The sequence below is a fragment of the Mobula birostris genome, chromosome 16 (genome assembly GCF_030028105.1).
Source record: "Mobula birostris isolate sMobBir1 chromosome 16, sMobBir1.hap1, whole genome shotgun sequence".
NCBI lineage: Eukaryota > Metazoa > Chordata > Chondrichthyes > Myliobatiformes > Myliobatidae > Mobula > Mobula birostris.
Genome location: NC_092385.1, coordinates 4,042,868 through 4,114,956, shown reverse-complemented (window position 1 = coordinate 4,114,956; position 72,089 = coordinate 4,042,868). Strand labels below are relative to the sequence as shown.

The window sequence follows — 72,089 nt, the reverse complement described above, 5'->3', positions numbered from 1 at the left end:
AACAGGCAAGTGAGATGAGGTAAAAGGTCAGTGTGGGGAATAGAGGGGTGTAATTTGTTCACCAGAAGGAGAAATTGATGTTCATGCCATCAGGTTGGAAGCTACTCAGATGGAATATAAGATGTTGCTCCTCCAACCTGAGGGAGGCCTCATCTTGGCACAAGAGGAGGCCATGGATTGACACATTGGAATGGGAATGGGAATTGAATTGTTTGGCCACCAAGAACTCCCGCTGGTGGCGGATGGTGCAGGGGTGCTCGACAAAGCGGTCCCCCAGTTTACGACAAGTCTCACCAGTGTAGAGGAGGCCACATCGGGAGCACCGGACACAACATTCGACCCCAGCAGATTCGCATGTGAAGTGTGGCCTCACCTCGCAAGACTGTTTGGGGCCCTGAATGGAGATGCTTGGCAGCTGTAGCCCTCAGGCCACTTATAGACATAAGTGCATGGAGGGAGATTACTGGCAAGGGACAACGGAATTGAGGAGGGAGCAATCCCTGTGGAAAGTGAAGAGGGGGTGGGAGGTAAATATATGTTTAGTGGTAGGGTCCCTTTATAGATGGCAGAAGTTACAGAGGACAACGTATTGGATGCGGAGGCTGATAAGATGGTAGGTAAGGACTAATAAGACGGGAAGATGGGAACTGTACGGGAAATGGAGGAGATGCGGGTTTTTCTCAGATGAAGGTTCCCGGGTCTACACCTCAGCTCCGGCAGATGTGTCCAGCACTCTGGTGCAGGTTTCAGTGGGGCTGAAGTAATCATCTGCCCCAGTACGGAGGCAAAAGTCACGCTCTGGAAACGGCCCAGAGTAAATGGATGGAGAGGCAGTGACAGGGAGGTAAAGGGAGGACGCAAGAAAGTGTACAAGAGAAGGAGAGAGAGAGAGACTTAGAGTGAGGGAGAGAGATTTTAATTGATTCTGCCTGTCTTTCTCTCTGTTGCTTTTATCTCATCCCATCTCTCTCTCTTTCCTTTTTACTCTCTACCCTCTCCCTCCTGTTTCTGCCTCTCTCCTTCTCCCCCTCTCTCCCTCTGTTTCTCTTTCTATGCCCTCTCTACCATCTCTCTCGCTCCCCTCTTTCTCTCTTTCCTCCCTTTTTCTCCCCTTCTTTCCTACCCTTTCTTTTTTCCTCCTCTCTGTCCCTCCCCCCCTCTCTCTCTCTCCATCCCCACCCTCTATCCCTCTCTCTCCCATTTTCTCTCCTTCTCACTCTTCTGCACTCCAAGCATCTATCTCTCTCTCTCTATTTTTCAACACACCCTCTCACCTCCTCTCCCCTTCATCGCATCACCCTTACTGGGGCATAGGCCACAGACAACAACTCACTGGAGTCCTCTGTCCTGGGCCAGTCCCTCAAGATGTCCCCAGGTGTAGGCTATCTTTGAAGGTCCGTCCTCTCCCAGGGAGGAGACCTGTTCCCTCTAATTTTCTTTACAGCTACACAGACCAACCATTGCTCTGAAGAGGAAATTTTTACATGGCCTGAAAATTCTGCAGCACTTTAAATGTTTTTTTTCTAGTATGCACATCAAACTAGCACAAACCTCAACTCATACCACAAGTAAACATTGTCATAACTGTCAAAGCTATCGCCAGGCACAAAGACAAAAGTAAAATGTTTTGACTAGACGGTGTTGGTGTTCAGCAACCTAGAAGTCTAACTATGAGCAACTGATTTCCATTCTGTGTTTATTGTTACAATTTGTAACAGTGTTGTAACTTGAAACAGTGACAATGTAAATACTTTGAAGCTTTTAAATATTTCAAAGTAAAGGTTGTGGCACATTTATTATTTAGAAAAGTAATGGATTAAATTCATTAAGACATAATTACAGAGTATTTCACAATCATATTTTCATAGATTTCAAAATTATATTAGCATTGCATAAAAGAAAATTCCAGCTGTGTGGCAACAAAGGCTATGTGTGCGGGAGCATTTCAGTTATTGTGCGGTTACACACCTGCGGAGAGGGAAGGGTTCTCCGGAGCTAGTGTTGGTGTTTCTGTCGTTGTTCGGTTGTTAAGTTGAGTCCAACTCTTCATGACCTCACGAACCTCTGCACACCAAGCTTTCTCGTTGGAAACTGCCTCTCGAAGATCCCCCAAGGTCATACACATTGTCTGTGTAATATTATCTATCCATCATAGCTTCTATCATCCTCTCCTTCTTTTACCTTCTGTGTTACCTGACATGAGAGTTTTCTCCAAGGAATTCCTCTTCTCGTGATGCGGCCAAAATATTTACTGCAGCCCTCCTAATAGTCAAGCTCTCACAGCTCTACATCACAACTGGAAATATATGGATCTTGGCTATATGGATCTTTGTAGACAATGTTATGTCTCTGCTCTTCAGTACTTTATCTAAATTTGCCATTGCTACCCTCTCCAGAAGTAAGCGACATTTAATTTCGTGGCTGCAGTTACCATCTATAGAAATCTTTGAACCGAGAAAACAAAATCCATCACTGATTCCACCTCCTTTCCATTTATTACCACGGAGTTAATAGGGCTGGTCAACATAATCTTGGTTTTCTTAATATTGAATCAGCTTTTGCACGTTCTTTTTTCACTTTGATTAGAAGCTTCCTCACTTTCAGCCATTAGAGTCGTATCATCTGCATATCTGAGGTTGCTAATACTTCCTCCGGCAATTTTGATTCCAGCATTTGAGTCCTCTAGACCAACATTCCTCATGATGTGTTCAGTATATAGATTAAATAAGCAGGGTGACAGTATGCAGCCTTGTCGCACTCCTTTCCCAATCTTGAATCGGTTTGTTGTTCCGTGTTCAATTCTAACTGTTGCTTCTTGATCTTCGTCCAAGTTTCTCATAAGGCAGATCAGATGTCCAGGTATTCCCATTTCTTTAAGGATTTGCCATAGTTTATTATGGTTCATGCTGTCAAAAGCTTTAGTGTAGTCAATAAAACATAGAGAAATACCTTTCCGGAGTTCCCTCGATTTTTCCATTATCCAGCATAGTAATTTGGTCTCTGGTGCCTCTGTCAGCTTGTACGTCTGGCAGTCCTCGTTCCGTATATAGCTGGAGTCTTGCTTGCTCGAGGCAGCACTAGGTTTTCACAGGATGGGGTTGCTGGCCCCATGCCCAAACCTTCTCTTCTCACAGCCGGGCTTGGGAACATCCATGGCGGAGTTTCTGCTGTTTAATCGGAGCAGTTATTCGTCACAGTCCTTTGTGGGCGGCCTCGGGAGAGACGAAGGCTACAGGAGTAAGCCCAGCCAGAAAATCCAGAGTGGAGCCTCCAAGGTGGCTGGACGTCACGGAACATCCTTCCAGCAGCTCCTGCAACCAAGCTGGTGCCAAAGGTACTGCTTCACTTTCCTTTGGACTACATCGGCGAGGCCGCGAGGGGGATCTTGACAGCTGGCCATTCCAGGATCTCCTTACCTTCAGCCCAGGCCTGGGTCCTGGACGGCACACTGCACTGTCCTTCGAGACAGACAGATGCCATCTTCAACAGTTGCTGCTGTTGGAGGACCTCCAGCTAACCAGCCCGACAACCAGAACCACCTTGGAAGCGATTGTTTTCTATGTAAACCCAGCTTCAAAGAAAACCAGTGAAGTGGTTTACAGGTTGGAAGTCATTTTACATTTCTGACAACCTGCCAAGGTGCAGTTCCCCAATGTGTGCCATAAATTCTCGACTATTTTATAACAACACACAGATTTAGAGGAAGCTTCTCTTTTAGGAAGCTAAGGGCAGACAGAACAATGCCAGCAGACTGCACAGGCAAATCCATTGCAAGGTGTTTGGGACAGCGTCCATTCCACTAGGCTTCTGCTCCCTCGTCCTCCCACCCAGGAGTGTCCTCCTGTGTCAGTAGTAACATGCTGGTGCTCTCTGCTGTACCCAGAACCTCAGGTCTTCCACTGGACAGAGAGATCCATAAGCACACGCAGCTGAGAGGCTGCTCGTCCACGTTATTGTCTTGTGCTAAAGGTGAGGCCACCCTCAGGGTGGAGGAGAAACACCATTCCATCTGGGCAGCCTCCAAACTGATGGCATCAATATCGATTTCTCCTTCTGGTGGAAAAGAAAATGCTTCCCCTCCCCTCTTCATCTATTCCCCACTCTGGCCTCCTACCGCTTCTCACCTGCCTGTCACCTTCCCCTGGGTCCCATACTTTTTCCCTTTCTCCTATGGTCCACTCTCCTCTCCTGTCAGATTCCTTCCTCGCCAGCCCTTTCCCTCTCCCACCAACCTGTCCCCTTTCCATAGATGCTGCCTAACATGCTGAGTTCCTCCAGAGTTTTGTGTGTGTGTGTGTGTCTGTCTGTCTGTCTATGTGTCTGTGTGTGTGTTGCTGGAGTATATGCTGACCATAAGCCCTTAAGGCATAGGAGCAGAATTAGGCCATTCAGCCCATCAAGTCAAGGTGAAGGGGAAAGTTTAAAGGCGGTGTGTGGGGCAAGTCTTTTACACAGAGACTGGTGGCTGCTTCGGGTGGTGGTGGAAGAAGTTCTAATAGTGGCGACAGGTCAGGCAGCACCTGTGGAGAAGAATAAACAGTCAAAATTTCAGGTCAAGACCCTTCATCGCGACTGGAAAGTAAGTGAGGGAGGGGGGGTTGGGAAGGTGCCAGAATACAGACATTTTTTTTGTTTCATTTTTTTGTATAGTGTAGTGGGTTTTTTTTTTCTTCATTTAAAATTCAAAGTGTTTTCTTTCCTCTTTATGAACTGATAAGAGGAGAATTGCTGTTTTCCTTTTTATTATATATTATATACTAGCTTAACACTATGTCTATCTCAATCTTGGTTTGTATTGTTGTTGATATATATATACAGTATTTGAGATAATTCTCCTCTTGTTTGTATTTATCTTCCTTTTAAATCAATAAAAAGATTAATAAAGAAAGAATACAGACATTGATGGGGGAAAGGGAAGGAGGATAAGCTGGAAGGTGATAGGTGAAGCCAGGTGGGGGAGGGGGATGAAGATTAAGTAAGAAGCTGGGAGGTGATAGGTGGGAAAGGAAAAGTGCTGAAGAAGTAGGAATCTGATTGGAGGGGAGAATGGACCAAGGGAAGAAAGAGGGCACGGGGGGGTGGGGGGAGAGGTGAGGAAAAGGAGTGAGAGGCCAGAGTGGGGATTAGAAGAAGAGGGAAGGAGGAGGGGAACAAATTTAGAGGAGGTTGGCGAAATCAATGTTCATGCCATCAGGTTGGAGGTTACCTAGACAGAATATGAGGTGTTGCTGAGAGTGGAAGAGAGGGAGAGTTGGTTTCTACACCAGGTAGCTGACCCACAGTCATAAAACTGAGGAAGAGTCCTTCAACTCAGCAAGTAGAGCTTGATACACTATCAATTACTCCAAAAGACTGGAAGTAGAGTAAATACTGAGGGGAAACTCGACTGAGAGTCAAAACTTGCCTGGAATTCCAGCTACCGGCATACGTACTGAGGGACACACTGTGGGAAAGGAGCACTGTCTGGGGCCGAATAGCCTAATTCAGCTCCACTGTCTTATGGGTGCTACTGAATCGGGTTTATTATCACCGATATATGTTGTGTGTTGTTTTGTAGCAGCAGTACAGTGCAAGTCATAAAAATTACCACAAGTTACAAAAATAAACAAACGAGGAATAACGAGGTACTGTAGTTACATACACGAAATACTGGAAGAAATCAGCAGCTGAGGCACCATCACTGTGGGGATCACGGGGGCGGGGGAGAGAACTAAGGTAGTGTATTACGGTACACACTCGTCCGTGCCAGCCTCCGGGGTCTAAGATGCTCCGATTCTCCGGAATATGGACAGCTGGCATGATCCCTTCAAAAATTCTAGCCTGCTCCACTAATGGTGGTCATGTTTCGGCACCGAGATTTGCATATTTAAAGCGCACCTGATCTCAGGTTCCGGGCTCAGTTGTCAGCTCAGTTTTGGTTCAGTCTACGATTGCGTTTAGGATTTCTATCTTGTTTGGATTTTTGTCTAGTCTGGTCAGATTCTCGTCTGGTCAAGAACCCTGTTCTTGTCTCAGTCTCAAAATGGTGTCTCAGTTCTACTCTCCGATACTCCAGCACATGAATGCTCACCATCCTCACCTAGACCTCTCATCTCATAGTTTTCATCAACCGTTCAGGAATCTGATGGCAGAAGGGTAGAAACTGTTCGGAACAGGACACTGAGGGGCCGGGTTCTGTGGCAGTGTGGTGCTTAGCGCAATGTTATCACAGCTCGGGGTATCAGGGTTCAGAGTTCGATTCCAGCACCATCTGTAAGGAGTTTGTACGTTCTTCCCGTGACTCTGTGTGTTTCCTCTGGTTGATCCTGTTTTCTGCCGCATTCCAAAGATGTACGGGTTAGTGAGTTAATTGGAGATTGTAAATTGTCTTGTGATTTCAGCCCCTCCGTTGATCGGGGTCAGCCATGGCTGTTGCTTTCCAGCTATCTGCGTGATACGCAGTACGATATGGAGAGCAAGCTGTCGCCTGTGTAGCAGACTCCCCCTCTCCTGATGAATCCAAAGGAACGGCAGACACCAACACAGTTTGACACCAGCAGCACTGCAGGAGTTGCCAGTCAGCGTTGAAAACAACATTGGGATTCCAGCTCCCGATTTTCCTCGGGTTTTACTCTTGAAGCCTCCCCCATGAGTGGGTATAGCTGCAAGACAGCGGAGGTCTGAGATCAGAGTTTTCCTTCTCCTAGATGAGCTGCCCACCATGCCTGAAGCGATTTGTTTTAAGGAGCCAGTTTGTCCCTTTTCCCGTCAGTGGAAACAGTTCCGCCAGGTTCAATAGTGAAGCCACGTGCGAAGCCACGTGCGAAGCCACGTGTGCACATGCACCGGTCGTGCATGCAGCCAGTTACAGTTGCTCCGTCGTTTCTTACTTTTAAACTTTTTAACTTAGTTATTTGTTGTTTTTTTTCTCACGGTAACACGTTGAAGCTGCACCCTCTCTAACATGCTGGTGGAGAGAGCTTTACTTGCTTTTTTAGCGCTGGAATTAGTTTTTCAACCAATTTCCCCCCGGATCAATAAAGTATGACCATGACTATGACTAAGGCCAGGAGCTGGACTTGGTTGTCAGAGACGATTTGAAATGCACGCCATTGGGAGCATTTAATAGGTAGTGGGAGCTTGTCCCCATGACAACCCCGGCTCTGACAACCTTCAGGCCCTGTGATTGGGCCGGGGTTAAAAGGTGTGTTGCTGGGCAGTGCAGCCCGTTAGGCCGGAAGGGCCTGTTCCATGTTGTATCTCTAATTAAATAAATAAACACTTCACCGATGAAATGTTTCAGGATGTAACAATGCTGGCGTTGATCCACTGAAAGCCAAAGCATTGAATTTCTTCTTGCAGTGATTGATGAGAATGATGTGTCCTCATTGTATTTCTGGATGTATTTTGAATAAAGCTTATTTTTAGGAGGCAAAAACAAACCTCAGGACCCTGTGGGGTGTGGTGGGAAAGGCCGGACTCTGGGCAACACCACAACTCCCTCCATCACTCCCTGGTGACATTGGAGCTGGCTTAGCCTCACAGCCATTAAGTATAAAGCGAGTAGAGCAGGGGGCTAAGCACAAAGCCTTGTGGTTCTCCAGTGCCAATGGCGCCAATCCAAACTGATTGGGGTGAGCAAGCGAGGCATTCAAGAATCCTGTTGCACAAGGAGATATCGAGTCCTGGATCTTGGAGCTTATTAATTAGTGATAGCGTTGAATGTTCTGCTGTAATCATGAAGAGCATCCTGACGTAGGCATGATCAGGCCCCTGAATCTGCACACATAACTTCAATCACCTTATGCCATGACCCCTGTGGGCTTCTGCGGTTTGCCGTGGATTTCGAGGTTCCTTGAGCACCTGTATTTACTAATTGTCATGTTAACTAGAGCTGTTAAACCCTTGTGTTTTCTGTTTAATCCCGTCAGGTTAATCGTGACTGTCACGGGTTTTTCTGCATTCTGTGATTATGATTATGAGGCCACGCAGTCCCCTTTTATTGTCATTTAGTAATGCATGCATTAAGAAATGATAAGATGTTTTTCCAGAATGATATCACGAAAACACATGACAAACCAACTTAAAAACTAACAAAAACCACATAATTATAACATATAGTTACAACAGTGCAAAGCAATACCGTAATTTGATAAGAACAGACCATGGCACGGTAAAAGTCTCACAGTCTCTCGAAAGTCCCATCATCTCACACAGACGGTAAACCTCCAGCGCCGCCAACTTGCTGGTGCAGCATCCCGGAAGCATCCGAACGCAGTCCAACTCCGAGTCCGTCCGAAAAACTCCGAGCCTCCGACTACCTATTTGACACCGAGCACCGAGCACCATCTCTGCCGAGCATTTCAACCCCGGCCCCGGCAACAGGCGATAGGCAAAGCCAAGGATTTGGGGCCTTCGTCTCCGGAGATTCTCGATTGCACAGTAGCAGCGGCAGCAAAGCAGGCATTTCAGAAATTACTCCAGGTGTTCCTCTGCGCTTCTCACGGCTGTCTCCATCAAATCAGTATTGTGCATGGCCCCTAGTTACACATATCGATATCATTCGGAACGGCCGCGCGCGCTGCGTCGCGCCGCCATCTTCTCCTCCCTCCTGACTAGTGCTCATCGTGGGGTCCTTGTGTAAAGAATGATTTGTCTTGCAGTGTTGCTTGTCCATGTCACAGATGTTCTGTTGGTATTCCTATGTATAACCTTTCGTTTTTGTCTCTGCAGGGGGAGTCCTCCACTCCTGGGTTCAGTCGTTGCCAGTGGTCATCATGACGCCCTGACTCTGAACTGATTCCACACCTTATGGACTCATTCTCAGCAATTCTACAACTCATGTTCTCAGTATTATTTACTACTTTTTATTTATTCTTTGCACAGTTTCTCTTCTTTTGCACATTGGTTATTTGTCAGTATCTGTTTGTGTGTAGTTTTTTTTCCCCATTAATCCTATTGTGTCTCCTTGTTTTACTGTGACTGCCTGCAAAAGAATAAACATCAGGATAGTACAGTGGATTCCAGTTAATGTGAAACACATTGACTGGAAACATATCCAGACCAACACATTTTTGCCAAATTTAGTGAATACCCCAATTAGCTGAAGTTTCTTGGAAATTGTTAAAAGTATAAATAAGATCAACTACAGTTTCACTGAGTAACAAGTTATATATTTAGATGAAATACAGAACAAATTAGAATACCGCCAGTACCTCTACAGTACTATAAAACTGTGTATTAGTTCCTAATAGTTATCTTTCTTTTCCAATCTTTTTATTAGTTTCATAGAATATAAACATAGCACAGCAATAATACAAAGTTATTGGGAATACATTGTTATACTTAACATGAGTAATTATAAAACCAAATAGTATTTAATTGACAAAACTCCCAATCACATAGGATACAGGACAAAAAGAAACTATCTAGGCAAAAAGTTCCTAATAGTTATCAATGGAGGAATCTGTCTACCATATTTTTTTGGTTGACTGTAAATGAGCAGACACTTACTACGGATAATGGACTGCCTTCATACAATGCTTTCAATAATTGCGGAGAACATTTACAAGGATGCTAGCAGGAGTAGCAGACCTGAATTATAGAGAAAGGTTAAACAAGTTAGGGCATTACTCCCTAGCGCACAGAAGATTGAGAGGTGATTTGATACAAAATTATGAGGGTTATAGGGTAAATGTAAGCAGGCGTTTTCTATTGAGATTTGGGTGAGACTTGAATGAGAGGTGAAGGGTGAAAGGTGAAATGTTTCGGGGGAAAATGAGAGGGAACCTCTTCACTCAGAGGGTGGTAAGGATGTGCAATGAGCTGCCAGTTCAGGTGATGAATGCGGGTTTGGCTTCAACGTTTAAGAGAAGTTTGGAAGTTTAGTTAAGTACATGGATGGGAGGGGTATGGAGGGGTGTGGTCAGGGTAACGGTCAAGGAGATGAGACAGATTAATAGCTCAGCACGGACTAAATAGACTAAAGGGCGTAGTGGTGCTGTAGTGACCTATGTCTCTATAAAACATTCTGTGCATTCTCTGTATGTACGTATAAGCAACTGTTCCATTGTACCTGTATCTCACCATTCTTGTGTGCATGACAATAAACTCTATTTCACTTGAGAGCGTTGCTGCTGTAAAGGAGGGACTGGGCCATCCAGAGAAGAAGGCCATGCTCTCTCACTCAACAGACTGACAACAACTTTACTTTTGAACCCCATGGGAACAGTTTCTGCTTTAAAATATCACAAGGGTCTGAATTTGCATTTTTGAAACACGGTTTGTGATTCTGACAGAGTATGTTCAGACTCACTGGCACCTGGGTCCTAATTAAATCCCACTTGTATATTGTTTCAGAGAATTAGAGCCACTCAGCACCACAGGAGACTCCTCAGGGGCCTGTGCCAGGAACAGAGGGAGGGGTGGGGGGTAGGAGCATCTGACTGCCTGACAGCTGAAATTATTTGGTTCACTTTAAGAGCTTTTTGGAAACATCTTCACCCAAAACCAAGACCCTTCCTGAGCTGGAAGCTGCAGGTTGGAGGATCACTCGACACAACTACAGCAGGTTTGATCCACACCTCGGGGATGACCTGCATGGAGTTTGCACAATCTCCCCTGTGATGGCATGGGAATGGATGCATATGACATAGGAGCAGAATTAGGCCATTCAGCCCATCGAGTTTGCTCTGCCATTCCATCATGGTTGATTTATTATCCCTCTCAACCCCATTCTCCTACCTTCTCCCCGTATCCTTTGACACCCTGACTAATCAAGAACCTATCAACCTCCACCTTTGAGTTGGCCTGCACAGCTGCCTGTAGCAATGAATTTCACAGATTCACCATCCTCTATCTAGAGAAATTTTTCCTCATCTCTGTTCAAAATGGAAGTCCATCGGTTCTGAGACCATGCCCTTTGGTCCTAGACTCTCCCTGTATAGGAAACATCCTCTCCACATCTACTCTATCTAGGCCTTTCAATATTGATAGGTCTCAATGAGATCTCCCCTCATTCTAAACTTCAGCGAGTACAGGCCCAGAGCCATCAGATGCTCCTCATCTGTTAACCCTATCATTCCTGGGATCATTCTAGTGAATTTGCTCTAGACCCTCTCCAATGCCAGCACATCTTATCTTAGATAAGGGGTCCAAAATTGCTCACAATACTCCAAGTGCAGTCTGACCAATGCTTTATAAAGACTAGGCAATGCATTCTTGCTTTTGTATTCTAGTCCTCTTAAAATGAGTGTTGACATTACATTTGTCTTCCTTACTAGCGAATCAACCTGCAAGTTAACCTTTAGGGAACCCTACAAGAAGACTCCCTTTGCCCCTCAGATTTTTAAATTTCATCCCCATTTAGAAAATAGACTATACCTTTATTCCTTCTATCAAAGTGCATGACCATACACTTCCCTACACTATATTCCATCTGCCATTTCTTTGCTCATTCTCCCAATCTGTCTAAGCCCTTCTGCAGACACCCTGCTTCCTTAGCACTATCTGCCCCTCCACTTAACTTTGTATCATCTGCAAACTTGGCCACGAAGCCACTAATTCCATCGTCCAAATCATTGACATATAACGTAAAAAAAAAAAGCAGTTCAATACGGACCCCTGTGGAACACCACCAGTCACCGGCAGCCACCAGAAAAGGGCCATTTTATTCCCACGTTTGCCTCCTGCCAGTCAGCCAATCTTCTATCCATGCTAGTACCTTTCCTGTAATACCATGGACTACTACCTTGTTAAGCAGCCTCATGTGTAGCACCCTGTCAAAGGCCTTCTGAAAATCCAAATAAACAACATCCACTGACTATCCTTAGTCTAACCTGCTTGTTATTTCCTCAAAAAAATCCCAAAACATTTGTCAGGCAAGATTTACCCTTAAGGACACCATGCTGATTTTGGCCTATGCTATCATGTGCGTCCAAGTACCCCAAAACCTTATCCTTAATGATGGACCCAACATCTTCCCAACTACTGAAGTCAAGCTAACTCGTCTATAATTTCCTTTCTACTACCTCCCTCCCTTCTTAAAAAGTAGAGTGCCATTTGCAATTTTCCAGTCCTCCAGAACCATTCCAGAATCTAGTGAATCTTGAAAGATTATTACTAATTCCTCCAAAATCTCTTCAGCTGCCTCTTTCAGAACCTGGGGTATAGTCCATCTGATCCAGGTGACTTATCTACCTTCAGACTTATCAGCTTCCCCAGCATCTTCTCCTTAGTAATAGCAACGACACTCACTTCTGCTCCCTGACACTCTCACATCTCTAGCATTCTGCTGGTGACTTCCAGCAAATACTTATTAAGTTGCAACCATTTCTTTGTCCCCCATTACCAGCTCTCCAGTGTCATTTTCCACAGGTCCGATAACTACTCTCACCTTTCTTTCGCTCTTTATTTTTCTGAAAAATCGCCTTGTATCCTCTTTTATATTATTGGCTAGCTTACCTTCATATTTCATCTCTTCTCTCTTTATAGCTTTTTAGTTGCCTTCTGTTAGTCTTTAAAAACTTCCCAATTCTCTACCTTCCCATTAATTTTTGCTATATTTTATGCCCTCTTTGACTTCTCTTGTCAGCCATGGTTGCCTCTTCCTCCCTTTAGAATACTTTTTCCTCTTTGAGATGTATCTTCTGAATGTCTTCTGAATTGCCCCCAGAAACACAAGCCATTGCTGTTCTGCCATCATCTCTGATAGTGTTCCCTTCCAATCAAATTTGGCCAGCTCCTCTCTCATGCCTCTGTAATTCCCTTTACTCTACAGTAATAGTGATACATCTGATTTTAGCTTCTCCTTCTCAGACTACAGGGTGAATTCTATCATATTATGATCACGGCCTCCTAAGGGTTCCTTTACCTTAAGCCCCCAAATCAGATTTGGGTCATTACTTAACACCCAATCCAGAATTGTGTTCCCCTAGTGGGGTAACCACAAGCTGCTCTAAAAATTCCCTCTGTTGGGATCCAGCACCAACTGGATTTTCCCAATCCATCTGCATATCGAAAATCCCCATCACTATCACAAAGTTGCCCTTTTAAGCAACACACATCAAAGTTGCTGGTGAACGCAGCAGACCAGGCAGCATCTCTGAGAAGAGGTACAGTCGACGTTTCAGGCCGAGACCCTTCGTCAGGACTAACTGAAGGAAGAGTTAGTAAGAGATGCTGCCTGGCCTGCTGCGTTCACCAGCAATTTTGATGTGTGTTGCTTGAATTTCCAGCATCTGCAGAATTCCTGTTGTTTGTTGCCCTTTTAACATGCTTTTTCTATCTCCCATTGTACTTGTAGCCCACATCCTGGCTACTGTTATATATGAAAGCCATATATGACTCACATCAGGGTCTTTTTACTCTTGCAGTTTCTTAACTCTATCCACAAGCACCCTATTATCTTCCAATCCTATATCACCTCTTTCCAAAGATATGATTTCATTTTTTTACCATGACAGGACCCCTGCCTACTTGCCTGTCCTTTCAATACAAGGTGTATTCTTGGATGTTAAGCTCCCATGACTCAGATGCCCTCAACATCACACCTGCCAATCTCTAATAACTACACTACAAGATCATCTACCTTATTCTGTACCCTGCGTGCTTTCAAGTATAATACCTTCAGTTCTGTATTCATCACCCTTTCTGATTTAGGCCTGCTGTTATACTTTAACGCATCCCACTGAGTGTAATTTTACTTTACCATCTACCTGTCCTTCCTTACAGTCTCACTGCACGTCGCTTCTGGTTGTATACCAACTGCCCCATCCTCAGCCATATCACTCCAGCTCCCATTTCCCTGCCAGATTAGCTTAAACACTCCCCCACAGCTCTAGCGAACCTGCCCGCAAGGATAATGATCCCCATTGGGTTCATGTATAATCCATCCTTTTTGTAGAGGTCATACCTACCCCAGAAGAGATCCCAATGATCCAGAAATTTGGGGACAGCTTCTTTCCAACTGCAATAAGACTGCTGAACGGATCCTGACCTGGATCTGGGCCGTACCCTCCAAATATCCGGACCTGCCTCTCGGTTTTTTTGCACTACCTTACTTTCCATTTTTCTATTTTCTATTTATGATTTATAATTTAAATTTTTAATACTTACTATCGATTTGTAATCCAGGGAGCGGGGAGTGCCGAATCAAATATCGCTATGATGATTGTACGTTCTAGTATCAATTGTTTGGCGACAATAAAGTATAAAGTATAATTTAAAACCTCTCCTCTCCTAGTCTTCCCTCTTCCCTTCTGAGCCACAGAGAAAGACTCAGTGCCAGAGACCTGGTCGCTATGACTTCAAAAAGGCAGCATTCATCATTAGGAATCCCCATCACCCAGGACGTGCCCTCATCTCATTGTGAGCAGGTACAGGAGCCTGAAGGCACACGCTCAATGATTCAGGAATAGCTTCTTCCCCTCCACCATCATCAACTTGATAGGGGTGTTTAAAATTATGAGGGGGATAGATAGAGTTGACGTGGATAGGCTTTTTCCATTGAGAGTGGGGGAGATTCAAACAAGAGGACATGAGTTGAGAGTTAAAGGGCAAAGTTTAGGGGTAACATGAGGGGGAACTTCTTTACTCAGAGAGTGGTGGCTGTGTGGAACGAGCTTCCAGCAGAAGTGGTTGAGGCAGGTTCGATGTTGTCGTTTAAAGTTAAATTGAATAGATATTTGGACAGGAAAGGAATGGAGGGTTATGGGCTGAGTGCAGGTCAGTGGGACTAGGTGAGAGTAGGAGTTCGGCACGGACTAGAAGGGCCGAGATAGCCTGTTTCCGTGCTGTAATTGTTATATGGTTATATCAGATTTCTGAATGGACAATGAACCCATCTACACAAATATCTTTTTTTTCTTTTTGCACTAATTATTTAATTTATTTGATATATATACATTGTAAGTTATAGTTTTTTCTCTATTATTATATATTGCAGTGTACAGCTGCCACAAAAGCAACTTTCATGACATATGTCAGTGATATTAAACCTAATTTTGATTGTGTTCTATGTTCTATGAACTAAAAGTATTTGCATTTACCCAAGTGCATCTTCAAAAAGTCGTAGGGACCCATTCCCTGCTTGTTCACTTCCAACTGAGATTCACGGGATTCACGGCACTGACTGAGTGTCAGAGCAACGCACACAAAATGCTGGAGAAACTTAACAGGTCAGGCAGCGTCCATGGAAAGGAACGAACAGTTGACGTTTCAACCGTGTGTCAGAGATCAGATGATAGATGGGATTGACTCCAATACCCCACTCATACATTTTAAATTCCCAAAACCGCTCCCTCAATTTGATTAGTGCCAGGGATTTCATTCCCATGTGCTCATCGGATTCTGCGTCGTCACAGATTATGAAGGTGCTCTGATCTCATTAGTCAATTATTGCAACTTCAAAACTTGATTGGAGGCACACAGGCTCTCTTGACGGCATGCAGAGCAGATGCAACCCACCCAGAGCTGGAGGCGGGCGGGGATGGGGAAGGATGGGGGGGGGCAAAGGGTGACTGATGCTGCTGGGGAGAAAAAGCTGGGAAGTTACAAGTCATAGATAAGAGGTACTTTGTTTATCAATGATAAGACATGAAAACAAGGGATAAAACCAATTGCAGTTGTCCTTTTCACACTGGGGGATTATAGGGCAGGATACAGCCCAGTCCAAAGAGTTCAAAATAATTTTATTATCACAGTTGGCATATGTCACCACATACTAAGATTCATTTTCTTGCAAGCATTCACAGTAGAACAAAAACGCAATAGAATCAATGAAAAACTACACCCAAAGACTGACAAATGACCAGTGTGCAAAAGAAGACAACTGTGCAAACAGAAAAACGCAACAAATAAATAAAGAAACAAACACTAAGAACATGAGTTGTAGAGCCCTTGAAAGTGAGTCTGTAGGTTGTGGAATGAGTTCAGTGTTGGGGTGAGTGAAGTTATCCACACTGGTTCGGGAGCCTGATGGTTGAGAGTAATAACTGATCCTGACGCTGGTGGTGCGAGTCCTGAGGCTCCTGTACCTCCTTCCTGATGGCAGCAGTGAGGAGAGAGCCTGGCCTGGGTGGTGGGGGTCCTTGATGGTGGAAGCTGCTTTCTTGTGGCAGCGCTCCTTGCAGATGTGCTCAGGGGTGGGAGGGCCTTGCTGTGTCCACCACTTTCTGTAGGCTTTTCCCTTCTTGTGCATTGGTGTTTCCATAGCAGGCTGTGATGCAACCAGTCAGTTACAGATACGTGCAGAGAAATGATAGACGGAGTTAATTCCGGGCAAGTCTGAGACTTTTCACTTTGGGTGGTCAGGAGTAAGGGGAAAGTACCTCGCAAATGGTGTGCCCCTGAACAGCAGTCAGTGAGGATCGGAAATAAAATCTCCTCCTTGCTGACAATCAACATTGGCACACTTCAAGGGTGTGTGCCTTAGCCCACTGCTCTGCGCTTTCTACACCCATGACTGTGTGGCTAGGCACAGCTCAAACACCTTCTATAAATTCACTGATAACACAACTGTTGGTAGAAACTCAGATGGTGATGAGGAAATATACAGGAGCAAGATAGATCAATTAGTTGTGTGGTGTTAAAACAACAACCTTGCACTCAACATCACTAAGACCAAGGAATTGATGGTGGACCTCAGGAAGCGGAAGTCAAGGGAACGCGCACCGCTTCTCATCCAGGGATCGGCCGTGGAAAGGGTGAGCAGTTTAAAGTTCCTGGATGTCTCTGAAGATCTATCCTGGGCCAGACGTATTGATGTAGTTAGAAAGAACGCATATCAGCAGCTATACTTCATTAGGAGTTTGAGGAAATCTGACAAGTCATCAAAGACTCTAGCAGATTTCTACAGATGTACTGTGGAGGGCATTCTAACTGGTTGCATCACCGTCTGGTATGGAGGGGCCACTGCACAGGATCAGAAAAAAGCTACAAAGGGTTGTAGGCTCTGCCAGCTCCATCATGGTCACTAACCTCCCCAGCATCAAGAACGTCTCCAATAGACCGTGCTTCAAGGCAGCATCCCACTACTCAGGGCTCACACCATTCGGGATATGCCCTATTCTCATTACTGCCATCAGCTTCTTCCCCTCTTCCATCAGATTTCTCAACAGTCCATGAACCCATGAACACTACATCAAATAGTTTCCTCTCATTTTACACAATTATCTGTTTTTCTTTAATATATATTCTTATTATAGTATAGCATATTATAGTAATACTTTATTGTTCCTGGGGGAAATTGTTTTTCGTTACAGTTGTGCCATAAATAATATAGTGTTAGAACCATAAATAGTTAAATACTAATATGTAAATTATACCAGTAAATTATGAAATAAGTCCAGGACCAGCCTATCGGCTCAGGGTGTCTGACCCTCCAAGGGAGGAGTTGTAAAGTTTGATGGCCACAGGCAGGAATGACTTCCTATGACGCTCTGTGCTGCATCTTGGAGGAATGAGTCTCTGGCTGAATGTACTCCTGTGCCCAACCAGTCCATTATGTAGTGGATGGGAGACATCGTCCAAGATGGCATGCAACTTGGACAGCATCCTCTTTTCAGACACCACCGTCAGAGAGTCCAGTTCCATCCCCACAACATCACTGGCCTTACGAATGAGTTTGTTGATTCTGTTGGTGTCTGCTACCCTCAGCCTGCTGCCCCAGCACACAACAGCAAACATGATAGCACTGGCTACCACAGACTCGTAGAACATCCTCAGCATCATCCGGTAGATGTTAAAGGACCTCAGTCTCCTCAGGAAATAGAGACGGCTCTAATGTAATTTTTTATGTATTACACTGTACTGCTGCCACAAAACAACACATTTCACAACATCTGTCGGTGAAAATAAACCTGATTCTGAATGGTAGGACGCTTGACAGCACGGATGTACAGAGGAATCTTTGGGTCCAAGTCCACAGCTCCCCAGTCACACAGGTCGATCGGGTGGTACAGAAGGTGTACGGCGCCTCTCTCCTCTGGTCAGAGTGTTGAGTTTAAGATCCAGCAGGTCCTGTTGCAGCTGTACAATGGTCAGGCCGCGCTTGCAGTATTGTGTACAGTTCTGGTCGCCCGGTTACAGGAAGGATGTCGAGGCTTTGGAGAAGAGGTTCACCAGGATGCTGCCTAGATTTATTTATACAGAGAGGTTGGACACACTTGGACTGTTTTCTCTGGAGCAGCAGAGTTTGAGGGGCGACCTGATAGAAGTTTATAAGATTCTAAGAGGCATGGAGAGGGTGGATGGACAGAGTATATCCCCAAAAGCTGAGGGTGTGCATTTAAATTGAGTGACTATAAATCTTACGACTTGGGAGCAGAATTAGCCCACTCCCCGCTCGGCCTATCATTCTGCTCTGACAATCTGTCACAGCTGATTTATTATCCCCCTCAACCCCAAACTCCTACCGTCTCCCCGTAACCTTTGACACCCTGACTAATCAAGAACCTACCACTCTAAATATACCCAATGATTTGGCCTCCTCGTCCATCTGTAGCAATGAATTCCACAGATTCTCTGCTCTCTAGTTAAAAAAAATTCCACCTCATCGCTGTTCTAAATTGATGTCGCTCTATTCTGATGCTGTGCCCTTTGGCCCTAGACTTCCCCACTGTAGGAAATATCCTCTCCACATGCACTCTAACTAGGTCTTTCAATATTCTATAGATTTCAATGAGATCCCTCCTCATTCTTCTAAACTCTGGCGAGTACAGGCCCAGAGCTTCAAACACTCCTCATACGTTAACCTTTTCATTCCCAGAATCATTCTCATGAACCTCCTCTAGACCCTCTTCAATGCCATCACATCTTTTCTTAGATAAAGTACCCAAAACTGATCACAATACTCCAAGTGCGGACTGACCAATGCTTTATAAAGCTCACTATTACATTCTTGCTTTTATATTCTCGTCCTCTTGAAATGAATGCTAACATTGCATTTGCCTTCCTCACCACCGACTCAACCTGCAAGTTAACCTTTAGGGAATCCTGCATAAGGACTCCCAAGTCCCTTTGCATCTGTGGTGTGGTGAGTCTGTGGTGGTCAGTGCTATCATGTTCGCTGTTGTGTGCTGAGGCAGCAGGCTGAGGGTAGCAGACACCAACAGAATCAACAATCTCATTCGTAAGGCCAGTGATGTTGTGGGGATGGAACTGGACTCTCTGACGGTGGTGTCTGAAAGGAGGATGCTGTCCAAGTTGCATGCCATCTTGGACAATGTCTCCCATCCACTACATAATGTACTGGGTGGGCACAGGAGTACATTCAGCCAGAGACTCATTCCACCGAGATGCAACACAGAGCGTCATAGGAAGTCATTCCTGCCTGTGGCTATCAAACTTTACAACTCCTCCCTTGGAGGGTCAGACACCCTGAGCCAATAGGCTGGTCCTGGACTTATTTCCTGGCACAATTTACATATTACTATTTAACTATTTATGGTTCTATTACTATTTATTATTTATGGAGCAACTGTAACGAAAACCAATTTCCCCCGGGATCAATAAAGTATGACTACTACTACTACTATCTGTGAAGGTGAGATCAGAGGTTGGTCAAGGGGACAGTCAGAGGTATTTTCCCAGGGTGGACTTATGAGAGGGAACAACTTTAAGGTGAGTGGAGGAAAGTATGGGGGGGGAGTGTCAGAGGTAGGTTTTTTACACAGAGAGTGGTGGGTGCATGGAACTTGCTGCCAGGGGTGGTGGCAGAGGCAGATACATTAGGAGCATTTAAGAGACTCCTAGGTAGACACATGGATGAAAGGAAAATGAATGGCTATGTAGGAGGGACGGGTTAGATTATTCTTGGATGAGGTTAAAAGATCGACACAACATCGTGGACTGAAGGGCCTGTACTGTTCTATGTTCCAGAACACAGTGCATAGAATACTACAGCACAGTGTCATCAGGGTTTTCTAGAGCTGCAGCATTACCTCGCAGCTCTTCAACTCAAACCCCAGCACAAAATACAAGTTCAAGTTCAGCTTTATCATTATTCAACTGTACACATGTATACAGTTAAACGAAGCGTCGTTTCTCAGGGACCAAGGAGCAAACACAGTACATATATCATATACAGCACATAACATAATATTAACAGATAATAAAAATATCTATAGGTGTACAAGTTGACATAAAATGCTTATGCAACATTAGATTAGATTATGAGGACACGCAGTCCTCTTTTATTGTCATTTAGTATTGCATGCATTAAGAAAGATAAAATATTCCATATAGATAAATATACTACAGTATAATACTACTGTATAATGTCATAAACAATGTGTGCTGGGTGGGAACAGGGTATTCAGTCGTCTCACAGCCTGGGGGAAGAAGCTGTTGTCCAGCTTGACTGCCCTTGTTCTTCTACCTGACGTCAAGAGTTCGAAGATATTGTGGGACAGATGCAAAGGGCCCTCAACAATGCTGAGCGTCCTATAAATACAATGCTTCTGGTATACATTTGTCCTGGCTTGGGGGGAGATGATTCTCTCAGCGGTCCTCGCAATCCGTTGCAGGGTCTTGCAGTCAGATGCCTTGTGATTCCCACGCCAGGTGGTGATACAGCAGGTCAGGACACTCTCAGTGGTCCTCTGGTAGAATGGGGTTAGGATGAGGACGGGGAGCTTCGCTCGCCTCAATTTTCTGAGGAATTGGAGGCACTGGTGTGCTTTCTTGATGGGACTGAGGAACCAGGAAGCATCATCTGTAATGTGCACACCTGGAACCTTGGTGCTCCTGGCTTTCTCCACAGAGGAGCCATTGATGTGCTGTAGGGAGTGGTCAACTTGCACCTTCTTGAAGTCCTACACTCATCTCTTTTGTCTTGTTGAGTCACGTTGAGACTCAAGTTATTGTATTTGCACCAGTCCACCCACCTCCTCTCTCAGGGTGAAGGAGCAACACCTTATATTCCGTCTAGGTAGCCTCCAACCTGATAGCATAAGTATTGATTTCTCCAACTTCTGGTAATTTCTCCCCTCTCCCACTTCTTGCTTTTTCCATTCTCCATTCAGGTTCCCCTCTCACCCCTTCCTTCTCCTCACCTGCTCATTACTTCTCCCTGGTGCCCCTGCTCATTCCCTTTCTCCCATGGTCCACTCTCCTCTCATATCAAATCCTTCTTCTTCAGCCCTTTACCTTTTCCACCTATCACCTCCCAGCTACTCACTTCATCTCCTCCTGCATCCACCTATTCCCCCTCACCTTGCCTTACCTAACGAAAACCAATTTCCCCCGGGATCAATAAAGTATGACCATGACTATGACTATCTCCTGCCAGACTGTACTCCTTCCTGTCCCACCTACCTTCCAATTCTCCCCACTGCCTTTCCAGTCTTGATGAAGGGTCTCGGCATGAAACGTCAGCTCTATTCCTCTCCGTGGATGCTGCCTGACCTGCTGAGTTCCTCCAGCATTTTGAGTGTTGCTCTGGATTTCCAGCGTCTGCAGAATCTCGTGAGTTTACTTACTTACTGCCTGTTATGCCACTGGCACGCAGGGCAGCAATAAAGCTCCTCCATCACTTGACCATACCATCGCACACAGATAAATAAGGACTGCTGTTTCCATAACAATCGTTTTTTGACCAGTCAGTGTTGTTAGCCCTGAGATGAACCCCTGAACCAGGAGGGTCAGTAGACTACTCTTAGTCTGGCTTCGACTCTTTGACATGGGTGACTCTACCAAGAGCCAAACCACAAGGCCCTGACTCCAGCCAACGCAGCTCTCTGGGTCATTCAGGCACGCAAGCCTCCAAACCCTACGACAAGGTTGTGGTCTTCTTCAAAGGTTTACCGAAGAGTTCAACCTGAAAGTCACCACATTCAAATGCAAGTCAGATTCAGCTCTGCCTGGCGATACGTAGCTGAACAAAATGACTCAAGCAGAGGAAATCAAACTTTATCTTTCAGCATCAATAGTGCTTATTGTAAAACCATTACAGGGCATATTCAGGAAATATTATTTGTGCTTACGATCTGCCGCTATTTATAACACTAGCATAGGAAACAATCAGACTGCAATGCATTCATTTGCAAGGTTTCAGCCGACTTGGTTTGTTGTAGACCAGATAACTGCCACTCTCTCTCTCTCCTTGTCCACGTTACCACACTTCAAACCACAGCCGTGAGACACCAACAAGATACATCTGAGTTCTCCACAACAGTTGGGACTCCTTTAAACGGGGCCTAATTTTTGGATGCATCCTTACTTCAAGGAAAGCTAATCGATTAAGCAGTTTTTTGAGTTATATCTGTGGATGGGAGGCGGGCTAAGGGCTGGGATCCGACGCGATGGGGTAGGCGCAAGGGGCAGTTAACGCGATAACCACTTCCTGGTGGGTATTAGCTTCCGGTTTCTGCAGTTCAAATCACAGCTGGTTAAGGTTCTGCTTGTGAAAAAAATTGTGGCCGGTTAGGCAGCAAAGGGGAAGTTGGCCTTAATTGTGATTCTGTCACAGTCCCTATAGTCTGAGGGAGTTGGCGATCAGGCCAGGGACTAGCAGTCAAAATGGCGGGCTGGCTAGTTCAAGCCAGTGAGGCAAAGGGGTGGAACAAGAGCTGGTAGGCAATAGGTGGATCCAGATTAATGGGGTGGGGGAGTGTTGTGTTTTTAACATACCAGAGATAGTTGAATAAAGTTGAAAATATATTAGACCATAAGACTATAAGTTATAGGAGCAGAATTAGGCCATTTGGCCCATCGAGTCTGCTCCACTATTTCATCATGGCTGATCCATTTTCCCTCTCAGCCTCAATCTCCTGCCTTCTCCCCGTATCCCTTCATGCCCTGACCAATCAAGAATCTATTAGCCTTAAGAATACATAAAGACTTGGCCTCCACAGCGCCTATAGCAACAAATTCCACAGATTCGCCACTCTGTGGCTAAAGAAATTCCTTCTCATCTCCATTCTGAGGCTGTGTCCTCTGATCCATGGGAAACATCCTCTCCACATCCACTCTGTCACCATTCCGTAGGTTTCACTGAGACCCCTCCTCATTCTTCTGAATTCCAGTGAGTAGAGGTCCAGAGCCATCAAACGTTCCTCATATGACAAACCTTTCTATCCCGGAATCATTATCGTGAACCTCGTTTCACCCTTCTCCAGTGTCATCGTGTTCTATCTAAGATAAGGGGTGTTAAACTGCTCACAATACTCTAAGTGAGGCCTCACCAGTGCTTTATAAAGCCTCAACAAATCATCCTTGCTTTTATTGTTTGCTTAAGCATTCTTTATTTGTTTAAATCATTCATTACGGATTATATGTATAAATACATGATTTGCATATGTCATCACGCTACTGAGCAATATGTGCTCACTTCACTTAAAGTAAAAACAAAGTGAGACTCACATTTCGGACTTCCATCTTTTCCTTTCAAGTAGTTTAATGTTTCGGACTTAATGTGTGGGCACATGGCCAAGTGGTTAAGGCATTGGACTAGCGACCTGAAGGTCGTGAGTTCGAGCCCCAGCCGAGGGAACATGTTGTGTCCTTGAGCAAGGCACTTAACCACACATTGCTCTGCGACGACACTGGTGCCAAGCTGTATGGGTCCTAATGACCTTCCCTTGGACAACATCGGTGTCGTGGAGAGGGGAGACTTGCAGCATGGGCAACTGCCGGTCTTCCATACAACCTTGCCCAGGCCTGTGCCCTGGAGAGTGAAGACTTTCCAGGCGCAGATCCATGGTCTCGCAAGACTAACGGATGCCTTTTTAATGTAACGGGGGTGTTGATAGGCAGAGGGTGAGGGAGGAGTGGAAAGTTGAGGGTTGGAGCTACACCTCATTTGCCGTCTAGGTAGCCTCCAACCTGATGGCATGAACATCAATTTCTCCAAATTCCAGTAATTTCTCTCCCCTCCCCCCCTTATTTCTTTTCCATTCTCCATTCTGGTTCCCCCCTTCCCCCTTCTCCTCTCCTCACTTGCCTATCACCTCTCCTCCTCCCCTTCCTCTCATGGTCAACTCTCCTCTTCTATCAAATTCCTTCTTCTTCAGACTTCCACCTATGCCCTCCCAGTTTCTCACTTCATCCCCTCCCACATCAACAACTGATGCTGAGAGATAATGATCCCCCTGTCTCTTCCCCCTCCTCCAGCTACCCTCCACCTGCCCATCACCCACACACTCCTCCCACTCAGTCCCCACCTCACCATTCAGCATCAGTTACATTTAATGTTCCATGAAATTTATTGTTTTGCGGCAGCAGTTCAGTGCAATATATAAATTACAGTAAGAAATATAAATGTTAAAAATTAAGTTAAATAAGTGTAAAATGAGTGCAAAGAAAGAAAAAAGTAGTGAGGTAGTGTTCATGGGTTCATCGTTCATGCAGAAATCTGATGGCGGAGGGGAAGAAGCTGTTCCTGAATGATTGAGGGTGTGTCTTCAGAGTCTTGTATTTCCTCACTGATGGTAGCAATGAGGAGGGGGCACGTACTGGGTGATGGGGGTCCTTAATGATGGAAGCCTCCTTTTTGAGACATCACCTCTGCCTTCCTCTCCTGTTCGTTCTCTCCATCCGCAGCCCTTTCTCAGTTCTATCCATGGCTTCCATGGTAGGCTGGACAGAGTAAATCTGACAGTGTGAACATTAATTTCTCCACCTTCTGGTAATTTCTACCCCCCCCCCCGTATTCTTTCTTCTCTCTTTTTCCATTCCCCATTCTGGCTCCCCTCTCAACCCAACTCTTCTCCTTGCCTTCCCATCACCTCCCTCAGGTGCTCCCCCTCTTTCCCTTTCTCCTGTGGTCCGCTTTCCTCTCCTGTCAGAGTCCTTCTTCTCAAGCTTGTTATCTTTTCTACCTATCATCTCCCAGCTTTTTACTTCATTCTCCATTCCCTCATCCACCCACGTTCCCCCTCACCTGGTCAGCTAACACCTACCAGTTGTACCCCTCCCACACCACACCCCCCCCCCACCTACCAACCCCTTAATCCGGTTTCTGTCCCCTTCCTTTCCAGCCCTGATGAAGGGTCTCGGTCCGGAACATCAACTCTTTAACTTTTCCATAGATGCTGCCTGACCTGATGAGTTCTTCCAGCATTTTGTGTGCCTTGCTCAGGATTTCCAGACTCAATGTAGGATTGATGGTCAGTACAGATTTGATAGGCTTAAGGGCCTGTGTCTGTTCCTTATCTCCCCTTGATTCTTAAGTGCTTTCGGAGCCTGCAGTTTTATTTACATCTACCCTGTGATGCTCCGGAAGATACAGCCCTGAGATAACTAGTTCTAGAATTTGTAACGCCGTCTGTTTATTCTTCTCCATAGATGCTGAATTCCACCAGCATTTTGTGTGTATTGTTCTCTACAAACTCTTCTGGTCTTGAGCAGGAGAGTTACCATTCAAACAAACAATGCATCCAGACAGGACCATCTTTCTTTGTGCATTGGAATGATCTTTCGTTGGTGCCCATTGACATGAATTTTACAAAGGCTTCTTGATGCCACACTTGGTCAAGCCTCACTTTAACGCCAAAGACTGCTACCTTCACCAGGTAGCTTGAACTCATCTCTTTGTCCATTTTCAAAGTTCAGGGTAAAGTTATTAACAAAGTACATAGATATCACCATATACAACTCTGAGATTCATTTTCTTGCAGGAATTCACAGTTAAAGAAATACAATAGGATCAATGAAAAACTACGCACAAAGATTGACAAACAACCAATGAGCAAAAGTAGATTAACTGCACAAATATAAATAAATAAATAAATAAATAGATAAATGACACTGAGAACATTAAAGTTCAAAGTAAATTTATCATCAAAGTACTTATATGTCACCATATACAACCCTGAGATCCATTTTCTTTCAAAGTTTCAAAGTACATTTCATATCAGAGTATGTTCACGGTATACAACCTGAAATTTGACCTCTTCACAGAAGTCCACGAAACATTGCGGGTATACTCAATAAACCATAACAGAATCAATGAAAGACCGCACCAACTTTGACAATCAACCAGTGTGCAAAAGACAACAAACTGTGCAAATACAAAAAGAAAGAAAAAATAATAATAAATAAATAAATAAGCAATAAAACTCAAGAATATGAGGCGAAGAGTCCTTGAAAGTGAGCCCATAGGGTTTAGGAACAATTCAATGATGGGACAAGTGAAGTTGAGTGAAGATATCCCCTCAGATTCAAGGGCCTGATGACTGATGGGTAGTAACTGTCCCTGAACCTGGTGGTGTGAGTCCTGAGCCTCCTGTACCTTCTTCCTGAGGACAGCAGTGAAAAGAGGGTATGTCCTGGGTGGTAGAACTTCCTGATGGATACTGCTTTCCCGTGATGGCATTTTGTGTAATTGTTCTCAATGGTGGGAACAGCTTTACCCGCGATTGACAGGACCATATCCATTACTTTACCCGCGATGGACAGGACAATATCCATTACTTTTTGTAGGTTTTTATGCTCAAGGGCAGTGATGCAACCAGTCATACTCTCCACCACACATCTATTGCAGTTCATCAAAGTTCAGATGTCTTGTCAAATTGTAGAGTAACGCACACAAAATGCTGGAGGAACTCGGCAAGACTCAGACCAAAACGTTAACTCTTCGTTATATTTTTATATTATGAGGACACTCAGTCCTCGTTTATTGTCATTTAGAAATGCATGCATTAAAAAAATGATACAATGGTCCTCCAGAAAGATATCACAGAAACACGGGACAAACCAAACCAACTGACAAAACCACATAATTATAACATATAGTTACAACAGTGCAAAGCAATACTGTAATTTGATAAAGAGCAGACCATGGGCACGGTAAAAAAAAGGTCTCAAGTCGCGATAGCTCCATCATCTCACGCAGACAGAAGCGCCACAAACTTGCCGATGCATTGGAACACCCGACCGCAGCCGATTCTGAGTCTGTCCGAAAACTTCGAACCTCCGACCAGCCCTCCGACACTGAGCACCGAGCACCATCTCTGCCGAGCGCTTCGACCCTGCCCCGGCCGCCAAGCAACAAGCAAAGCCAGGGACTCGGGGCCTTCCCCTCTGGAGATTCTGGATCACACTGTAGCAGCGGCGGCAAAACAGGCATTTCAGAAGTTTCACCAGATGTTCCTCCGTGCTCTCACGTCTGTCTCCATCAAATCAGGATTGTGCACGGCACCCTACTTGACAAATAACAGATATCACCATCAGAGTGGCCACTGCGAGCTGCGTCACGCCGCCATCTTCTCCTCCTTCACAATCAGAATCAGGTTTATTATCACCGGCATGTTTCATGAAATTTGTTAACTTAGCAGCAGCAGCTCAATGAAATACATAATATAGAAAATAATAATAATAATAAATTAATAAATAAATTACAGTATACGTATATTGAATAGATTAAAAATCGTGCAAAAACAGAAATAATACATATTAAGAAAGTAAGGTTATGTTCACAGGTTCAATGTCCATTTAGGAATCGGGTGGCAGAGGGGAAGAAGCTGTTCCTCAGTCGCTGAGTGTGTGCCTTCAGGCTCCTGTACCTCCTACTTAGATGCTGTTTGACCTGCTGAGTTCTTCTAGCATTTTGTGCGTGTTACTCTAGATTTCCAGCATCTGCAGAATCTCTTGTACTTATGAGTTGTAGGGTGCTTAAAAATGAATCAGTTCAGTGTTGAGGTGAGAGAGTTATCCGTGCTGGGTCAGGAGCCTGATGTTGAAGTTATCCGTGCTGGGTCAGGAGCCTGATATTGAAGTTATCCGTAAACACGAGAAATTCTGCGGATGCTGGAAATTCAAGCAACACACATCAAAGTTGCTGGTGAATGCAGCAGGCCAGGCAGCATCTCTAGGAAGAAGTACAGTCGACGTTTCCGGCCGAGACCCTTCGTCAGGACTATCTGGTTCAGGAGTTTGATGCTGAAGTTATCCGTGCTGGGTCAGGAGTTTGATGTTGAAGTTATCCATGCTGGGTCAGGGGCATGATGGTTGCAGGGTAACAGTGATTCCTGTAGTTGAGACTGAAACTGCAGACAAGTGATGCTGATAAGGCTGTTTGCATCACATCACCACGTGCCCTCGCGTCTTAGAAAGCACCGCATCAAGTCCAGCTTGTTGACTGGTTTGGAGACGGCAGTGCAAACAAGGCAAATGTTGTTTGTCGCTGTTCTCTCACTCACGACCAGTTCCTCTTTTTATGGAAGTAAATCAACTCAAACCACTGAAAAGGAACACAAATAAATCAACAGCTTCTCCTTCACCTCGACCTGAAAGAGGAATAAAATGGGTGACGAAGCTTACATTAGGTTGAAGGAAAGCATGCGAGTGTGAAATTTGTGCTAGATCTTTCAACTACTGCACAAACCACAGAAAGCAAGGGTGGGTGGATGGGTGGGTGGGTGGGTGAGAGGCTTGTGGCAGGAGGGGATAGTGAGAAGGCAACAACCATAATCAAAAACCTCCACCATCCAGGCCACGCTCTCTTCATGCTGCTGCCATCAAGCAGAATGTACCTTAGGTTCCACACCACCAGGTTCAGGTACAGTTATTAGCCTCCACCCATCAGGCTCCTGAACCAGTGTGGATAACCTCACTCACCTCAACATTAAACTGTTTCCACAGACCACAGACTCTTTTTCAGGGACCTGACAAATGCATATTCTCGGTGTTAATGACTTGGTACAGACAGGAGAGATCCAATTTCCCATCAGCGAAAACTTCTGACTGCTGCCATCAGGAAGGAGGTACAGGAACCTCAGGTCCCACACCAGCAGGTTCAGGAACAGTTATTACCCCTCAATCATCAAGCTCTTGAACCACAAGACCATAAGACAGATGAGCAGAACTGGGCTGATTAAGTCCACTCCACCATTCTATCATCACACATCAAAGTTGCTGGTGAACGCAGCAGGCCAGGCAGCATCTCTAGGAAGAGGTACAGTCGACGTTTCGGGCTGAGACCCTTCGTCAGGACTAACTGAAGGAAGAGTTAGTAAGAGATTTGAAAGTGGGAGGGGGAGGGGGAGATCCAAAATGATAGGAGAAGACAGGAGGGGGAGGGATGGAGCCAAGAGCTGGACAGGTGATTGGCAAAAGGGAGATGAGAGGATCATGGGACAAGAGGCCGAGGAAGAAAGACAAGGGGGTGGGGACCCATAGGATGGGCAAGGGGTATATTCAGAGGGACAGAGGGAGAAAAAGGAGAGTGAGAGAAAGAATGTGTGTATATAAATAAATAACGGATGGGGTACGAGGGGGAGGTGGGGCATTAGCGGAAGTTAGAGAAGTTGATGTTCATGCCATCAGGTTGGAGGCTACCCAGACCATTCTATCATGACTGATTTATTTTCCCTCTCAACCCTATTTTTCTGACTCCCCCACCCCACAACCTTTGATGTCCTTACTAATCAAGAACCCATGAACCTTAGCATTAAATATACCCATTGGCTTAGTCTCTATAGCCAGCTGTGGCAATTTCCCTCGGTAGGAAGAGATGGGGGAGTTATGGTTGGAGAGGTGGTGGTGTAGATTGAGCTTATACCTGTAACCAGCAGTTTTTTGGTTCCTCCATCCCAGTTAACCAAACACAGACCAGTTAACCAGACCCAGTGATCGTTTCCACCGCCCTCCCAAGCCATCCAAGACCTCCCTTCCCTTTGACCCTGACCCCATGACAAAATCCCAGAATCAGGACAAAACCCCCCATAAAATGAGATAAAATATCGCACAACATGAATTAATTAAAACAATTCAAATGGAAAGAAATATACTTCAAAGTTAAGTGGCCTTGCTTAATTTTTTGAGTGTTTTTGTTTAACTGCAAGTAACAGCATATGCTGTTCGGTTTTTGCAAACCTTTTACCCCCAACTTCTCTGATTTAGACCAGAGTGGATAACTTCACTCATCCCAACACTGAACTGATTCCACAACCTATAGTCTCACTTCCAAGGACTCTTTCAACTCATGTTCTCAAAATTTATTTATTATTGTTAGTTTTTTTTCTTTTTGTTGTTGCACAAGTTGTTGTCTTTTGCTTGTTGGTTGTTTGTCCATTTCGGTTGTGAGTGGTTTCTCATTGGTTCTATTGTGTTTCTCTGTACTTACTGTGCATGCCCACAAGAAAATCTTAGGGTTGTGTATGGAGACATATATCTTCTTTGATCAAAAATTTACTTTGAACTCTGACCTTCCCTCCTGTGAAATGCTCTTTCATGTCACTCTAAGACTGCAGTTCTAATATGGTGCCCACACCTCCTTCCTTCCTAGTTAACTCATTAGTAAGCCTCGTTTCTCTGTCACAACCCAAAAGAACCTTTGCAACTGATCAGAACCAAGTATTGACAGCCTGTAGAACATAGAACATAGAATAGTACAGCACAATACAGGCCCTTCAGCCCACAATGTTGGGCCGACCCTCAAACCCTGCCTCCCATATAAGCCCCCACCTTAAATTCCTCCATATACCTGTCCAGCGGTCTCTTAAACTTCACTAGTGTATCTGCCTCCGCCACTGACTCAGGCAGTGCATTCCACGCACCAACCACTCTCTGAGTAAAAAACCTTCCTCTAATATCCCCCTTGAACTTTCCACCCCTTACCTTAAAGCCATGTCCTCTTGTATTGAGCAGTGGTGCCCTGGGGAAGAGGCGCTGGCTACCCACTCTATCTATTCCTCTTAATATCTTGCACACCTCTATCATGTCTCCTCTCATCCTCCTTCTCTCCAAAGAGTAAAGCCCTTGCTCCCTTAATCTCTGATCATAATCCATACTCTCTAAACCAGGCAGCATCCTGGTAAATCTCCTCTGTATCCTTTCCAATGCTTCCACATCCTTCCTATAGTGAGGCGACCAGAACCGGACACAGTACTCCAAGTGTGGCCTAACCAGAGTTTTATAGAGCTGCATCATTACATCGCGACTCTTAAACTCTATTCCTCGACTTAGGAAAGCTAACACCCTATAAGCTTTCTTAACTACACTATCCACCTGTGAGGCAACTTTCAGGGATCTGTGGACATGTACCCCCAGATCCCTCTGCTCCTCCACACTACCAAGTATCCAGCCATTTACTTTGTACTCTGCCTTGGAGTTTGTCCTTCCAAAGTGTACCACCTCACACTTCTACGGGTTGAACTCCATCTGCCACTTCTCAGCCCACCTCTGCATCCTATCAATGTCTCTCTGCAATCTTTGACAATCCTCTACACTATCTACAACACCACCAACCTTTGTGTCGTCTGCAAACTTACCAAACCACCCTTCTACCCCCATATACAGGTCGTTAATAAAAATCACGAAAAGTAGAGGTCCCAGAACAGATCCTTGTGGGACACCACTAGTCACAATCCTCCAATCTGAATGTACTCCCTCCACCACGACCCTCTGCCTTCTGCAGGCAAGCCAATTCTGAATCCACCTGGCCAAACTTCCCTGGATCCCATGCCTTCTGACTTTCTGAATAAGCCTACCATGTGGACACAGTTCTCTGTAAAACAGCCTGGGGTACCCTGAAGCAGTGAGTTCCAGCCACATTAGGGCTTGCTTGAAGCCCGAGGTTACAAGGCATATCGAGAAGGAGGACAAGAGAGTACGAAGTTTAGATGGGAATTTCACAGCTTAGGTCCGAGGCAGAGTTAGCATTGATGGTGAGGACAGGCTACAAGATTATTATTGAAACAAAGTGATCATTGGGGTCTGGACAAGGTTATAATGATGGTGAATCCAGCAGGACTGTGGAGAATTCTGGCCATTCAGTGAGAACTTTATCATCAAACTCTGCCCAGATGGAATTCAAGCAGCTGTCCATGTTCGGGAGCAATGGTGTCCAGGAGGGAATGAGGGTGGATGTGGCAAGCTGGTTCCCGTAGCTCCTGGGGAGATCCAACATGGGCCCCAAATTAAAGGCAAGAAAGGCAGCTGCTTGGCCACCAACCGGCCCTCACCACTCAGTGACAATCTCATTCCGATCCTGGGGCTTTTGCGTATTGGTTGTCACAACACTTTACATCACCAGGTGTAAAATCGGGTTTCATTTCCCTCCGCTGTCTGTAAGAGCGTGCATGTTCTCCCCAGGACCGTGTGGGTTTCCTCCCACACTCCAAAGACACATGGGTTAGACATAGTAAGTGCAAGCATGCTATTTTGGCACCAGTAGTGTGGCAACACCAGTGGGCTGCCCCCAGCCCATACTGGGATCGAGTTGGTCATCAACACAAACAACGCATTTCCCTACATGCGACAAGTAAAGCTAATCTTTAATAAAGATCTTTATATTTTCTCCCTAAGGGAGATTGCTAGGGCAGTTTGTGTGGGGTGGCTCAGTAGGGTAGTGCTTCGCACAATGTTTTACAGTACAGGCAACCCAAGTTCAATTTGCTGCTTGTAAGGCGTTTGTATGTTCTCACCGTGACCATGGGGGTTTCCTCCTGGTGCTCCGGTTTCCTCCCACAGTCCAAAGACATACTAGTTGGTAGGTTAACTGGTCATTGTAAATTGCCCCATAATTAGGCTAGGATGAAATTGGAAGTTGCTGGGTTTCAGGAAAAGCTCCCTCACTCATAATCAACAGAAGAGGATAACAATGAACAGATATCACTTTCAAAAGCAGATTTCTTTTTACGTCTTTTTTATTAATGTTAGCAATGTCCATGAGGAATAATGGTGGTAACATACACATTTATACAGATAATTGTATGAACATGTTGTACATATTTAAACAATAACTTAATCTACCAACAAAAAAAATTAACAAGAAGAATGTAAATACTGCAAGAAACCAAAATCTGTTTATGATGACATGATAAAAATAACTTAAAAAAACTCACTGCTTCCAACTACACCACAGTGAGTGACAATATATTGCACTTTGTCCTCTTAACTCTGATTTTTTTTTGCATTTTTTCTTAAAAAATATTTTTGTCAGTAACTCTCCCGTTTTGACATTCCCAGATGAAAATTCAGCTTAATTTCAAATTAATATTCACTGTACCATTACTTTAAGAAACACATACGCTGGGTTCCAAATCGCTCGGCAAGAAAGGAAAAATAATAAAATCGGTAGAAAATAAAACCGTCTCACAAGACATTGACCTCTGCCGTCTGATATATATAACCAATACAAAGTACAGCTTTATATGTCAAGGACCATTTTAGAAACATTCAAAACAGATTTTTTAATATGGCTGTTCAGTCCTTGAGAAATAATCTTTATAAAATTGCAAAGTAAAAGATCACTTCTCCTCCATTTTGCTTTCTCAGACTGCTGAAGGGCTTGTTAATTGAGATATATATAAAATACTCCCTCTGTGTGTTGGACACAAAGTCTGTCACATGATGTCCAAGTTGGACAGACCTGCATCTGCTCAGAGAACTGGTGATCAAAGAGTTAATCACTGTTACAATGAACACTACAGACCACACACACCTGTTGATATATTTTTGATATTCAGCATTCAAAAGGGAAAAGGTGCCCTGGATTGGAATTTCTGTGGTCTTATGTTCCAGCCTTCCAGACTAATAGTTCACCAATGAAGTTCAGTTCTGGTCACCTCATTATAGCAGGTTGATAGGGCGGCTAAGAAGGCGTGTAGTGTATTGGCCTTCAGTTATCGGGGGGACTGAGTTCAAGAGCCATGTTACACCTCAATAAAACTCTAGTTAGACCAGACACCGAATATCCTGTTCAGTTCTGGTCCCCTCATTAAAGGAACGACGTGGAAGCATTAGAGAGGGTGCAGAGATTTACCAGGATGCTGCCTGGATTAGACAGCATGTCTTAAGAGGATAGGTTGAGCGAGCTAGGGATTTTCTCTTTGCAGTGAAGGAGGGAGAGATATGACATTATAGAGGTGTACAAGACGATAAGATGCAGAGATTCAGTGTTCAACCAGATACTTTTTCCTGGGGAGGAAATGGCTAATACCATTAGACATAATTTTAAGGTTATTGGAGGAAAATATAGGGAGGATGTTAGAGGTAGGAACTTTACACAGAGGGCAGTGAGTGTGTGGATCGCGTTGCCAAGATAGAGGCAAATACAGTACAGGCATTCAAGACTCTTAGATAGGCACATGAGTGAGGGAAAAATGGAGGGATATGTGGGTAGGAAGAGTTAGATTGATCTTTGAGAGTAGGTTAAAAAGTCAGTACAGCATCACAGGTTGAAGGGCCTGTACAGTGCTGTAATGTTCTATGTTTTGTGTTCACTTGCCCTTCACAACCTCAAGATTTGAACCACAGAGATCTAAGAACATTCAACTAAGTCCTCATCCCTCCACCAATACCTCAGGGTCAGCAAAGCAATCAGAACAGGGTAACTCGGTCCGAGCTTCATTCTGCGTGGTGTTGAAGGCCAAACATGGGTAATTTCCTTTTAGTTAGAGACAAGGAAAGGGAATGGAGAAAGAAAACTGCTTTGCAAAACTAAATCTTGGCTGGGATATCTCCTGGTTGAACAGGCTCAGACCTTATTCCCTGGAGCACAGGGGAATGAGGGGAGATTTGATAGAGGTATACAGTATTTTGAGTATAGATAGGATAAATGCAAGCAGGCTTTTTCCACTGAGGTTGTGCGAGACGGCAACTAGAGGTCATAAGGAAGAAAAGTGCAATATCTAAGGGGAACCTGAGATGGAACTTTCTCACTCGGAGGTTCGTGTGAGTATGTAACAAGTTGCCAGTGGACGTGGTGGATGCGGGTTTGGTTGCAACATTTAAGGGAGGTTTGGATAGGTGCGTGGGTGGGAAGGGTATTGAGGGCCATGGTCCCGGTGTGTGTTAATGGAACTGAGCAGAGTAAGAGTTCAGCAAGGAACAGATGGACCGAATGGCCTGTTTCTGTGCCGTAGCACTCATACGATTCTCCATCACTCTATATTTGCAGTAGGTAAGTTGCTAGTGGGATTCTGGGGGATAAGCATTTGGAAAGAAAGGGACTGATTAGGGATAGCTGGCATAGCTTTGTGCATGAGCAAACATGCTTTGAAAATTTGGCTGAGGTTTTTGAAGATGTAAACAAGAAGCTATGATCCAGGTATAGGTCCATGGGACTAAGCAGAATAAGAGGACTGTTTATTCCTCTCTATTGATGTTGCCTGACCTGCTGAGCTCTTCCAGCATTTTGTGTGTTACTCTGGATTTCCAGCATCTGCAGAATCCCTTATGTTTATGATTTCCTCCTACTGTTAAGTCCTGAGGATATAGCTAGCAAGATTTAACTGAAATCTCATGTTGCTTTTGGATCTTATCATAGAGAAATTAGACCCATGTCTAATCCTCCTCTCAGATCTTGAAATATCTCATCTTGATATGCTGTCAAGTTCCCCTTTTCTCTAGCACACTGTTACGCCCTGATTTTGACTGTGCTATGAAGTGGTTTGGTCAATTTACTACAAGCTCCAATACAGAGGATTGCAAGAGGCTGCCCACAGCTGTCGACTTGGCCAGCTCCATCTCAGGAACAACCCTCCTCACCATCAAGAGTCGGTGCCTCAGGGCGGCATCGGTCACTAAGGACCCTCACCATTAGCGCCATGCCCTGCTCTCGTTACTATTTGAAGACCCTCGCTCAATGATTCTGGAACAGCTTCTTCCCCTGCACAATCAGATTTCTGAATGGTCCAAGAACCCATGAACACCGCCTCATTTTTCCTTTTTTTTTCCGCACTGTGTAATTTTGTCATTTGCAGCCATTTTTGTCTTTGCCCTGTCCTGCCAGCACAAAACAACAAATTTCTTGACAACAGATTCTGCAGATGGTGGAAATCTTGAGCAATACACACAAAATGCTGGAGGAACTCAGCACGTCAGGCAGCATCGGTGGAGAGGAATAAACAGGCGACGTTTTGTGCCAGGGCCTTCACCAGGACTGGAAAGGACGGGGGTGGGGGGGAAGAAGACAAAACAAAAAGATAGGGGAGGGGAAGGAGTACAAGTTGGCAGGTGATAGGTAAGACCAGGTGAGGGGGAAGATGGGTGGGGGAGGGCAGACGAAGGAGAGGAGAGTAGCAGAAAGGGAAGGAGGAGGAGACCAGAGGGAGGAGAAGTTAAGGGGTGAGAGGGGAGCAAGAATGGAGAAAGGAAGAAGAGATAAGGGGGAGGGGGAGAGAAAGGGCTCTTGACTACAAGCTATGACCTGTTTTGATGTTGTGGTTAAGAAGATGACTACACAGCAGACCATGGTAACCAGCAATGCAACTGCTCCCTGTATAACACCCCCATCCTCTTGGTTGGCAGAAATTAAAACTGTGGTGATACTTTTACACTGAGAGAAGGAACAAGAACCTGTTTAAAGTGAGATGTGGAAAGCAAAACTTTTTTTTTTAAAAGAACTCTGGTTTACATACTTGCCTGAGAATGACCAAATAAAAATGTACAACAGTTATCCATCTACATTGAAATCACTTTTGCCCATTTGGTGTCTTTCCAAGGGTGAGAACTGAGGTTAAGGTAGGGAGGGTTTCGTTAAAAACCACGGGCTCTTGTCTGCACCTTCCCCACTGCTCCACCCCACTCTTGTCCCCCCTCTTTGTTGAAGGATCTAGTTCATTCTAGGATTCTCCACAATGGATGATACCCAACCAGTACCTCTCGCAGCAGTCAAGCATCAGTCAAAACTCATCTATCAATACCAGCTGGCAATTGGACGATGAAGCTGTCGTATCTGGACACAATCCTTTCTTATGCTTACTCAGAGTCACTGGAGAGCAGTGAGGCGTTTGGCTAGTTTCCTCCTACATTCATAAGACCCTAAGACATAGGAGCAGAATTAGGGCGATCAGCTTCGATCATGGCTGAATTACTTTCTCTCTCAGCTCTACTCTCCTGCCTTCTCACCATAACCTTTTAGGTCCTTACTGATCAAGAACCCAAGAACCTTAGCATTAACTGTACCCATTAACTTGGCCTCCATAGCTGCCTGTGGCTATTTCCCTTGGAGGGGAGAGATTTGGGGGGGGGGGGGGGTTTATGGTTGGAGAGGTGGTGGTGTGGATTGAGCCTAATCCCGTAGCCAACATTTCTTTGGTTCCACGTCGCAATTAACCAAACACAGACCAGTTAACCAAACCCTGCAATTGTTCCCCCACCCTCCCTGCCCTTTGACCCCGACCCCATGACAAAATCCCAGAATCAGGACAAAACCCTCCCGTAAAATGAGATAACATATCGCACAACATGAATTAATTAAAACAATTCAAATGGAAAGAAATATACTTCAAAGTTAAGTGGCCTTGCTTAATTTTTTTTTGAGTGTTTTTGTTTAACTGCAAGTAATGAAAGAAATTCAGCATATGCTATTAGGTTTTTGCAAACCTTTTACCCCCAAAATTCTCTGATTTACAATATTCACATCAACACCAAGAAACAAAGTCGCTTTGCAAGGTGTCCAGCTTGGTTCTGCCTCTGTGTGCCTCCCAGTTCGAAGCAAGCAAAACAAACCAAACCCATCGTCGCCTTCCTGCTTCTTCGCTGAGGAGGCAAAACTCTTTTCGGTTTGACTCCAATCTTGCCTCCCACAAGTCCTGCAATGCCAGCTGGGGTCAGCGGCCACCCTCCAACCACCACGCAAGTCCGTCCTCGATCTTTCTTGCTTTGGAAAAGATGGCGGCAAAAGCCTCTCGTGTGTTTTTCTTCTCTCCTGTTCCATTTCTCATCGCCCGCCGGAGGGGGAGGTCTCGCTCCCTCCCCCCCACTAGCCCATGGCGGTCACCATGCTGGAGGGGTGCGGGTGCCCGAAGGAGAGGCTGGACGACGGGTGGATGGGGGTGGGGGTGGGCAGCATGTGGCTGGCGTGACTGAAGGGAGGCAGATGTCCCATGTGCTGCATGTGTCCAGCCAGGCTGAAGGACGAGGCCTTGTCCTGCATGCACTTGGACAGCTCCTCGAAGCCATCCGACATCCTCTTGTTCTTCTTCGACTTGCTGGACATCTTCCTGTTGCGTGTTTGAATCCCCTCCTTCTTCATAGTGAGGGGCCTGTTCACCTAAAAGCCCACAGGCAGAGCAGAAAAGAACATGGTCTCTGTTAGATACACTTAGTGGCCGATTAACCTTTTATTTTTATTTAAAGATACAGCGTGGACCAGGCCTTTGATACAACGAACTTGCCCCACTCAGCAACCCGCATATATAACCCAAGCCTAATCACAGGACAACTAACTCATACGTCTTTAGACTGTGGGAGGAAACCAGAGCACCTGGAGGAAACCCAAGCAGTCGTGGGGAGAAGGTGCTAGCTCCTTACAGATAGTGCCAAAACTGAACTTTGAACTCTGACACCCTGAGGTGAAATACAGCCACACTAACTACTATGGTATTGTGGCACACTAATTATTAGGAACACCTGTACACCTGCTCATTAATGCAATTATCTGATCAACCAATCAGGTGGCACCACTCGATACATAAAAGCATGCAGACATGGTCAAGAGGTTAAGGCGTTTTTCAGAGCAAACATCAGGATGGGGAAGGGATGTGATCTATGTGACTTTGACCATTGAATGGCTGTTGGTGCCAGATGGGGTGGTTTGTGCATCTCAGAATCTGCTGGTCCCCTGGGATTTTCACACAACAGTCTCAAGAGTTTATAGGGAATAAAGATACAGCTCCCACTTTGTCACAATGGTTCTCTCAAGTGATGCTATGTCTTAGTTTGGAGAAAATTAGAAGTCGAACCTTTGAACCTTTATTTGATTTTGAGAAAAGCTGGGGCTCATTTGCTCGCTATTATCATTTGAGTTAATTGATATAATTTTTCCACTATCTAACTGTAAATTTTTTAGTATATTTTCTTTTCTTGCTGGCAGTTTGATGTTTACTGTTAGAAGCTTTTTGTATGATGCATGACTCCGGGGTTGTACACCTAATGGGTTCTTTTTTCTCCCCCCACTTTTCTGCTTACTAAGTTTTTTTTGTTATCACGATCTTTTTTTCCAATCTTTAAGATAATGTCTTTTTTGAGACATTGTAAGTGTTGTTACTTCAATGTACTCATGTTATTTTTCCTGTATAACAATAAAAAGATTTGAAAAGAAAGAGAATGGTGTGAAAAACAAAAAGCATCCAGTTCTGTGGGTGAAAACGTCTCATTAATGAGAGAGGTCGGAGGAGAATGGTCAGACTGGTTCAAGCTGACAGGAAGGTGACAGTAACTCAAATAACCACACGTTACAACAGTGGTGTGCAGAAGAGCATCTCTGAACGCACATCTTGAACTTTGATGTGGATGGCCTACAGCAGCAGAAGACCAAACATACACTCAGTGGCCATTTTATTAGGGACAGGAGGTACCTTATAGTCTGCCCACTGGATTTACTGAAATGAGAGGAGAGATCAACCTCTCATTTAAGGAGAAGAGAGGACAAACTTACTACAGTGAGCAATGTCACAGTGGCGTAGTGATCAGCACAACGCTGTTACTTCACCATTGACCCGGTTTCAATCTCTGCCACTGTCTGTAAGGAGTCTGCACGCTCTCTCTGTGACCCTGTGGTTTCCTCCAGGTGTTCCAGTTTCTTTCCACAGTCCAAAGACATACAGGTTCGGGTTAGTAAGTACTGGGCAAGCTACGTTAGCGAGGAAAGTGTGGTGACACATGGTCTGTCCCCCGTTCATCCTCGTCCTGTGTTGATCGTTGACGCAACTGTCTGTTACGATATTTCAATGCACATGTGACAAATAAAGCTAATCTTTAATCTTCACTCATTACAACAGAGCAACCTCTTCTCATTTCCCTCTACCACTGCAAACTATTCCCTCTTATAGAACTGTAGGGTACAGGGACAGGCTGTTCGGACCACGATGATGTACTGAGCTAATTAAACTCCTGATACACTAATCGCCACTGCCTGCACAAGGTCCTTACCCCTTCAGTCCACACACATTCCATCCAAGAACTCCTTAAACGCCCCTCCACCACCACTCCAGACCATAAGAATAGGAGCAGAATACAGCCATTTGGCCCATATAGTCTGCCCTTATTCCATTATGGCTGATGTATTATCCTCTCAAACCCATTCTCCTGCCTTCTCCCTGTAACCTTTGACACTCTGACTAATCAAGAATGTATCCATCTCTGCTTTAAATACACCCCACGACTTGGCCTCCACAGCCACTTGTGGCAGTGAATTCCACAGATTCACTGCCCTCGGCCTAAAGAAATTCCACCTCATCTCTGTTCTGAAGGGGAGGTGCATTCAGGGCACCCACCTCTCTCTTGTAAAAATACCTGCCCCACGCATCTCCTTTGAACCTAGACCCTCTCACCTTAAAAGGTATGGTATTAAGGTTCAAAGTTCAAAGTTTTTTTTAAAATCGGTACATATATGTCACCATATACAACCGTGAGATTCATTTTCTTGTTGGCATACTCAATAAATCCATAGAATAATAACCATAACAGAATCAATGAAAGCCCAAACCAACTTGGATGTTCAACCAGTATGCAAAAGACAGCAAACTGAAAATACAAAAGGAAAGAAATAATAATAAGTAAATAAGCAATAAGTATTGAGAACGCAAGATGAAAAGTCCTTGAAAGTGAGTCCATAGGTTGTGGGAACTGTTTATTGTTGGGGTGAGTGAGTTTATCCCCTTTAGTTCAAGAGCCTGATGGTTGAGGGGTAGTAACTGTTCCTGAACCTGTAGCTGTGAGTTCTGAGGTTCCTGTACCTTCTTCCTGATGGCAGCAGCGAGAAGAGAGCCTGTGCTGGGTGGTGAGGGTCCTGATGCTACTTTCCTGTGACAGCACTTCATATAGATGTACAGGCTGAGAAAATACTCTCAATATACCTCTCCTTATTTCCACAACCTTCTATCAGATCTCTCCTTAGCCTCCAGCACTTACATTCTGATCAGCGTCACTCATCTGCATCAAGATATCACTTACTGCAGCCAATTAACCCACCTACAGGAATTTGGAATGTAGGAAACCAGGAGCAACACATGCAGTCGCATGGAGAGCGTGCTAACTCCACAGAGACAGTGTTCCAGGTCAGCAGTGAACTCGGGTCCCTGGAGCGATTCAACCTACTGCTCCATGCTCCACCACTGAAAGGCCCGGATGGAGAGGATATTTCCTATAGTGGGGGAGTCTTGGACAAAGGGACAGTTTCAGAATGTAAGGACGTCTATTTAGAACAGCAATGAGGAGGAATTTCTTTAGCCAGAGGGTGGTGAATCTGTGGAATTAATTGCCAGAGACAGACATGGAGGCCAAGACACTGGATATATTTACACCGGAGGTTCTTGATTGGTCAGGGTGTCAAAGGCAGGAAAATGGGATTGAGATGGATAATAAATGATGGAATTGTGGAACAGACTTAATGGGCCAAATGGCCTAATTCTACTCCTGTGCCTTATGAGAAAATGATACTAACTACTCTATGTACCTCGGGTATGCTCACGTGAACCACAGCCCACCATATCTCTCACAAATGGGTACCTTTCCATATTTCTCTAGTGCTGCAATCGAAGCAACATCCACCACTTCCACCAGCAGCTCATTCCCTCTCACACCACCCTCTGAATCCCCCCGAATATCCTCAGGTTCCCGTTAAGTATTTCACCTTTCACCCTTAACCTATGACCTCTAGTTCTGGTCTCACCCACCCTCAGTAGGAAAAGTCTACAGTCAGCCCTCCGTATCCGTGGGTTCGGCATCCACGGATTCAACTAACCGTGGATCGGGATCGGAAAAAAACAGGAAGTTCTCTCTCCACCACTCGTTGTTTGAGCACAGCTCCTGACATTAGTATTAATGAGCCTCCTTAATCCCCGAACAACAACTATTTACATAGCATTTCCATTGTATTAGGTATTATAAGTACTGTAATCTAGAGATGATTAAAAGTATTTTCAAAATCTTTGATTTGCTATAGAGCACAGATGTTGGCTAATAATATGTTTTACTATATGTTAAGGATATTTTCCTCTTTTTTTAAACAAAACAGCTGTTTTTTTTTCCCCTGGTAGTGGGTTTAGATTTTTTGTATAATAAAATTATTTCTTTTCAATATTATGTTTAAATTTAATTTATATGGATATGGGGTAGTTACACTTCATCTGTGATTTTAATATATTGTAATAGATATATAATATATATCCTACTGTGCTCTGTATTCTTTTAATTGATAAACATATTGAAAAAGAAAAGTATTACTCGTTTGAGCATTGTTCGCCTCGCATCTCGTTCACTCGCTACCTGTGTTGTGAGCGAGAGGAAGGAGTTTAAGGGTAGTAAGGGATGGCTGGCTAGCTATGTAAAGTGTTACAACCTCAAGAACTTAAAGATCACGGGAGAATCGGCGTCGGCTGATGCCGAGCCAGCATCAGCGTCCTCAGAAGAGCTACGATAGTTGTGTCTGTACTGAGCATGTACAGACATTTTTTTCTTGTCATTATTCCCTAAACAATACGGTATAACAACTATTTACATTGTATCAGGTATTATAAGTAATCTAGAGATGATTTAAAGTATATGGGAGGATGTGCGTAGGTTATATGCAAATACTACGCCATTTTATATACGGGACTTGAGCACCCGCGGAATTTGGTATCCGCGGGGGGGGGGGGGTGTCCCGGAACCAAATCCCCGTGGATATGGAGGGCCGACTGTACTTGCATTTACCCTATGCCCCTCATAATTTTATATACCTCCATCAAATCTCCCCTCATTCTCCAACTCTCCAGGAAATAAAGTCCTAACCCATTCAAATTTTCCCTGTAACTCAGGTGCTCAAGTGCAGGAAACATCTTTCTCAGCTGGAAGGAGTGCAGAGAAGACTTATGAAGATGTTGCTAGGACACAAAGGACTGACTTATGGAGAAAGGTGAAGCACTGTGGGGCTTTTTCATTGCTTTGTTGGGGAAAAAGAAGTGATCTTATAGAAGTAGGGTGGCAGGGTGGAGATATGTCTCTACTAAACGAGGCAGACAGCAGGTCACCCGAGGCCAAGGTGTAGCACCTGCTTAGCCCCCTGGATCAGGATCAACTTAAAGCCATGGCAGCAGGTGGTGTTTGGTCGTATGAGCAGCTGGTGCATATCACAAGTCCTGGTTATGCGACCACTGATGCCAGGCAGACAATCTCTGAAGAATATTGATAATAGCTGGGGCTACCCATCTTGTAAAGACACTGCTCAGAAGAAGGTAATGGCAAACCATTTCTGTAGAATAATTTGCCAAGAACAATCATGGTCACCTACATCATACAACACAATGAACAAACTTATAAAAGTTTATAAAATAATGAGGGGCACACAATCATTCTTTTTCCCCCAGGATTGGGGAATGAAGAATTAGAGGAACATTAAGGTGGTGGTGTGAACTAAAGAGGCAGCAGATGCTGTAACCTAAAACAAAAACAGGATGCTTTAACAGCACAGAAGGCCAAGCAGCAGCTGCAGAGGCAGAAGATACCAGTCGTCGTTTCAATCAGATTTATATCTCACATGTACATTGAACCACACCACGAAAGAAATCCAGAGCCACACACACAAAATGCTGGAGGAACTCTGCAGGTCAGGCAGCATCGATGGAGATCAATAAAGAGTCAACATTTCAGGTCGAGACCCGCCACCAGACTGGAAAGGCAGGGGGAAGAATTCAGAATAAAGGTGGTTGGGGGAGAGGGAGGAGGCTGCCTAGAAGATGGTAGGTGAAGCTAGGAGAGTGGGGGAGGGGTGAAATAAGAAGCTGGAAGGTGATAGGTGGAAGAGGCAAAGGGCTAAAGAAGAAAGAATCTGATAGGAGAGGAGAGTGGACCATGGGAGAAAGGGAAGGGGGGGAACTGGGCAGGGCGGGGGGGGGCACTAATCTCTCTCTCTCAACATTTCCTATGATCTGCTCTAACAAAAATGACACATTTCATTATATTGTTCAATGCACATATTAATCTGATTCTGTATCTGACAAGGTGGGACGTGTCATCAAGTTAGCTGGGAGTGTCAATTTAAACCCTTTCCCATTCAGTCTCAGATTGAAACACCAACTGATACCTTCTGTCTCTACAGAAGCTGCTCGGCCGTTGGTGCTTTTGAAGCACCCTGTGTTTGTTTTATTTTTCAGCATCTGCTGTCTCTTTTGTCTGCACCACCACCTTAACATTCCCCTCCAAACTACTTCCCACCCTAAATCATCACCCTAGAATTGTTAGTGTGAGGGACACCTTCACCACACATGATGGTGCTGAAGACGGCTCCCTCTAACAGCTTTTCGAAGGCCATCAGGGATCGGTAATCAATGCTAGTCTTGCAGCTCTCCTGTAAACCGGGTCACAAATACAGTGTGAGAACAGAAGCCACAGAACCAAGTAAATAGTGAGAGGGCGGATTTTAAATGATGAAAGTTTTCCTTTAATTCAAATTTTTAAAAAAGGTAGGAAAATTAAGACAGGCATGGATAGGGACTAGAGTAGATTAACTTTATTTGTCACGTGTACATCGAAATATAGGAACAGTGAAATACACCAACAACCAGCACAGTCCGAGTATGTGCTGGGGGCAGCCCGCAAGTGTCACCACACTTCCTGTGCCAACGTAGCGTGTCCACAACTCACTAACTCTAACCCATTTATTTTGGAATTTTGGATGGAAAATGGAGCACCCGGATGAAACCCATGTGGTCACAGGGCAATGCACAAACTCCTTACACACAGCGGTGGGAATGATAGCATTCCGCTAAACACGATGCTACCTGCTGCACCAGATCTTAAATAATGGAAGTCTCTTTTTTAAAAAAATAAATAAATAAGGCATCATCTCTAGGAAGAGGTGCAGTCGACTTTTCGGGCTGAGACTCTTCTGTACCTCTTCCTAGAGATGCTGCCTGGCCTGCTGCGTTCACCAGCAACTTTGATGTGTGTTGCTTGAATTTCCAGCGTCTGCAGGATTCCTCGTGTTTGTGTAAACTAAATAAGGTACGCAACATTGCTTGAGGCATAGATCGGGTGGCGGGGTGGAGGTACATCCCTACCAAAGGAAGTGTAATGCGCACTTCCCCTCCACCTAGCCTGCAGGTCACCCTTGGTAAGGGTCCAGCGAAGCCTTGGGAGCAGGTGGTGGATGGTCGTATGAGCAGCTGATATATATCACGTCCCGGTTATGTGACCACTGACACCAGACAGATAATCACTGAAGAGTATTGATAATGGCTGGAGTTACCCATCTTGTAAAGACACTGCCCAGAAGGCAATGGCAAACCACTTCTGTAGAAAAACTTGCAAAGAACAATCATGGTCATGGAAAGACCATCAACACCTGCAGCATACGTAATGACGTTTGACAGAATGATGATGATCAATAGGGAAGACTACCGATAGCAGAGGCATCTAATACTGAATAACAAACATTTAGGGTCAGGGCATAAGAGGTTTAAAGAAATGTTTTCACCGGGAAGGTGTTTGGAATCTGTGGATGTGGTGGAGGCAAATAATCAGAATCGGATTTATCTGCACTGAATTAAATGTCCTGAAGTTTGTTTTGCAGCAGCAGCACAAAAGACATAAAACTACCATAAATTGCAAAATAAGTCAAAGTTGCAGAAAGAGAGTGAGGTAGTGTTGATGGATTCATAGATATGGTGCGTCAAGTTTCTGCTCCCTAGTACTTTGGGCAATTGGGAGGAAGTAAACAGAAAGGTGTCACCACCTAAGTTTATAAATCAAGGGAATCCTCTGGAAAGGACATGCACTTACCCAATTCCAACCTGCTTGGCCACATCTGCATCTTAAATGTAAACCAGAGCTTTTTTTTTTAAAACACTTGGGAAGAAGTCAATTCAGTGTAATAGTGAAAAGAAAAAAAATCTGCCTTAAAACTCCCAGAGGTAGATATCAAACTTGATATGCACAATATGTTGTCACGTTTAATTTAAAATGTTGGTAATTCTAGAGGAAGATTGTCAGCAAATAGAATGGGAAATGTCACTTCGTTCATGTAATTCACTGTATTTTAACTCATTGTGTGACAACTCATGTTCACAATATCTATTACTTTTTTCTTTTTTGTATTTGTTCTCTTTTGAACATTTGAATATCTTCATGGGCATATTTTCATCAATTCTATTGTTTCTCTGTATTTACTGTGAATGCCCACAAAAAAATGAATCTCAAGGTTGTAGTCAGTCAAACATTGAGCGAGGAATTAGCCAATGTTTGACAGATTTAAGCATCAGGCCAGACTGGAAAGGTCAGGCATGGGTCAAACTAAGCAGGCAGGACCCAGACCTGAGAACGTATCGAAGCAACACAGCCTGGGTCCAAGGGCAAGGGATGACTCACTGTTTGGCTGATCTAAGCGCCAGGCCAGATTGAAAAGGTCAGGGAGTCGGGACTGGAGGCGAGGGACGGGCTGGTGCACAGCAAGGTTTCCTCACCTCCATGCTGAACTGACGTTGTGGCCTGTAACTAACAGGTTCCTGGATCGGCTGCAGTGATGTAGGGCTTCGTAGCTGTGGACTCACTTTTGTAAAGTTCCGTTCTGAGTGTTATTTGCTAACTTTTATTGCTTGCATAATTTGATTTTTTTGCCCCTACACAGTGGGTGTTTGAGCCATTTTCCAATGGGTTCTACTGGGTTTCTTTGTCTTGTGGCTGCCTGTAAGGGGACGAATCTGAAGGTTGTATAATGTATACATACTTTGATACTTTGTAATGCACCTGGATTGGTGACTTAGTTGATTTGGGACAAGTTAATTGTTTAAGATGTTCCACCTTGTGAGGGAGAAGGGGAGAGAGAGATCATTTTAATTAAGCCATTACACTCACTTTCCAAAGAACAACAAATGACGGAGATAGAGGCATAACAGATTAGAATCAGTCAAGTTTACACAATAATTTACCTAGGGCCTCCAGCGGTTAAATAAACAGTCTTTAAGAGTCTCCTTTAAGATGCGCTTTGAAAACAGAGGTGCGGGAGGGAGGGGGAGGCAGGATAAATAAATCACTAGGAGTATTTATCCAGACTAAATTGTATTTTCCACATCAAAACCAAGCACAATGCAAGAGAGAGGCAAGACTTGATCTCGCCCTCCTGTCAACTGCCCCTTTAAATGTTTTTAGTCCATTAAAATATTACGCGGTGCCTTTGACAAGAGAGTTTTATTTTACTTACATTGTGGAGTTTGAAGTAAAGGCCACAGGCGTTGCATACCGGGTCACCGTTGGCGTTCCGCCGCCACAGAGTGGTGGTTGTGGTCTGACAATTGGCGCACGAAGTCCCCGCTCTCCTGGCCGCTGACTGCGTGGAAATTGAAAGAAAAACACAGCGCGGGCGATTAGCTGGTTGGAGTGGGGTTTGAACAACAGGATCTGAGATTTAGTGCGCGGTGATCCACCCAGTCTCCGAACCCCGGGCCTTCACCAGGTCAGCCGTGAGACGGAGAATCCCCAACCGGGAAGTTAAGAGGGCTGTTCGGCTTACAGTGAAAAAGATGTTTTGGAGGTTTTCCCCCCGGTTTTGGAGCGGTCACATCAACCGACAACACGACTGCCGTCTGTAATGACGCTGAAATCATCCGGACAACTGTCGGTGATGAAGTACAAAAGCCTGGCTAAGAAATTCCCAAGGCTGGCGGTGACAACCTGACTACGCCAGGCTGTGCTGTACGGGCGCGGCGCGTTGGCGTCTTAAAGGGGATCAGAGCGGGGTTTAAATTGGAGCGAAATTCCAAAATCGTCCGCTAAGACATCTTTAAAAACGGGCTCGCAGCAAGCAAATTCTTCGGGGCTTTTTTTTCTGAAACACTTCCACTTACTTCCAAGCCCGCGATGGGCTGGGTTTAAGCGCAACCGTTTTCAGAAGAATAACCGATTTTAATAAATACCCTGCCCCCACCGCGGTCTCGTCATTAGGACAGCGAACTGTTTACCTGTGCTGCGCACTTTATATGTATTTTAAATTGCATCTTATTAAATAATGTGGTAATATATTGTTTTATGTGGTGTGTGTGATATATGTATTGTGGCTACACCGTGGTCCGGACAGAGGTTGTTTCGTCTGTGGACAATCAGCCAGATGACAATAAACTTGAACTTTAAGATACAGAACTTCTAAATCACTCATTTAAAATCCTCCATTTCGATGTAAAAAAAAGTTCTGATCCCGACTATTGCAGGCAATATGTGTGTGTGACTACACAAATAAATTGCACTTTCCTCTCCCTTGCTGATGAGGAGAGATTTTTGGACAAGTCGGTTCTACAGAAACGAAGACCTCTCGTTCTCGCCCCCTGACTGAACACAAGAGCCGAGTTCCTTATCTTTAGCGAACAGGCATCCGGTGCGGAACCCGCTGTCAGAATTTATAAAGGCTACTTAAAACCACCCAAACGAAAGTGCAAAATATCGCCGATTACCACGAAGAAAAACTGTTTTTTTTTTACTTTTACAAAAATATACACACACACATTGGGAACACTGCAAGGATAAATCCAGACACTATCTCACTCTGAGTCTAGCGCTAGAAAGAAAATAAATACCTAACAAAAACATTATTAAATTAAAGCGCTTTGATTCACCTTCCTGGAAATACCAACCGTTCGGTGACAAAACCCGACAAAAATACTAGAGATTCTTCTTTTATTTCTGTTATTCCCGTGGGACTTCACATTTGCCCTTCGCTTTCAATGTTAAAATTAATTAGCACCGAATTCTATTTTAATAAGTATAAGTTAGTCGCTGTTTCAGAACCGCGCCAGCAATACTTTTAATTTTAAAACGAACTGATTGAGGCGTGTACATAGAATACAGCCCGGAGCCCCTTAACATTAGTCGGTGTAACTGATATTTAAAATACCTTGTCCTTTATTTTTACACGTGTACTTTAGTGTTACATTGTGTTCACTGCGGGGAAACAGCCGGCTGCAATATGTAAAAACCATTAGCGATTTTGTTTTGCTAATCTCGTAGCCTCTGATGCAGATTTTAATTACTGTACAACCTACACACTGATGGTCACAAAACCAGACACACATTTAACTTCAAATATGGATGAATAAATAACACAAATGCAGACGCTTGTATACATAAACTGATCGATACAGACATCAATCCCTAGCGCACAGGTAGGTGCACACAAGTACACACAGATATAACTGTATACTCTTAACGTTGAAACGCAACAATAGGCAGACAAGATTGATCTTCTCACTCGAGTGTTTTAACTGTAAGCTTAGGGAAACACTACATGGTTGTAGTATTTTTTCCAGCATACATCCTCCTCTCTTCACACAGAGACACATATACACAGACAAGCATTCACACATATACACACGCACAGAGTCTTAGCTTCCTCACCTTAAGCACCACGTCCCTGTACTTTATGGACATGCAATTTACCGTATGGATTTATATGTAATGCATTACATTATCTTATTTTGTGTTTATGTGTGTCTGTGTGGTTTTTTTTTTGCTACTGCATTGGGATGCCAGTTACAATTATTTCATTCTCCTTTACACTTACTAGAAATTACATCAAACAATATTGTGAATCCTACGCCTAGGCCCAATGTAAAATAAAAGCGGTTAGTAGTCCCAAGGTCGCGAAGGTTGTCACAATACAAAGACCTACCAATCTCCTTTTGGGTTTGATGAGAGGTCTGTTCTGCCCGTTCATCTTATGGTACAGGCCGCAGGCGTTACACAGGTAGTGACCGGTACCGTCCCTTCTCCAGAGCGGTGTGGAGGTGGCCCCACAGTTCACGCATTCTCGGCCCTCTGAAGTGAGAGACGGATAGACAGCAAAGTGACATGTCTGCTACTGAGCAAAATATCGGACCAACTACACACTCCAATGACCAGTTCAAATTAGGTTGCTCATTTATTCTGAGAATTGCTTCGGATTGCGTTCAGGAAGTAACAGTGAACGCCTGTGTTTCTGTTCAAACGGTCCAGATAACCGTGTGCCCTTCACATACAGCGAGTGGGGGGGGGGGGGGGGAGAAGAGGCCAATTTCCCTATTCCATCTGCTCCGGGTTCCATAATAAAATGCCGGCATTTGTTTTCCCAAATAAGAGAAAATCTGCAGATGCTGGAAATCCAAACAACACACAAAATGCTGGAGGAACTCAGCAGGCCAGGCAGCATCTATGGAAAAGAGTGCAGTTGATGTTTGGGGCCGAGACCCTTCGGCAGGACACACTCTAACTTCCCACTCTAATTTCAGATTATATACATATTTTCCCCTCTAATAATTTCCGTCTAATCTGGAGAAGGATTCGTCAGTATTCCGATTAAATAGATACAAATTGTTATCTTCGTTTTGAGCGCGATACATTGAAGGGGCCAAAAATTCGGCTGGGTATCTGTTTAATACGGAAGTAGAGAAAGCGCTAGCTTTTATTAAACCGAATAGTTAAATTATTCCGGAATAATGTGTCTTTTAAAGGGGTATTTTTATAAATCATTTGCAGCCCATCTGAAACGTGTTTTGATAGCTGACATATATTAAACTTTGCAAAAGTCCCTTCTTCGACAAAACAGAATCCAGTTTTTTTAAATCAGCTCCGCAGGAAATCAACACAGATTTCGCAAACGTGTATTTTTCAAAGGGAACCTGCTCTGCCACGGAGGGTCGGAAAAGCCCGCGCACCGTTCGCCAGGTCCAGGAAATATTACGTGCTATTTGCAAAGCAGGTTAGGTTTGCATGGGGTTATGTTTTAAGGGATGATCACCGCTGAACACATCACAGCGCGGAAGATAAGAACTGCTCAACCGTACCTCGCGTTTACCGCCAAGTACAGGCATTGAGCCTTTTAATAGAACTTCGGCAATTTTAAATTAATAAATATCTTCGGGACCTTAACACTCCCCGATTATTAGGGGCTTTTTTTTATATTTAAAGGGTTCTGTGTCGGTAAACTTTTCAGCACAACTTGCAAGGAATAAGATACTTTTGCGGATGTTTCGCAGTGTGGGCAGATTGTAACCGTCCTAAGGCTTGGGTAAGGAGACCGGCGCGAGAATAAGCGACTACAGAAAAAAAGTCTTTTTGGTGCAGCTCGGAAGTTCAGCAGGGAATTGCCATGACATGTGCTAATTAAACATACGGTTAAAGCGCAAGGTTAAGGCCGGATAGTCGATGTGAGTCGGATTTCTATTGCACAAATCAGCAAGAGCAAATCAACACTGCAAATGTCCCGTTAATCAAATAAATCAGTCGATGAATTAAGACCATGAGCAATTTAACTACCGGATAATTTACTAGTTAGCAGTTCTAACATATTCCCAAGCTAAATCTTCAGTACCCACAGCCGTTTTGTTTTATATATACACACACATATATAACAGTAAATATTTTTGTTCTAAACACACGCTGGAGGTGTATTGGAATACAAAGGGTGGGCAGAAAGTTGCTAAGAAAATCGGTGGATATTTTCGGATTGGTACTGCACTCGGGTGCCGTAGAGGGACGAATGCTGGGCAGAATTGGTTTTATTTCTGCAAGCGCGGTAATGTGACCCAGCACCGGGCTCTCGCCCTGAGTGCGAGGGAGATCAGGCAGGCAGAGACCGGCTGCGGGACCTGGTGGTGTCGGGGAAGGGGAAAATCGGAAAGACCATGACCCCGATCAAGGGGCGGCGAAGGGGAAGTGGGAGGAGGGTAACTGCTGGGCGTTTCCACATTCTTCCCGCATCTTGCCCACTGAAGACTTCTGATCAAGTGTGCATGCGTTGCAACGTGCAGGCAAACAGTTTGAAGACCGGGCCTCGCCATAACGAATGGGAGTGGAGATTATTTCTCAAAATTAATTAATCATTGGGTTAATTTTTGAGGGCCACAATTAGACCTTCGGAATATTCAAAAGCAGGTGCATGTCACATTAATTAAAATTAACATATATCTCGGTTTTTTTCCATAATATATATTTTATTTTAAAACGTATTCTTTGGAGAAAATGTCTTTATTTTAGCTTTTCCCTGCACACGCTTCCAAATTTAATTCTAAACGAATCGACTTTTTTAAAAAAAAACACAATTTAATACTTTATCCAAAATTTTTAAAAAAGGTTTATTATAAGATATCCTTGCGTCATGAAGTGAAAAGGAAATAAAAATTTGCAAAGTTATAGTGTCACAGTGGGCTTGGACGTTTGAAACGAAGTTTATTTTAAGAGTTAATCTGATTTTGTTTGTTTGTTTTTAATTTAAAAGTTTAGAATGCTTACCGGCACACGAGCGTGTTTTGCTCCTGGATTTGGGTGTGAAATTAGTGGAGGCGCCGGTCAGGATTCCACTGGGGTGGAAAAGGCCGTTGTTGCACTCGTGAACATAGGAAGGGTAAGTGGGAATTGGGTGATGGGTGGAAGTCGCGCTGGTTCCGAGCGACGGCATAGTACTCCTAGTACATCCCAGTTTCATACTTTCTGCCAATGACACATGATACTTAATGGATTCCTTATCATCCTGCCGACCTGCTGCAGCTGCCACTGCCGCCGCCGTGTTGGACGGGGAAACCGTACTGTGTGCCCCCAGATCCGGCGACGCGTCCTTGGGAGGGGTGGGCGGGAAGCTGAAGAGGTGATGCGAGGTCGGGTGAGCCACTGCAGCCGCCGCCGCCGCCGCCAGGCTGCTGGCCGAGGTGCTTCCGGAGTAGACGCTGAGGCCGCTCGGCCCGGCCGGGTGGAGCGGCCCTTTGGTGAACGGGCTGACGGTCCACGCCGCGGCGTTGTGGTGGTGGTGGTGATGGGCCGAGAGCGCCTTGCCGCTGTCCAGCCACGAGATGGTAGGGCTGTGCAGGAGATGCGGCCCGCAGACCTGAGCGCCGGACAGACGGGCTGCAAACAATTTATGAGACATCCTAATTAATAACTCGCAGGGAGCCAAGGCAAGGGAAGCTAATAAACTGACAGGTCCTTTCCTTTCCAACGCAAAGCGAAACACACACACGCACACAAGTAAGTTAGCCAACTTCCAACGAAGAGAGAGCGAGGGAGAGAGAGAGAGAGGGAGGGCGCGGACGGTGGGGCCTCCGAATCTCGAAGCTCTCACAACTGTGGTACTCTCAATTATTAAATATTAAAGACTACGTTTTCGCAGTTTTGATATCATATCCGGGAAGTAGTTGGGTTTTTCGTCGCTCCCCCACCCTCTCCACAGTGAAATAGCAAGGGAGGTGTGGGGTGACAAAATACGTCCACGTTTCTTCCCCTTTTTTAATAAAAAAAATCAATACGAGGAAGTAGACACCTTTCAGTAGAGGCTGCAAGAAACGCGCAGGCACAGAGCGCAGAAATTGCGCATCCTCGGGGTATCATAACGGGGAAGGGGGTGATTATTGACACTCACCGTGAGCTTGGCGGTAAGAGACTGTAGCCCGGGCGTGCGGGGAGTTACTGTAGTAAGGAGAGACAGGATTCCCTTGCCCGTCGAGATGATTGAAGAATACGTCGACCTCATCCGGCGGGAGAAGTTGCGTGGGTTCCATGTAATTGTGGGACAGGCTCGGGTGGTGAGACTCCGGGTGTTGCCCGTTCAGGACGGCGTGGTGCGACACCCACCGCGGCTGGTCCGTAGCAATTTCCATCGCGGCTTTAAAAGAGTTGGGAGAACCCAGAGTGGTTAACTTTAGGCGACCAAATCTGGACCGTCCGCGAGCGTCCTACGTTCGAGCGGCGGTCGTTTCCCCGTCTGGCGCCTGGATCACACCTGTAACGCCAGCAAAACAACACCGATTTAACGAAGAGAATTTATTCCCTTAAATTCGAGCTATAGCCGCCCTTTGCACCAAGGGACAGAGAGGAGTCGGCGTGCCTCTGAGCTTTTAAAAACCGCACTGAACCCAAAACAAACAATGTATACATTAAAAAGGTATATTACTCACAAGTTGCATGTAAATTGTTGATCACAAACAACTCCCAGTTTGTGCCGGAGGTAAGGTCACTGATAGGATTGGATTAAAACGCATGGGGTCCATTTGTCCTGCACTAAAAAAGCGTGCGCGACACAAGCAAAGGCAGAGGGAGGGGGGGGAGGAGAGAATGCCTTCAAGTTTGCAGATCGCTGAAGTTACAAAAATGAAAAGCCTCACTGATTTTCGTATCACTAAAACCATCCGATGGCTACACTGGCGCCAGCCAGCCCCACTGTTCAGTAGACATGAACAAGCGCGTCGCAGTCACTAATAATCGCAAACAGCCAATCAGAGCGCGGGAGCCGAGGTCGCAACTCTCAACCCCATTGGCTCCCTCCTAGAGACACGCAAGTACACAATAAAGTTATTTACAACTTGCTAATTTACCAAAATCTTCCATTCGCTCCGTTTTTTTTAAATGGCGACAAATTCGACAAGCAGGTAATGAAATCAGAAGGCTTTTTTTTGGGAGAGGGAGATAAACTTAAATCAGTCTGTTGGGAGTTCTAAGTCGACTTGCGAATTACTCCCAAACAAGATGCTCTCGGGAACGGGCGAACACGTTCGGTAAAACCTAAATATTAATGACTTATAAGCTTCGGGATATCGCGCGGATATATTTTGCTCTATCCTGGTTTTACTTTGCGGGTCGAATCCAGTTGATTTGTTAACGTGGTCTCGCATTGAAGGAGCGAGTTGTGTGTCTTTCTCGCCCTGTTGAATTTTTTTTTGAAGTCGGGGGGAGCTTTGTATTTGAGTTTGGAAAACGCTGGGCATTCGGACGCTGTGTAATTGGCCAGTGGCAGCGCCGGCGTTTGACTCCCCCCGCAACAGTCAGTCTCAGCCCCAGCCACACTGACGCCGAGGCTCTGACGTCACCGATCTTTCAAAACTTAACCAGGAAATGAAATTCTCCTCGCCACCCCCCTTCGCCGACCCCAGCCTCTCCCCAACCACCCCCTTCAAAAAAAGGTCAGATCCATAAAGAATAGGAACCAGTTTGAATAAGTCTATCTGCAGCATAACTGGTCGACTTCTTGTTTTAGGTCCGGACTACTAAGGCTAAGGTTTCAAAGGGCTCCCGGGCTCTACTCTGTGACCACGGGCACCGTCCACCAAGCACTTCCCGAACCGAAGGTTTCAGGTGTGACAATCTGCATCTTCACCCTCACCCCAAAAATGCGATTACAAAGCCCCGCCGAATTATCCTCACTGCCCTAACGTCCAGGCGCTTCACCGTCGGAGCGGACGGGGAGAAAAGGAGCGAGTGCCCGCGAACGCTATCGGTACTCAAATCAATGACGAGAAACAAAAAATCAAATTACTCTTTATTATCGTTTCATTTCCGACTAAAAGTGACCAACTAGCCACAGCTTAATTCTTACAAGGGCGGTGGGGTTCTGTTAATATTTACGCTGCCAAGTTCGAATCGGTGTGTGCAAGAAGGACAGGGCGGTCTACAACGCATGCAGTTTGGTCCCTTACACCTAAGTGCCATTAAATAACTCGACATGTTTATGGCCACTGCTTTAATCTTATTTAAAGTTAATTGTATTCAGCATCAACTTTATTTTTCTTAAAATTATTATGTGTGCTATCGTCTCCCAGTTAATCCCCGGAGTCTGAGAAGATACGGGGGATATTTCTTTGAATATATATATTCTAACCTAAGTGGCAAAGTGCATTAAAGTTAATTTACAGAAACGGTTCTGGCTTGAGTAATATTTTAACTGTGTTTCTATGCAAACGGGGGTGGAAAAAATGGTTAATCTGCGCGATGCGGGCGGGCTCGAGATTGTCCGGACTCGGTTGGACAAACACGCGCACGACGGGTCTCGATGATGAGAACGAGGAGAGACTATTCCCGGCGGCTGTCGGCTCGGTGAAACGAGCGCCCGGGACGAGAAGGCCGCCGTGATCGTGGGGTATACGACTTCTCTACAGCACGCCGATAAGTATCCAGGAGTAGGTGGTAGGGGGGAAGAGACGGAAATTTGTAGAACTGACACAAGGCACGGTGCATGGAATGTCCTCCACTGTTCTGTCCGGGTGGTCGATTTTAACCCCTTCGTCACCACCACGGTGCTAGTGCGAAGCAAACTCGAAAACTGGTACAATGTAAGATAAGAAAACGAGCGCCGAACCCTTCAAATTACCTGGTGCAAACATTATTCGTGACACTGGTAACAGCAGAGAGCTGCGACATTTCTGAAGAGGGGTCTTGGCCCGAAAAGCCGACTCCATAGATGCCGCCTGACCTGCTGAGTTTCTCCAGTATTTTGTGGGTTTTTTTCTGTAGTTATATGTCCAGCATCCGCAGAATCTCTTGTGCTTATTCAATTAAACCATTCTGATATTACACAGACAGAGCAGTTTCCCCTAAAATATCTTACATTATTTATATTATATCCCTTCAATATTTTAGATCCTTCTTATATTTTTCAAATTCGAACATATTTTCTAATCTTTATTGCCAATACGGAGAACGGCCCCGTCTCTCTTGTGAACCCGGAACGGGTTCGCGTGAACGCGAAACATGTTCCTGAAATTCAAACACGAGAGATTCTGCAGACGCTGGAAATCCAGAGAACCACACACAAAATGCTGGAGGAACTCAGCAGGTCAGGCAGCAGCTATGGAAAAGAGTAGACAGTCGACGTTACGGGCCGGGCCCCTTCCTCAGGATCTAACAATCACCCGTCATTAGCGTGAAACATCCCAAAAGATAACCTAGTTATTTAATTCCGCGCTACACACACGCTCTCTCTCCCTTTCTCCACATTCCTGCCGCCAATCTTTTGCCATTGCCCGACGTTCATTTGATGTTTAATTCTTTCGTTTTATGTTTCTTTGTTGCCGAGCGTAGGGCAGACGAGCTCATGGGGCGGCGAGTACAGCCAGTTTCACAGGATTTCTGCAAAATTGTATTCAAACGATTGAAGTGGTGGGAGCTGATCGGACTGGGGGTGGTGGTGGAGGTTCTTTAAATTAGCGCGGGTGATCTGTAAACATGTCCAAATGGTAACTGGTTGTAGAACCTCAGACCTGATAACCTCGTTGTGACCTCCAAGTTTATGGAGGGGGGAAAACACGAACTTTAATTCTCCTAACACACCCAACCCCACTGGCGCCTTCCTCCACTACCGCTTCTCTCTTCCCCCTTTCCTTAAACCAGTCCCAAATCGATGCGAGAAAACCTAGCTGTTTAAGGAATGTCATTCATTAACAATCGAATCCCAAAGACCTATCCTTCAGCCCCACACTTTACCCCCTCCCCCGGGAGAAATCGACACGAAACTTATTTTAAAATGTATAATTTTCCGTTGTCAGCGGCGTGAACACCTTTGAGTCACGTTTATGTCAATCGCGGCTTGGTCTCATTGGGCGAATGATAATGTAAACACAATTTTAATTCGTAGCAAACTAAACCGGGTTTAGACTGGGCGCCTCTTTTTTTCCCCGGGATTAATTGGGACAGAAACAAAGTAAATATTTTTTGACAGCCCAAGTCGAAGAACAGTTGGGTGTCCATCCCCAAACGCAGAACATGTCAGTTAAACTTGGAGAGGTCAATATTTTAGAGTAATTTTGTTTTTAATACACTGAACCCAATTTAATGTAAACCTCGCTTGGAAAACCCGTTCAGTTAACCAGTAACAATATTATTTATCAGAACCATTCCCAGCGATCTACATTATCCACCAGAGTAAAAATTTTAATCAGGATAAACTGTCTTTGCCTGCGGTATGGACCGGTAATTATTTCAATCCTTCAGCCGCGCGTAGAATTTATATGTTAATACATTAAGTATCTATAGTGCGTGTATTTTGTGACTGGGTTATTGTTGAAACATTTATGCCGTTGTAGCTCGTTACTGTGTGAGGTAAAATACTTACCACCGTAACCTCCGCAGTGAAGTTTAGAACTTCGGCGTCAATTTAGCAAAGACTGAACAACGCCAGTCTTAATCTGGAGCCTAAATGGGATTAAAATCTCACCCTTCTTCATGTAGCAAACAACCGAAGTGTCCCGTTCACGAAAGGAAAAAAAAAGAATGGCAAGCGAGTAACTAACCTTTACTTCGGGGAGCGGCGATTCCTGATCTGGTGCGGGCTGCGGTGGTCGGAGACGACTGACGCTGTGACGGTGGAGCTGTATGTGTAGTAAAGGAACTCCTCCCCGGGGGGCTGCAGGGTTTAATTGAAGTGGCCCTACCGCCACCACGGCTCCCCACACCGCTTGGCCAATGAGCGGGTGATCCAGGTAACCAAAACTGAGACACGTAGGAGAGAACACAGCACCAACTCTTCCGGGTTAGGCTGCAATTCGACACATCCTGCAGGTAAACGCGCACGCAAGGGTTAGAGCGTCTCGTTTATCCAGTGTTTTCTATGAATACAATGTAATCGATACACACAATGTATCAAACTGGCACGGTGCACTTTAGCTACATTGTATACAGTTGGACCTGCGGGGAAACAGACAATGCCTTTCCCCAGTAACCACATCTCAGCACCACACCAATCTCCGTCTAAATTCCCGGTCCCCGATGCAGCATTATTTGCCGTCCATTAGAATCATGCGGACGGGACCGTTTGCCGCGAACGCTTACAGAGAAAGGAGACTGTGACTCCTTAAGATTACCGAGTCCTCCGATCACACACACATAGTGAACGCAGTTTCACTCAGAAACACGCACTTCATCATATCGCACTTGAGATAAATGCAGTTCTAAAGTAAATACTTTAAAGGAAATACATTAATTACTGTTATTAAATGATACTATTTATTATGTCGTGAGAGAGGTTACAGAAGAAAACACCGCCTGACTCCGATCTACCTGTTCTCCACGGCGCCGTTTCTACCATCGAGAGACCGTTTGTAAGGCTGCCTGCCGGCTGAGGGACACAGCCTTCCAGCAGATTAGGATGTGAGTTACGGAGAGACGCTGATTTATGACCTTTGCTTTGCCTACATTAATTAAATAAAACCGCCGCAAATATGTCTAATTCGGATAGACTGTCACATTTAGGATCGAATGTTTACTAGCCCGGGAAAACATTGGGAGAAAGGAAATATAATCGGTTTATTCACATATTTTATCCGCGGCGATGAAGACAAATACATTTCTCTAGAGACGCACTGTGGGTATATAAATTAATTATGTTGTTTTGATATTTTCAAATGTGCATTAGCCAGTGATTCCGGCCTCTTTCTTATCAACATAATCTATTTCAGTTTTCGGAGTACATAAAGATACTCTGTACTTTATAAACGTTTCATTGGGTTAAATGTTATGAGCTTTATACGTTTACATTTCCCGCTGGATCGTCCAATTCACCACACCTCTCTTCTGAGATTTAAAATTGCTGCAATCTATTTTTTTTAAACACAAGGGATTCCGCAGATGCTGGAAATCTGGAGAAACGCACACAAAGTGCTGGAGGAACTCAGCAGGTCAGGCAGCGTCTTTGGAAAGGGAATAAACAGCCGACGTTTCGGGCCGAGTCCCTTCTCTGATGACCCAGGATATCCCCTCTTCTAAGTGCTACCGCCAGGGAGGTGGTACAGGAGCCTGGAGATACACACTCAATGTTATAGGAACATCAGATTTCTGAATGGAGAGTGAACCCTCCCTCACTATGTTTTCTCATTTTATCTCTTCTTACACTACTTATTAAATTAAATTTTGTGTATATATTCTTACTCTAATTTATAGTTTTTTCAATTAGTTTGTATTGCACTGTACTGCTGCCGCGAAACATCTAATTTCACGACATATGCCCCTGATATTAAATCCTGAAGATCTCGGAGGGTTCAGAAGACTGGCGTTCTGGGGATAGGGGGTCTGAGGAATCTCGGGGTCCCTAGTATAACTGGTCCAACTGTGTTAGAGGAGAATTGTTCGACGTTTTGTTAATTAAATACTCCTCCAACACCCTGATCCACCGCAACGAGTATCTTTCGGTTCTTCGGCAATGCGGACCCCACAACCTGAGTTTATTCTAGAACACACACGAAATTTATTTATTTTAAAAGTTACCTTAGGAGAGGGGGGCGCGGTTGATGTAGAGCGAGTTTATAAACGCCCATGATCGGGCCCAGAGGGCACGTATCTAAATCTTTTAGATTTACATTAACGAGATAGAAAATGCAAATAGTGAATATCACGATCGGTATTAAACCCTGAGTTGAGGCTCTGTTTGCTCCCCTGCTGATGTTTGTCTGCGTTGTGTTGTTGTTGTTAACAGCTCTAAATCTGTGAATACAGTTTAAATCTGCTGTCACCGGGAGCAAGGCGGGCTCTGTAAGACCTGACGCCGGCCTGCACAGAATTACATGGCCCGAAACAGCGTTTCTTTCATTGTGAGACCTTGCTTGCCTTTTGTTTCAAGCGCTGACAATCGCCAGCGAGCTTACATATTAAAAGAGAGAGAGAAAAAAAAACGGGGATCACGTTGCAACAAAGGCTTGATCATTTTCAACCGCTTCAGAGGGAGAGAGAGAAAAAAATATGTTTGTTTAAGATGCAAAGCTGTGTAAATCTCGGGCACGGGACTAGGAGTCGAAGTGTTTGGCGCGGGGCAGGTGCACGGCGCACAGACTCCAGGGCAGCCAAACACTGGGGAGAATCCATGTATCTTTTGCATTTCTTTAATAAAGCCCTCCCGTTCCCCGCCCGGGCAGAGGAAGATTAACTCGGTAACCTGTTATCCTTTTTTAAAAAAAATGCAGATTAAGATCTCGGTAAAATTTCCCTGAATTTAAACCTTAAAAACAACTCATCCGGGAAAATTAGTCGCATCTGTATTATTTCCAGTACATTTGAAAGAAAGATAGATTAGCGGCGAAGAAAACTACACTATCTCAAAAGACGGCTAGCATAAATCCCGCAAAATGCCCCGCTCGCAGACCTCTTCCACCAGCAATCTCGTCGTTAAAACATCCTCAGCTTTCGGGGAGGAAAGAAAAATCCAGCGAGTCAAAAAAAAACCGTTCAAATCAAGCCATTCCTCTTTTGCAAAAGAGAATTTCAAAACAGTTTTATAACACTTCCTAATACAATACAGTCCGAGGCGGTTTAGCAAGTGTTTTGATTTCCAGCATCTGCGGACTTTCTCGTGTCTATCAAGCGTCCTGTCTGCATCAAAACTTGAAAATAAATATTTATAAACCCACTCGCTATTTATTCCTGTTGATTTCCTCTTGTGAAATATATATGTAGCCAATTCAATACATTTTTTGTTTCTAGAAGTTTAGCGAAAGAGGGGAGTAATTGTCTAAAATTAGGATATATTGTAATATTTATCTTCTAATACTTAAAATACTGCACTGATCAGGATCACTTGTAGGAAGAAAACTGAGATAATGGTTCAGGATCGATCATTCTTCATCAGAAAAAAAAACATTTTTACATATCTTTTGTTTTCTATTTTGCTTTTCTGTGCATTTACCAGGAGTTTCGTTAAGCGATCTTTGAAGCTGATTGTATTCTGTATATAAAACGCGGTTAAGTTGCCATTTGTCAGTATTTATTGATATATAAAATGTTGCGTGTTTTGGAGTTAATTGAGTGGGGATGATATTTTATTTCTGGGGCTTTCGTTATTTGAATTCTGGCTGTACTCTCGGCGAGGTATCGGTAAACTCCGATTTCCAAAACCAGGCCGTCGCTATCAGACCCAGGATTAAAATGAAAATCCCACCCCGACTCAGCTCAAGGGCAAAAGCGTCTTGTCGTTCATACCGGTTACCCCGCGGAGAGACAGGCGGGATCTCCGTCCGTCAGTCGGTGGATCGAGAGAGCTCTTTCGCTCCTTGCCTGTCCCAGCCTTGTGTGCGTGCGTTAGAGAGCGAGAGAGAGTCAATTTGTATGCCTCTGTTTACATGTTTGTGTGTGAAAGTGAAACAGTTTGTGAGTATGTACATGTGTCCGAGTGTGTTTCTGCTTGTCTGGTGTGTGTGTGTGTGTAACTGTGTATGTGTGTGTGAGTGTATGTAACTGTGTATCTGTATATGTGTGTGTGTGTAACCTTGTATCTGTGTATGTGAATGTGTGTGTGTATCTGTGTATGTGTGTGTGTGTATGTAACTGTGTATCTGTATATGTGTGTGTGTGTAACCTTGTATCTGTGTATGTGAATGTGTGTGTGTGTCTGTGTATGTGTGTGTGAGTGTATGTAACTGTGTATCTGTGTATGTGTGTGTATGTGAGTGAGTGAGTGAGTGTGTGTACTGTGTGTGTGTGTGTATGTGAGTGTGTGTATCTGTGTATATGTGTGTATGTGAGTGAGTGAGTGAGTGTGTGTATCTGTGTATATGTGTGTATGTGAGTGAGTGAGTGAGTGTGTGTATCTGTGTATATGTGTGTATGTGAGTGAGTGAGTGTGTGTATCTGTGTATATGTGTGTATGTGAGTGAGTGAGTGAGTGTGTGTACTGTGGATATGAGTGTGTGCAGCTTTCTGTTGCACTGTGTGTCTCTCTCGCCACCCTACTCCATTTGCTACATCTCTATCTCATTACCTTTCCCTCTTTTTCCTCCACACCCGTCCTTTCACTCTCACTATATCTCCCACTATCTCCCCCCCCCCAGTTCCCCGCACCCACCTCGTCTCTCACGCTGTGTTTGGGTGCGGGCGGGACCGGTCAGAAATCCCACAATTGCTACCAAGGCGCCTAGAAAATTCCAGACTCCTGTACCCTCTCTGTTTCTCTCTCTCTCTATCTATCTATCTATTTCTCCTTCTCTCTCTCTTCCCTCTCCCCTCACACACGCACACACAGTCGCTCACCCTCTCTCTCTCTATCTCTCTCTCATAGACGCACACTCTCTCGTTCTCTCTTGTCTCTGTCTCTCTCTCTATCGGTAAATTTATTTATCGATGTTATTGATTTAAACGGACATTGAGGGCCGAGCCTGGGCCTGGTTGTGGGATCTTGCTCATCCTTTGCTCCTTCCGCGTCGCTTTCCCCGTGACAACTTGACATTCCCTGAACAAATAAATCAAAATATTGAAAGTGACGGGACCGAGCCCGAAAGGGTCGCGGCGACCGTTCAAAACCGTCCCCTCCTGGTCCCAAGACTCACACTCATTCAGACCATAGTAAATACCCATCAGATGAAGATCGTCTGTCTCCTAGCACCCTCCCTCCCCCCACCCACCCACCCACACACACACACACACACACACACACACACACCCCGGGGAACCGTGTACACGGAACGAGCACACAGCCACCAACAACCGCGCTGTTGATAAGCGTGGCTGCCTGTTTGTGTACAGGGGTCTGTGCACAATCCCCTGCTCCACAACTGATGAACTCAATTTTAAGGACTCCACAACTCCCGTCCTTAATATTATTTATTACTTATTTATCTAATATTTTTTGTTTTTCTTGTTGTATTTGCACAGTGTTGTCTTTTGCACGTTGGTTGTTCGTCTTTGTGTGTAGCTTTTCATTGATTCTATTGAGTTTCTTTGTATATAGTGTAAATGCCCGCAAGAAAATGAATCGCAGGGTAATACATACGCGCTTTGATAATTAATTTACTCTAAACTTTGAACTTTGTTCACACAGCTTGCGATACACATTTTGTGCATCGTATCCGTCAGTAACATACTGACCAGAGGCTTTATACTTGAGCCAATGCATTTTAAATATATACTTCATGTCATAAAGAAATCCAAATATATCCATTTTATTTGGATTATTGCAATACGCATATTAAAATATACATACACCTAGGGACGCATTTCTATAAACATTAACTAAGATTGTTCTGAACATGAAATTAATTAAAACCAATTCATCATTTAATATCATAAACATCTATAATATTTATATTTATTGCGTTTTTTAATGTTTTATTGGATCGGGGCTAACAATCGTTTTTCTTCACACTCGTGCACTGAAGAATGTCAATAAACAATCTTGAATCTGGAAACTGCATATAAGTCTATCAATTGTGATTCGTTATATGTATACAGGTTGAATGGATAATGCATACAAAGTACTGCTGGAATTCAGCAGGTCGGGCAGCCTGATGAAAGGTCTCGGTCCGAAACGTCGACTGTTTATTCCTCTTCATAGATGCTGCCCGACCTGCAGAGTTCCTTCAGCATTTTGTCTGTATTATGGTGGATTTCCAGCGTCTGCAGAATCTCTTGTGTTTATGACGTTGATTATGCATCGGGTTTAATATTCTGTATTAATGAACCCCGTATATCACTTATATACGAGTTTTCTTTAACTAATTGACCTATACCTAGCCAGGATTTCGTTCAGTTTAAATTGTATATTCAAAAATTCGGTACCTTCGAAATCTATTCCAATCTATCGTAAACTGAATGAATGATGTTTATGTTGAGAGAGAGAGAGTTAGTTGGTTGATTTAACACCGAGATGATCTCCCTTTCGGATTATTCACGGGCGATCTGAGAAGTTTAAACAGATATTTCTCCACGAGGTGTTTATATGGAAATTTAAATCCCAAGCGAGACGGGACAAGAATCGAAAATATGCGGAACTCCGCGTTAAAAGTGTTATGATACCAAATGCGATTTAAAAAACTAACGGTATTAAAATCAGAGTAAGGCAGATTCATAAAATAAATGTGAAGAGCAGATCAGGGACTAGAATTTATTATAACCGCCCCCCCCCCCCTTTGTCGCGATGTAATTCCCGCCTGCCCGAGACCTCGCTTATGGGGAACGTTCCTTGATGTTTGACTGATTAGAGTTATCAGGTACTCTCAGTCACAAAACCCCTGGCCCGGAGAACAGGACTTCAATTAATCTTAAATCTGGGGAAAGGAAGATCGTATCATCGCTCGCGATTAATGCAGAACCGACTGGGAAAGAAATTAAAATGTGTGGACACCAAAAATCCCAGTAAATCTGAGATCGCACACTCGTAACTGTTACAATTTACAGGCTTGATATTGTGTGATGAGTTATTATTCAAAAAGATACTTTAAAACAGATATGATACAACTTATGTGCAGTCTCGCGTCACTTTATGCACATACAATCTATGTATACAAACTATCTTATGTGTTTATATTTATTGTGTTCTTTATCTTATTGTGTTTTTTGTGCTCCATCGGATCCGGAGTAACAATTGTTTCGTTCTCCTTTACCCTTGTGTACTGGAAATGACATGAAATAATCTTGAACTGTGAAATTACACGCTTCTATAGCGAGCAAAGAGGTAGAACAACCAACATAATAATGGTGTTTATGAACAAGTATCTTGCTTTTTTAAATTACTGGCATTGTCAGATTGTCTTTAATTTTTATTAGAGATGCAATCAGAAGATGTTCAGAGAGGGAAAAAGTATATAATCCTAATTTAGCCCTCTAAGTCATTTATAATTGCAAACACCAGGACATTTTCATTCTGGACCAATCTACCGATAATCAGCATAGTCCTTTCCCACACGCACGCACACAACCGACGAGCCTGAGATCTTTCCATCCATTGCTCAGTTAAATAACTGTGATTTCTGGTAAATCTCCCTTAATCAAAATGTTATTTTTTTCCTTAAAAGTGTAGCTGCATTGACAGCTCTAATCATTCCGGATTTACACAACGCAGCCTTTTATTTTCGCTTTTTAATAAGACACACGACATTTATAATGCTGGTTCTTTATATAAATACATTTACACGCGAGCGCCGTTTTATTAACCCGGAGCAAATTTTCATTCCAGAGAACTAATCTTTTTTTTCCCCTCTTTTTTTCCTCGAGAGAATGGAATGAAATAAAGTAGGCGACATCTTATCTCGCTTCTCAATAAGGTCGGATGCGAGCAGTGATCAGTGGGTATTCTGAACTAAATTAGTCATAATCTGATGAGTGGGGGGAGGAGGAGGCAGGAGGGGAGGAATAAGCGTCCTCTTATCTCGCTTCGCCAGATAATCACTCAGTTCGCCACGCCGCGTTCCCCCTGCGCGCTACCTACAAAGAGTTTCTAAATACATCGCCTAAGCGCCGGGCGTCCGCCACCCAACCGCCGCAGGTAACTCCGCCGGCCCATATAAACTACCTTCCCGCAGAAAATGCATTCAGGAATAAATCTGTGGGCCGGAAATTCGTTCCAGCAGCTTGTTTTACACATTCAATCCAACCCAAGAGTCAACAGTTTAAAAATATTATCCATGTTATTTTGTTTAGAGAGATGTACACTACGCACAGCTCCCACTGAATTAATTCCCCGCGCCAAGAGGTGTTTAAACCATTTAACCTGAATTCTGGTTTCGAATTCCCTCCTGCAATTGTTATTGTGATCTTGCTCTAAAATATCGCATTGTTGCCCAGTGTAATTCAGTAAAATATATATTAAATCTCTCTCTCTCCCTCTCTCTCTCTCTCTCTCTCTCTCTCTCTCACACACACACACAACTGAAGAAGGGCCTCGGCCCGAAACGTTCACTGTTTATTCATTTCCATAGATGCTGCCTGACCTGCTGACTTCCAGCATTTTGTGTGTGTGTTGCTCCGTAGTGATACGTCCGTCTCCAAGAATCCGTCAGCGAGTTGAGTCAATCTGTACTACCCTCCACCCCCTCTCTTCCCCCTTCTACCTCTCTCAATAACGCACGAACAATTCATGCACGTTTGTGAAATTGCCAGTCGAATCAATAGGTCGTTACGCCGGCAATAACTCACATAATCAAAGCCAAGTGCATAAATGCTCAGAATTACCAGTACGTAATTCTAATTATTGATGTGTTATAATACAAAACATTTAAACATTACTCACATGAGAAGTATGACCATCCTCGCTCAGATCTGTACACACGAACAGCTTCGTTCTTTGGTGTCTAAACTTAACACCAGGTGAGGTTTGAGAATAGAAATCCCCTTTAAAAATCGATACCTGTGTAAGGTTCAGGAGCTGGTGAATTACAGTCGATCGGCTTCCAGGCGGAGGGACACCTTAAATTAACTCTGCCAGTAGATTTGGACAAATATTCGTTGCTCTCGCAAGTGACTTTTCAGACCGAATGAATGGGTTTAATTCAGACCCACGCGAGCACAGAGTTGTATCCTCCGTTACCAGATCTCTTCACTTATCCGGCGTCGGTCCATGTTATATAACCCCGTGCGTAGGAAAGTTAAAGTCGAGGTTTAAATTTTTAAATATTGTACTCTTAGATTTCCTACTTTGATAATGACTTTTTTAAAAAAACGATTAAACCCCAAAGTTAAAACGAATCGGGGACAATAAACGGGACAATTTCGTGGTCCTAATCCAATCCACCTCGAGGTTTCGGCGTCCTTGGTAAAAGCGCCCGGCAACCGTGATCATCCCCATTATCCTCAACGATTAATTAGTTCGTCTTGTTCTGAAGGTCACTTCCAGGGAGCGCACAATATATCAAGCGGGATGAGGACCATGGGGCACAGGAGCAGGATTCGGCCATCGAGTCTATTACGCCATTTCATCATGGATAATTTATTTTCCGTCTCAACCCCAATCTTCTGCCTTCTCCTCATAAACTTTGCCACCCTTACTAATCAAGAACCCATCAAACTTTGCTTTAAGTCTACCTAACGACTCGGCCTCCACAGCCGTATGTGGGAAGGAATCAGAATTGGCTTCAATATCAATGATACATGTCATGAAATGTATTGTTTTGAGGCAAAAGTATATTGCAATACGTAAAAGTACTGTAAATTACAATAAGAAATATATAATTAAGTTAAGTAAGTAGGGCAAAGGTCGTGAGGTAGTGTTAATGGGCTGTTTCAAAGAATTCCACAGGTTGACCGATCCCTGGCTGAAGAAATTTCTCCTCAACTCCGTTCTAAAGGAACACCCTTCTATTGCCAGGCTGTGTCGCACGTGAGGGAGGAGGGTGGCCCAGGAGATCTCAGGGGTCTCTGCCTCAGAAAGGGTGGGGAAACTCTCCCAAATCGAGTGGATCTTTCAAATAATCAATATCTGGGCTGTGGAGGTTTAAACCCAAAATGGATAGCATTTTGGGCATTGGGAAAGTCATTGAATGTAGAACATAGAACAGGACCAAGCTCCTTGACCCACAATGTTCTGCCAAAACAACTCACTAGTAATCAAATGGCCAACTGAACTAATCACTTCTGCCCACACAATGTCCATATCCTTCCAGTTTCTTCACATTCATGTTCCTGTCTAAACATCTCTTAGAAGTCCCTAATGCATCTGCCTCTACCTCCACTCCAGACAGGGCATTCCAGGCGCCCTCCACCCTCGGTGCAAAAAAACTCGCCCCTTGCATTTCTTTTGAAATTACCTCCTTCCATCTTTAATGCATGCCATCTGGTATTAAACACTTCAATCCTGGAAAAAAGGATACTGTCTCTCTACTCTATCTATGCCCCTCATAATCTTACAAACCTCCTATCAGATCTCTCCTCAGCCTCCGTCACTCCAGAGAAATCAACCCCAGTCCAGGGGGATTGGGCAGAGTGAGATCTGCCATGACTTGGCTGAATAACGGGGCGGTGTCAAGGGTCAGAGCATTACTCACCTGCTCGTGGATTTTATGTTACAATGGAAGATGGGTGAGATTTTGAAGTGACTTCCTACCCAGCCCCTGAACTCAGCCTGACCCATCACCCAGAGTCAGCCTGAGGGAATACCTCCCCAGGCAGGCTGATTTTGGTCGATCATTCATTCCTCATCTGCTGTGTTGTACGACACAGGCGATCACAGTCTTTCTACTGTTCTTGGCAATTTTTTCTACGGAAGTGGTTTGCCATTGTCTTCTTCTGGGCAGTGTCTTTACAAGATGGGCGACCCCAGCCATTATTAATACTTTTCAGAGAACGTCTGCCTGGTGGTTGCATAACCAGGAATTGTGATCTGCACCCGCTGCTCACACGACCATCCACCACCCACTCCCACGGCTTCACATGACCCTGATTGGAGGAGGTTAACTTAGCCCCGGTTTTAAAGACAACATCCTAACAGGCGCTTGTGGGCATTTTTAGTCCATCAGCTATAGGACCAGAATTAGTCCATTCAGCGCATCAAGTCTACTCTGCTATTCCACCATAGCTGATTTATTTACGTTCTCCTGTCTTCACCCTGTGACCTTTATGGGGGACAGTTTTGGGCAGCACAGTGGTGTAGCAGTTGGCACAATCGATTTAAGGCACCAGTGATCACCGACCGGGGTTCAATTCCCACTGCTGTTTGTAATGTTCTCCCCGAGAGCGTGTGGGTTTTCTCTGGGTGCTCTGGTTTCCTCCCACTGTCCAAAGGCCTACAGATAGGATTAGGTTTCATGAGTTGTGGGTGAGCTTTGTTGTGTTGGACGCACAGCTATGCTTGCTGGCTGCCCCCAGCGCATCCTCAGACTGTTGTTGGATGTTGATGCAAAATGATACATTTTACTGTGACTTTCAATGTTTTAGTATAGATGTGACAAATAAAGCCAATATTTAGCTCTTTAATCAAGAATTTATCAACTCCAGCTTGAAATATACCCAATAACTTGGCCTCCACAGCCATCTGTGCCAATGAATTCCACAGATTCACCACCCTCTGCCCAAAGAAATTCCTCCTCATCTCTTTTCCAAAGGGACATTCTGAAGGGAGTCTGTGCCCTCTGGTCCTGGACTCTCCCACAATTGGAAACATCCTGTCCTCTCTTTACTTCTCAGACATTCTCTGATGATCAAGGATGACGGCCCCATTCACTGACGTGCTGAAGTGGCTAACCACTGGAGTCAAAGTCAAAGTTACTATCAAAGTACATTTATATTACAGTTTACAATCTTAAGACTCATTGCTTGCAGGCATTTATAGGAAAATAAAAAAGTACAACAGAATTTATGAAAGACTACACATAAACAAAGACGGATAAACAACCACTGGGCAAAGGGAAACAAATTGTGCAAGTATTAAAAAAAGAGTACTGAGAAAATGAGTTGTAGAGTCTTTGAAAGAGAGTCTTTAGGTTGTGAATTCTGTTCAGAGTTGAGGTGAGTGATGTTATCCACACTGATGGTTGAGGGGTAATAACTGTTCTTGAACCTGGTGGTGTGGGACCTGATGGTTGAGGGGTAATAACTGTTCCTGAACCTGGTGGTGTGGGACCTGATGGTTGAGGGGTAATAACCGTTCCTGAACCTGGTGGTGTGGGACCTGATGGTTGAGGGGTAATAACTGTTCCTGAACCTGGTGATGTGGGACCTGATGGTTGAGGGGTAATAACTGTCCCTGAACCTGGTGGTGTGGGACCTGATGGTTGTAGGGTAATAACTGTTCCTGAACCTGGTGGTGTGGGACCTGATGGTTGAGGGGTAATAACTGTTCTTGAACCTGGTGGTGTGGGACCTGATGGTTGAGGGGTAATAACTGTTCCTGAACCTGGTGCTGTGGGACCTGATGGTTGTAGGGTAATAACTGTTCCTGAACCTGGTGGTGTGGGACCTGATGGTTGAGGGGTAATAACCGTTCCTGAACCTGGTGGTGTGGGACCTGATGGTTGAGGGGTAATAACTGTTCCTGAATCTGGTGGTGTGGGACCTGATGGTTGAGGGGTAATAACCGTTTCTGAACCTGGTGGTGTGGGACCTGATGGTTGAGGGATAATAACTGTTCCTGAACCTGGTGGTGTGGGACCTGATGGTTGTAGGGTAATAACCGTTCCTGAACCTGGTGATGTGGGACCTGATGGTTGAGGGGTAATAACTGTCCCTGAACCTGGTGGTGTGGGACCTGATGGTTGAGGGGTAATAACTGTTCCTGAACCTGGTGGTGTGGGACCTGATGGTTGAGGAGTAATAACTGTTCCTGAACCTGGTGCTGTGGGACCTGATGGTTGAGGGGTAATAACTGTCCCTGAACCTGGTGGTGTGGGACCTGATGGCTGTAGGGTAATAACTGTTCCTGAACCTGGTGCTGTGGGACCTGATGGTTGAGGGGTAATAACTGTCCCTGAACCTGGTGGTGTGGGACCTGATGGCTGTAGGGTAATAACTGTTCCTGAACCTGGTGGTGTGGGACCTGATGGTTGAGGGGTAATAACTGTTCCTGAATCTGGTGGTGTGGGACCTGATGGTTGAGGGGTAATAACTGTCCCTGAACCTGGTGGTGTGGGACCTGATGGTTGAGGGGTAATAACCGTTCCTGAACCTGGTGGTGTGGGACCTGATGGTTGTAGGGTAATAACTGTTCCTGAACCTGGTGATGTGGGACCTGATGGTTGAGGGGTAATAACTGTCCCTGAACCTGGTGGTGTGAGACCTGATGGTTGAGGGGTAATAACTGTTCCTGAACCTGGTGATGTGGGACCTGATGGTTGAGGGGTAATAACTGTCCCTGAACCTGGTGGTGTGGGACCTGATGGTTGATGGGTAATAATTGTTCCTGAACCTGGTGGTGTGGGACCTGATGGTTGAGGGGTAATAACTGTTCCTGAACCTGGTGCTGTGGGACCTGATGGTTGAGGGGTAATAATTGTTCCTGAACCTGGTGATGTGGGACCTGATTATTGTAGGGTAATAACTGTTCCTGAACCTGTTGGTGTGGGACCTGATGGTTGAGGGGTAATAACTGTTCCTGAGCCTGTTGGTGTGGGACCTGATGGTTGAGGGGTAATAACTGTTCCTGAACCTGGTGGTGTGGGACCTGATGGTTGAGGGGTAATAACTGTTCCTGAGCCTGGTGATGTGGGACCTGATGGTTGAGGGGTAATAACTGTCCCTGAACCTGGTGGTGTGGGACCTGATGGTTGAGGGGTAATAACTGTTCCTGAACCTGGTGGTGTGCGACCTGATGTTTGAGGGGTAATAACTGTCCCTGAACCTGGTGGTGTGGGACCTGATGGTTGAGGGGTAATAACTGTCCCTGAACCTGGTGATGTGGGACCTGATGGTTGAGGGGTAATAACTGTCCCTGAACCTGTTGGTGTGGGACCTGATGGTTGAGGGGTAATAACTGTTCCTGAGCCTGTTGGTGTGGGACCTGATGGTTGAGGGGTAATAACTGTTCCTGAACCTGGTGCTGTGGGACCTGATGGTTGAGGGGTAATAATTGTTCCTGAACCTGGTGCTGTGGGACCTGATGGTTGAGGGGTAATAATTGTTCCTGAACCTGGTGATGTGGGACCTGATGGTTGTAGGGTAATAACTGTTCCTGAACCTGTTGGTGTGGGACCTGATGGTTGAGGGGTAATAACTGTTCCTGAGCCTGTTGCTGTGGGACCTGATGGTTGAGGGGTAATAACTGTTCCTGAACCTGGTGGTGTGGGACCTGATGGTTGAGGGGTAATAACTGTTCCTGAACCTGGTGGTGTGGGACCTGA

General features: G+C 44.7%; 1 protein-coding gene and 1 long non-coding RNA gene across 5 annotated transcripts; one reads left to right on the top strand and one right to left on the bottom strand.

Annotated features, from left to right (window-relative positions):
- Positions 1 to 32,549: 32,549 nt before the first annotated feature.
- Positions 32,550 to 57,947, bottom strand: gata2b (GATA binding protein 2b). Of its 3 annotated transcripts, none has more exons than XM_072280240.1 (6): positions 57,861 to 57,947; positions 53,222 to 53,581; positions 52,102 to 52,710; positions 49,505 to 49,650; positions 47,048 to 47,173; positions 32,550 to 37,921 (listed from the first exon to the last, which is right to left on the bottom strand). In XM_072280240.1, exons 2-6 carry the CDS (start codon positions 53,457 to 53,459, stop codon positions 37,631 to 37,633), a joined length of 1,410 nt encoding a protein of 469 aa, XP_072136341.1. In that variant the 5' UTR covers positions 53,460 to 53,581; positions 57,861 to 57,947; the 3' UTR covers positions 32,550 to 37,630. The 3 variants fall into 3 exon arrangements, with proteins under 3 accessions (XP_072136341.1, XP_072136340.1, XP_072136342.1); XM_072280239.1 differs by lacking the exon at positions 57,861 to 57,947 and adding an exon at positions 53,757 to 54,506; XM_072280241.1 differs by lacking the exon at positions 57,861 to 57,947 and adding an exon at positions 53,757 to 54,505 and having other exon boundaries at positions 52,348 to 52,710.
- Positions 57,948 to 58,002: 55 nt separating this feature from the next.
- Positions 58,003 to 59,452, top strand: LOC140210824 (uncharacterized). 2 transcript variants are annotated; one of them, XR_011889299.1, is made up of 3 exons: positions 58,003 to 58,128; positions 58,592 to 58,716; positions 59,183 to 59,452. It is a non-coding gene; the product is annotated as an uncharacterized lncRNA (long non-coding RNA). The 2 variants fall into 2 exon arrangements; XR_011889300.1 differs by having other exon boundaries at positions 58,588 to 58,716.
- The last annotated feature ends 12,637 nt before the right edge of the window (positions 59,453 to 72,089 follow it).

Coding starts and splice junctions, on each gene's coding strand:
- gata2b (XM_072280240.1), bottom strand. CDS start 53,459: ATGGAAATTGCTACGGACCAGCCGCGGTGGGTGTCGCACCACGCCGTC. Junction 49,651..52,101: donor CAAAACACGCTCGTGTGCCG/GTAAGCATTCTA, acceptor CTCTCACTTCAG/AGGGCCGAGAATGCGTGAAC. Junction 47,174..49,504: donor TCAAACCCAAAAGGAGATTG/GTAGGTCTTTGT, acceptor ATTTCCACGCAG/TCAGCGGCCAGGAGAGCGGG.